The following is a 72,089-nucleotide window of genomic DNA, read 5'->3' as shown; positions in this document are numbered from 1 at the left end:
TTTCAAAATTTCTACTTCAAAATCGAATCGAAGTAAAAAAAAAATTTAAAATGAAGGAGAGGGGATCTTGTAATTGAAGGAACCAAAAGTATATAGAGGAAGCGTAGAAGTTCAGGCACACATATCTGTCAGGTTTCCTATGCACCAAATTATTAAATTTATACTTTCTTTCATTTTACTATCTTTTTTTAATAAATCAATTGAATTTTAATATTTTTTTTAAAATTAATAATAATACTAATTAAATTTAGAATCAAAACACTAACAACAAGATTTGTTTAACAGAAAAGGGTAACATCCTATCAATTTTGTTATTTAAAATTGATATATCTTCTAACGAAAGTGACTTATGTATATACATGTTGATACACAAATCGCTTACATATATTAGCTTTAAATAATAAAATTATCTCTCTTTTCTATTCTCATTTTTTCTTTTTATATCTTTTATTTTTATATTAAAGAATGCAAGAATAACATGAAATAAGAACAACAAACTAAAATAATAATAGTAATACTAAAAGAAGTAAAAAAAAATAATTTATGTGCAAAGAAGTTCATATACATAATTTTTTTTTAAAAATAAAAAAAATAATTAATTTTATCATGTTTGTAATGATAGCGATATATGTGATTTGTAATGGTAAAGGGTATTTGTGAGTCAATTTTGCTATGATACTAGTATATATGAGCTAATTTTATGACATTAAGGGAATATATGAAATACTTTTGTAATGAGATATATCAATTTTAAATCAAACACTTGGAATGGTTTTTTTTATTTTGATTTTTCATCCTGTGTTCAGTATTCATATTAAAATTGAAAACTCTCGATACAATTTTAAATGTAATCAATTTCAATATAAATATTAACCAAATAACGGACGGAAGACCAAAAAATAAAAAAGAAAACCACTTGGTTAGTAGAAGGCGGGAAATGAATGATTCTCATATTAATTTCAAAATAAACAAAACGAAAACTTGAAAAAAAAGTTGCTGTGAAAAAAGTGCAATGTCTGCAGGTTTCCATTCTGCATCACATGCGCTCTGCGTCCTTTTCGTTATTCCAAAACCTTAGCTTCAATAAAAACCATTTTAAAAATGGCGAAAAAAATAAAAGAAGCCTTTTCTCTTTAATGCATTAGAGTATTGTTTCCTCTGTATTTGGAGTTCATTTTTATGTATACATTTCCACTGACATTCCACACATCTTTTGACTTCACCTACATTGGTTCTGCATTCTGATTTTCTCATCACCCATTAACGCCAATCTCTTGTTTCTATCACATTTAGTATTCGTTTTAATCGTCTTCTTCATTCAGGTGTGGGTTTTTTTATTTCCCCCTAACTAATGGATTCTTATGATCTGACCTGGATCTGTTTTCGTATATTTTGATACATTTTATCTATTTTTAGTTTATGATCATAATATTTAAAAATATTAAGGCATTTGGATTTTTTAATTTTTCGAGTCAAATCGAAGCCGGACAAACAAATTGAAACGGAAGTACAGAGTATTTTTTTCAGGTCGTTTAGATTTTGGTATTTATGGAGGATTTGATGGATTCTGTTATATGGGTATTTTTTATTTTGTAGTTTGAGTAATGGGGTCTTTTTGTTTTGTTGAGATGTATATATTTTTTGGTTCTATTTTGGTATGTTTGGTGTCAATACACACTTGTGCTGTTAGTGGAGTGGATTTGAAGGAAAGGTATAAGAATGTGAAGCCATGTTATCTTCGTGGTTGAATAACTGTAGGCATAAATATATTGATTGCATAGCTTTTCGTTTACGTAAATCTGGATGGACCACTTGTTAAAGATTATCAGTTTGGTTACTGATTCGTTTGATTATTGTTGATTAATGGTGTCATTTATATGTAGGTGGACATTGAGCAATGAGCTTGTAGGAGGTTTACTTGGTTATTGACATGGACAAGAGGAATTGGTTATGGAAACGGCGATCTTCTGAGAAGAGCATGGGTGAAACTGAGAGTTCTGGTTCATTGTCTTCACATTCAGAGAGACATTCTGATGAGCAGGTATAATGCAATAAATGAAGGTTTTCTCTTTGAAGGTTAATCTCCTTTTCGGACTTTTAGTTAGTTTTGCTGATATGAAGAACCTAAGCTCGTTTGACATTTGGTGATTACTCACACCCACATACTTAAATCTTCATATGCATGTTTATTTAGAGCTGATAGTACGACAACAATAGTTTTGCATCAGTTCCAAACAACTTGGGGTCCGCTATATTTCAAGCTGATAGTGTTTGAGCTAAATATGCAGCCCAGATTTTCTAAGTTTACATCACAAATGCTCATATTCCGTGCCATGTTTGTTCTCTACCTTGCCTTCTGTAAATGCTTTAGTTTTGTGACTCTGGTTGTCTTTTATGTATGAGATTTTCATTCTCCTCCTGCCTCTTTCTCCCTGAATTGTGCCTACCAGTTTATGAAACTGCGGGGTTCAAATTTTATCCAAGAATGTTTCAGGATCCTTCATTTTTCAATGAACCGTTTACCGTTTTTGCCATGTGTTAAGTATGCCGAATGGAAAATCACTGCAAATCATTCTATAAGGATTTGTAAAGTTCTATCTAGGCTCACAGAGTTGAGGTTAAGTCCAGATGCTCGAAAGCTTCAAGCCTTCAACTTTATATTGATCCAAGCTATTAATGACTTAATCATAAAATGGAAGTATGGAAACAACATTTAGTGTTGGAGCCAGCAATTCACCTAATAAAAGGGTTCTCAAATGACATTTATCATATGCAAATTCCGTATTTACGATATCTACTGAAAGGAACTCTATCAAAGTGATGGACAGTGAGAAATTTTAAGTTTTAATTAACTCAAGCTTCATATTCAAAGATTCTAGTTATGAAGCCATGAGTCTCATATTTGCAAAGCGAAAAGCCAATGCGGGTGTGAAAGAGTTCAGCATGTAGTTGAATATGTCAGTCCCACATTGGTTGAGCAGCCAGATATCTTTCATTATCTGTGAAGAGTAACTAGAGAAAATAATGATTTCCAATTGACTCAGTATGCATTTTACATTGAATTAGCTAATATAACGATGAAGTCTTATCCAGACCTGCTATTGCTGTGTGCCTCACTCTCAGTCTAGAGATCCAATGCACAAAAAGATTTTACATGAAAGCCAAAACTTTTAGCATTGAATGGTTCTGCTTTTGACAGGCAAGGTAATACTAATGCAAAATCGAAAAAACAGTTAAAAAGGGCAAACTGATTATATATGTGGTTTCATAAAATGAGAAAAGGCATAGGACAAAAGATTCAAAACAGATCAACACATTGTTAAGCGTAGTTCCTTTTAAGTCCTCCAAAGAAAACTGTCCTGAAATAAATTTCTTCGTGTTTTGGCCTCGTTTTACCTGTTATTATCTACGCTGCTCAGACTCTTCAAAAGTGTGATTGGATGTGTGTCAGATCCTCTTAAAGTAGCGCAATTTTTGAGGATCTGACATGGGTGCAGAATTTTTAGAGAGTGAGTAATATAGGTTATCATAATTTATGGCACGATCTGGGGCCGTGACTCCAGTTTGTTTTTCTCCTTGCCGTTTCTTTCCTGATAATTCCTTATTAGTGGTTGTTAACTTAGGCTTTCTCACTTCAACACTTGCAATTTCTTCTATTTGGAGCAGGATCCTTTAAAAGAAACTCCAGAAAATGACAACCAATCACCGGAAGTAACCTCAAAAGCTGTAACTATTGATCATGAAGCCAAGGGAAGTCCAAAGAAGTTGATAGAAAAGCTATCAGCTGCTCTAGTTAATGTTAGTGCAAAAGAAGACTTAGTTAAGCAGCATGCTAAAGTGGCAGAAGAAGCTGTTGCAGGTACCTTTCACTATTTCCTTTTTTCCGCAGTTTTGAATTCAATCTTAGAAATAATACTGTCTAGTCGATTTCCAGCCCTTTTGCTGTACATGACTCACATGCGTAAATAGTTTTTAGAACTTGTTCAATCATGCATTTTTATCTTGATCAGTTCCATCTTTTTGTAATATTTGGTAGGTTGGGAAAAGGCAGAAAATGAGGTTGCAGTTCTAAAGCAGCAACTTGCGGCAGCTGTGCAGCAGAACTCGACTTTGGATGTTCGTGTCAACCATCTTAATGGTGCTCTCAAGGAATGTGTCAGACAGCTGAGACAAGCTAGAGATGAGCAGGAGCAAAGTATTCAATATGCTGTGGTAGAGAAGGAAAAGGAATGGGCGTCTGAAAAAGCTGCACTTGAATATCAGCTACTTGAGCTTCAGACACAAGCAGAGGCTAGTAGAACTGGTTCTCTTGTTTTTACTGATCCAAATGTTCTGGTTAGGCTCGAGTGTCTAGAGAAGGAGAACACAGCTCTCAAACTTGACCTTTCATCTTGTTCAGAGGAGTTGCAAATTAGGACCACAGAGAGGGACTTGAGCAACCAAGCAGCTGAAACTGCTAGTAAGCAGCAGTTAGAGAGCATAAAGAAGGTGACCAAGCTTGAAGCTGAGTGTCGAAGACTACAAGTCTTGGCTCGCAAATCATCCCTACTCAGTGACCAAAGATCTTATGCTATTTCATCTTTCGCTGTTGAGTCCTTCACCAATAGCCAATCCAGTAGTGGAGATCGACTGAAGACAGTCGACACTGATAGCCACATGATGCGCAGACTGGAAACAAGTGAATGTGATCAAAGTTGCTCTGATTCGTGGGCATCAGGACTAATTGCTAAGCTCGATCAATTTCAGCACGAAAAAGCTATGCCTAAAACTCTTCCTGCCCGGTCTTTGGAAATTGACATGATGGATGACTTCTTGGAGATGGAGAGACTCGCTGCAGTATCTGAAACTGTGAATAAAGCCTCTTCACTTACATCTGATGCTGTTGCCGGTGACTCATCAAGTGAAGAGAATCCTCTGGCAGCAGAATATGAGACCCTTTCAAAAAGGGTGGTTGAATTAGAGCAAAAGCTGGAGAAGACTGAAGCAGATAAAGCTGAACTGGAAAATGCTTTAAGTGAGAGCCAAGATGCCCTCAAGGTGTCCGATTTGCAGCTTAAGGATGCTCAAATCAAGTTAGAAGAGCTGCTGAAGGAGCTAGATGCAGTGAATGAGTCAAAAGAATTGCTTGAGTTTCAACTCTTTGGCATGGAAGTAGAAGCACGGACAATGTCTGCAAACATTGATTCTTTAAAGACAGAAGTCGAAAAAGAACGATCATTGTCAACTGATAAGGAAACTAAGTGCCAGGAACTGGAAAATGAACTAAGAAGGAAATCCCAGGAATTTGAACTTCAGCAAGCTTCTAGTTCAAATGGGGAATCCAAAATAAAGCAGGTAACACTTGTCTCAACGGATTCTTTTTCTGTTGTTCAAAAGTCTTGAAGCTCTTAAAATTCTAAGCTTTTCTATTCGCAGGAAGATTTAGCTGTAGCTGCTGACAAGCTTGCAGAATGCCAGAAAACAATTGCATCTCTTGGTAAGCAGCTTCATTCACTAGCTACTTTAGAAGATTTCTTGATAGACACTGCAAATCTTCCTGGATTTTCTGGGGAAGGATCAGTTGTGGCTGGAGCTAGTGGAGAGGAGTGGAAGTTACATGTAAACGAGACATTTACCCGAAACAGCAATTCAGACACTCCAAAAATTGAGAATTCTAGTCATTCTATGAACGGTAATGAAGGAGAATCATCGTCTTCTTCGTCATCATCATCATCAGCTACTCATCAAGTGACAACATCCAAAAGTAGAAATGGTTTTGGAAAGTTGTTTTCTCGAAGCAAGAGTGGAATTCAGCTCTAAAATGTAACAGTTGACAAAATCAAAAGGGATATGACTAGAAGAAAGTCGAGATGTAGATGTCAGTGAGCATTCATATAGCCGAATTATAATTTTCTCGAGATTGAGCTGTCAGTGTTGCCATCATATTTTCATATGGTTATAAGTAGGATGGCTGATTATTTTTTTTTTAATTAGCATCATATGTGCTTTTATTGTTAAGAGAATATTCATATATTTAAAAAACAAACAGAACCAAATATGTCATATTATAAATATGTTCGTGCAAGATAACTTAAAGATTGTAAATATTGTTTATTCAAGGAAGATTGGTCATGGGGTACAATAAACATGCATCCCTCATGCAAGAAACACCTTACTCAGATTACTGGTCGTTGGTGTAATATACCACAAATTACAGTTGAAATAAAATGAACGAATATGTATAAACAAATCTTTAGGTTGAGACACGTATATCTTGCTTTCTTTAAGGAGATTCAAGTCCACTGCGGCATAATCTATATCGATCTAGCAGTAATACTCTTGACTTATCTCCTCTAGGATACAACAACCCAACAACAGTGTATAACTCAAATAACTCCGAATTAGTTGAAGAATCCAAGCTCCACAAAAGAACACATTTCTTTAACATATAATACTCTCTTTTATATAGTGAATATAGTTGAAGACTTGAAATATTTTCTATGTCTCAACTCTCTCTTTCACTACACTAACCTCAATATAATATTACTCATCTTTTTCACTCTATATTTTCTGGTACTTCTCTTGTTTCTTCTCCTCTCTCAACACAAATGAAGACTACACTATTTATAGGCGATGAATTCTTCCTTGCAATGAAAAGGAGATAGTGGGTAGTAAATTTACCAAATGAATGACTCAAATGTTACACAAGTTATAAGACATAAATATAGAATAATGGATGTAATGAAGACTTGGTGGTTACGTAAGTTACAAAAACTAATGACCACTTTCTTCCACAATTGATGAGAGTAAAGAGATACAAATGTAATGTCCATCAATAGACATAACATGATATATAATGTGACATATAATATACTTTTACTAATATTAAAATGTCACACCAACACTGGCTCTTTTCATGGTCTCAAACTTGTCATAAATTTTGGATCAAGCCCTATTATGACATTTTTTAGAGACTCAAAAGAGGTAATTTATGTTATTAGTCTGTATTACTAAAAATACGTAGAATAATAATTTCGGAGAACTTTGTAAGAAATAATAAAGTTAAAAGAATATTTTCAAAATTAATATAGAATCTGAAAAAGGTCGGAAATAATAACAAAAATATTTTTCTCAAGCAAGAAAAGCTCATTGAATGCACAATGTATCTTTAAGGAAATTATTTCCTAACTACATGAGGTTAATAAAATATATCCTTCTAGGTTAGAATGATTTAACTCACTGAGTGTATTGATTTAGCAAATCACTCAACGACAGCAAAAAACACTATAATTTATTTGTGCAGCAGAAGTAGTTCAGAAACTTCCTAATGAAAAGTTCGAGGAATCAAAGATACTTATAGCCATAAAAGTAAAAATTCTGAAAGTTAGCAACCTTTCATAACAGTAACTATATCTATTTATGAAAGTTTACAACCTTTCCCAACAGTCACTTAAGGAACGTTTGCTTTATGGAAGTTTACAATATTTTAGAATAGCCACTTTATAAACGATATGAATTTTAAATAAAATTCGAAAAAAGAAACTGAACAAAATCACGCTTCTTTTGATCGATCATTTTCCCAAGTTTTCAAAATTCATTTCTCATTAATTTTTATTACACCCAATAATTTAAACCTTATTAATGACTCTAACCACATTTTATTAATATAAAGCCAATATGTTTTGCTATTCCTCCAATTTCTCTGTATTAAATGCTGCAACACTTACTCTAATTATATAACATCAGTCTGATATATTGTTGATAAACTTCTAAAATCTGTTTATTTTAATATTTTTGTGAGAAGTATTTTTGAAAAAAGAAATGCATTGTGTTTGATATATCAATTTGCAGAAGACTTTAATTAAATTCATCCAGAATTTGAAGGCTTTGGGTGCACCAATATAAAATAGCTCAAATATAAATTCTATGTTAAATTTAAAATAAAAATAAGCTTAATGTGAGATTCAAAACTCTGGTCTATTGGGTGGTAACTCTAACTTCTATCAATTGCATTAGGACACTTCTATATTTTTTATGGATGCACTGTTAACTATATATATATACCATTTTTTCGAAAATTATCGGATGTACATACACCCCGCCGTATGATGTGGGCCCGCGCCTGACTGAATCAATACTAGACCAATAATTTATGATTGGCTAAGATTTCAGAAAATGCTTCCATGAAGAAGCTTACTATTTTGTTTTCTAATTTTTCCACTACTCAAAATGAATTATGAAGTCCCACCACTCCCTCCCCTCCCACACCCAAAACGATGTATTAAATTCAACGAGTTGTTCCAAAGGATCAAAATAGCTATTTATATATGAAATTCATGCAGACTCTTGATAAAATACTCTTTGGATTTATTTTTTTTTAAAAAAATTGACTACTCCAAAACTTGACAAAACATACTACTCCTTTCATCTCAATTAATAAAACATCGTTTGACTTGATACAAAATTTAAAAAAAGAAAAAAACTATAAGATTTTCATTAGGATATAAGAAAAACTTCAAATTTTTTTTGGATGAACTAAAAAAAGAAATGTGACTAATTTCAAGTAATTATACACATTAATATCAAGAATTTAAGACAATGACAAGCGTCGTAAAGAGGATATGCCATTAAACAATCTCACATTAATGATGAAGAATGGATTTTCTACAAAAAATGTAGCCAATGAGAATTGAAAGCAAATAAAGAAGATATAATTCCACCATCCACGCTGGCAAATGGGAGATGTAGGGCCCTACAAGAAAACAAGCGTGTGGAGATCAAAGACGCCACGTGTGAAACGAATAAATCCACGTGGCGAAGCGTGGGAGGAAGGTCGAGATCGCGCTTCCCATTTTACACCATCCTCTTATCAACACAACGAAATCCCCTCTTCTTTCCCTCCCTCGAAATTGAACCCTCAATTTCTCTCTCTAGTTTTACTTGGACAAGAGAAAATCGCCGTCTCTTTCATCTTTAATTACAAAAAATTAAAAAAAATAAAATAGCAACTGCTGCTGCTGCTTTAGCCCCGCCATGTCCGCTATTGCTACTTCTGCTGCTCTCTTTTTTCCTTTCTCTTTTTGCCGCTCAACTAAGACTTATACTAGAAAGGTAACTCTTTTTATCTTATGGTTCGAATAGATTGATTTATAGTTACATAAATATCTCTGGCTTATTTTTTTTTTTTAAAACTACAATTGCATGAACTCGGACGGAGAGACTATATTATATGCTGCTAACTGGTTTTCTAGAAAAATGAGTCAATTGACATGTTGAAGAAGACGAACTTTTATGGGCAAACTTTTACGTTTTCGTGTGCCTTTCTGAGGTCTAGTAGTGTTTTTGATTAATAATCAGTGATAGTTAAGAGAAGAAATGTAAGTGCATTTACGAAATTTGTTAAAAGTGATGCTTCAGTTGTGTTTTTGACTATTATGAACGTTACCAGTTAAGATAGCAAGGAAAAACGATTTCTGGCCATAAGTGAGGTAATCAGTTATTTAAGAAGTTAATCTCAATCTGAATACAGAGAACTGTACACTGTTTGCATTTTGTCCATCAGATGAGTGATTGAGTGGACGATAATTCTGCAATTTGTTCATTGTCAGTGTTTCAAAGGTGGATTTGGAGTGTTTGCAGTGTATGAGGAGGCAGCGGGTACTGAGTTATCAAACAAGAAGAGCTCCTGGTTGACAATCTTTGATGTAGAAGATCCAAGGTCAAAATTCCCTCAGTCTAAAGGGAAGTTCCTGGATGCAAATCAAGCTTTAGAAGTTGCTAGATTTGATATACAGTATTGTGATTGGCGAGCTCGTCAAGACGTACTCACAATAATGCTCCTGCACGAAAAGGTAGATTCTTGTACATCTTGTGCTTACCCCCTTAGCTTCATTTCTGCTAATTAGCGACTAATCCTTCTTTGGAGTTTGTTTCAATGTATATTGTCAATAGTTTTCTTCTTTTTCGTCCTATGTACTAAGTCGCGTGACTGGGGTATACTGTATGAGTAGGTTGTGGAAGTATTGAATCCTCTAGCACGGGAGTATAAATCTATTGGAACTGTGAAGAAGGAACTTGCGGATTTACAAGAAGCACTTTCTCAAGCCCATAAAGAGGTATATGCTACTTTGATACCATTGAACAAAATAATGTTATTGGATACTACAAGTCGTTCCTTTTCTAGATTTTTGGGTAGATAGGTAACACATCAAATATTTTCCCGTTATTATTGATTGTTCGGGTTTAGTTTCCTTTTATCTCTAAAACCTTTTGAAGCAAAACAAGATTTTCTTAAGAAAAAATGGCTAATTTCATAGATAAACTGGTTCAAGAAAAGAAAAATGAAAAAAACAACACAAAAAGCAAGTTTGGATTCCGTGTATTTCCATGATTTGTATCTAAAGTAGTGATAGCAACAGGTACATATATCTGAGGTGCGGGTTTCTGCTGCTTTAGATAAGCTAGCTTACATGGAAGCGTTGGTTAATGATAGGCTACTACCAGAGAGGACTACAGAAGAATCAGATTCCCCTTCTTCATCCCCCGGTACATCTACAGTATCTAGAGATAATGTTAAAAGCAAGCAGCCTAGAAGATCCCTCAATGTGTCAGGTCCTGTTCAAGAATACAGCCCCCATTTGAAGAACTTCTGGTATCCTGTTGCTTTCTCCGCTGATATTAAGGATAATACCATGGTAAGTAATAATCTTATTTGCAGAACTGCAGACATTATGTTATCTACAAACTAACTAATAAGTCCCCTGGGAAAATGCTTTGGACATATTTATCCAATACTCTGATGCGAACCAATAGCATGTTGTACCATCTCCTTTCTAACTTTCTGAGAGAAAAGAGAACGCGATTTTTTTGCCTTTTGCTGTATTCTAGTGTCTCGTGTATTGATGGTTATTCAACTATAACGTATCAGATACCAATTGAATGCTTTGAGGAACCATGGGTGATTTTTCGTGGCAAAGATGGAAAACCTGGATGTGTCCGGAACACATGTGCACATAGAGCCTGCCCCCTTCATTTGGGTTCAGTGAAAGAGGGTCGAATTCAATGCCCTTATCATGGTGAGAATAGACGAATCTAAGCATTCTTCAGTGCAAATTTCCTATCTAGGATAGTAAAACACTTGATCAATTTGGTGTTTGATCGTGGAGAGTGCATGCAATAACTGACATTTACTTCTATGTTTGTTTGATGATCGACCTTAGGGTGGGAATATTCAACAGACGGAAAATGTGAGAAAATGCCATCAACAAAATTTCTGAATGTCAAGATCAAATCTCTGCCATGCTTTGAGCAAGAAGGAATGATATGGATATGGCCTGGAAATGATCCTCCTACAGCCACTCTTCCTTCTCTACTTCCACCTTCTGGATTTCAAATCCATGCAGAGGTTTGAATCACTAACAACATTTTAATCATTATAGGAAAACCATCTAACAACAGTAAGTTAACTCTTTCTGCTCCATTCTTGTTGTTCTTTAAACTGGCAGATAGTGATGGAACTTCCCGTGGAACATGGGTTGCTTTTAGACAATCTGTTGGATCTTGCCCATGCGCCTTTCACCCATACATCTACGTTTGCTAAAGGATGGAGTGTCCCAAGGTTTGTTGTTATTATAATGATTTAAAATAGTTTAGAAGTTAGAGCAACACTAATTAACTAATCTTCAGTTTAAAACTAAACAAAATGCCAACATATTACCTGTCTGATGAATAGCAGTAATAACCCGAAGATGTGAACACTTACTTGATACCTCCCTTTTTCAGCTTTGTAAATTTTTTGACTCCGGCATCTGGTCTGCAAGGATATTGGGATCCTTATCCAATAGATATGGAATTTCGACCACCTTGTATGGTTCTATCAACCATTGGAATCTCAAAGCCAGGCAAATTGGAGGGGCAGAGCACCAGAGAGTGCTCTACACATCTTCACCAACTTCATGTATGTTTACCTGCATCTCGACAGAAGACAAGGTTGCTATATAGGATGTCACTGGATTTTGCTCCCATATTAAAACACATGCCTTTCATGCAATATGTGTGGAGGCATTTCGCTGAACAGGTTAGATTATATCCTTAACGTTGAGTTGGTAATGTCTGTGATTACAGAAAACTAGTAATGATGTAAATCAGTGTCATTTGACTTCTTCAAAATGCATCACCTGCACAAATCACAATACCTATAACGACGAATTCTCCTGCATAAACGTTCTCAGGTTTTAAATGAAGACCTACGGCTTGTGATTGGTCAACAAGACCGGATGCTCAAGGGTGCTAACATTTGGAACCTGCCTGTATCATACGATAAGCTAGGAGTGAGGTATAGAATATGGAGAGATGCTGTAGAGAGTGGAGCAAAGCAATTGCCATTCAGCAAATGAAAACATGGAACTAATCCATGGATAGATTTTACATCTCAAGATGATTGATCGTACATTCTAAACAACCTTAGCTCTCTGAAGAACTTCAGTTGCCGAGAATCTTAGTTTGGTATATAACACGATTGCCACACTTGTTGCTCTGAGGATATACCAGAGCATCCTGAAAATGAGATGATTTCAGTATAGCTTCCCTAGTAAAAATTAAACTGTACACTAATTGTTTTTAGGTTCATGTACAGTTTAAACACCCTTGACCCCTGCCCATCAATTCTTTCATGTTTTCCCTAGTATGCCTCCTAGAAAATGTGCAGGCTCTATTGAAAGTCATGGAAATGGTCCTCCAACTTGTATCATAGTATCAATCTTTTCGAATTTTTGAATTGAATACACAATTTTTTCGCCAAAATGAAACGAGAAGATCTGATTGTCTAGCTGTTTTCTCCAAACATATGTTCTTTCAGTGGCGAGTCCATGGATGGTATGGAAATTTGATTGGTAACTGGGCAGGTCTAAGTTGGTCCAATTGGACACCCTTCATCGGAAATAGGATACATATATATAACATTTTGAGCACCAATAGTTACCACCAGCGTAGTGGCAAGGATATGGATGAAACTACATGGCGCCAGTTTTGATTCCTAAAGCTCAAATTTATTCCACAAACTCATTGATTACAAGACAGGAAGAGGAACATAATTACAAAGTATTTCAAACCCAGAAGCGACTGTAATTACATAATATAGAATATTCAGTCACAGTGCATTACCACAAAAGGGACAGAATCGGAAATCGGCGTCCACTTCCCGGCGACAGAACTGACATCTAAGTACGTCCGCCGTAGACGACGGCGGAGGAGGAGTTAGAGATTGAGGGAAGAAGAGTTTGCAGTCGTTGCAGTACATCACCGGCTCTTTTCCCGGCCATCTCCACACCGGAACAAAGAAGAGCTTGAGAACCTTTTCATAGTCGACGAGGTCGGCGCGTGAACCGCACGCAATGCACCTCCCTGCCCCGCTCTTCAATACCTGCCTCGCCTGCTGCTCTAAGCCTCCTACGAAGAAGAAGAACATTGTTTATGATACTTTGATTCGTTGATTAGGTTATGAATGAGAGCAAACTGCAAAGTGGAGTTTTTGAAGAGATGGAGAAGAAAATTTCTAGAGGATTCGTGGGTATCCTGGTAGGCTTGAGAATCAAGTTATTCGGGTATTGTTCGTTGGGTCACTGATGTCCAGCTCATTAGTGTTATTGGCCCGTTTAATTAGTACAAAATGAAATCGAAAATTAGTTAAATTTAAAAAAATTCTGATTAGTGATTTAGTTTGACTTGGTTTGGTGTTGAGAAATTTTTTTTGACTATTTTAGGATTGATTTAGTTTCAACTAAGAAAAACCAATCCGACATTATATATATAATTTTAAAATTTTATTTTATATAAAAATATACTTACTTTCATATAATTTTTAAATATCATTTACACTTTTTTCATAGTTTTATCTTTTAATATATTTAGTTAGAATTCTTAATGGTCTAATAAAGATTATAGTCCATATATGTTGGTAATTATAACAAAATTTAAATAAAAATCAAACTAATGTTAATTCAAAAAGAAAATCAATTCAATACTAAGAATGACAATAATATTGAATATTTTTTTTTTAATTTTACATAGATTTAGACAATTAAATACATGATCTAATTTTACTTTCTTTTAATATTTAGTCATGTAACTAATACTTACTAAACTTATTTTAGCATGATGTAGTACTTTAAATTATGATCACTTTCATTATGACTTATTAATTTGCAATATTTATTATATGCGATTTTACTACTCCCTCCGTCTGGTAATTATTTGTCTTGGTTTCTATTTTTAGAGTCAAACTATAAAAACTTTGACTAACATTTTAGATGTATTTTTTCATCATATTAATACGCAAAAAATTGCAATTTATAGTACTTTTCATATAGTTTTATAATATCTAATTTTTTTGTTTAAAATATCGAATTAATGTGATCTAATTTAACTTTGAAAATTTATCAAATTGACTTTCGAAAAGAGCAACATGACAAACAATTCCGGACGGAGGAAGTATTATTTAGTGTTGGATATATTAGTGTTATTAATCATATCATTTTTTTTGTTATTTTCTTGAGAAATAACTTAGATAATTGCAATTTGGTGGGACTAAAGAAATATTTAAAGTACAAGTAAATTATATGTTTGTATGAACACTTTATCAAAAAAACTTGAAAATTCAAAAAATTTGAAAAAACTCAAAGTTGAAAAACTCGAGTTTTATTAGTTTACTTTGATTTATAAATTCAAAAATACGACACAAATAATTTGATTTGATACTTGAAAAACTCAAATCAACCCGATCATGTACGCCCTTAATACAAATTCAAGATTTTGCACAGATAATCCCTTTTTCAAGGTGAACTTTAATTTTTATTTAAATGAACGAAAATTTATAGAGTAAAGTGTTTTTAACTATAAATTCATTTATAGAGCTATTACCTTACATGGCAAGATTAAAAATCTGTAATAATAAGTTATGTCTTACATTTGTTACATGTCTCGTATTCTTCTAATATATAAGTTAGCTAGAAAGTAAGCGGCATAACTTATTTTTCCTTTTATCACTTTTAAAATATGAATATTAGTTAGGAGGCGTTTTATTTCTAATATGGAATTTTTCGGTTCAAACCAAATTTTGTTGGACTTCATTGTTCGCTCCGAACATCAGGTGCTTTTTTTTAAAAATAAAATAAAAAAGATATATATATATATATATATATTATTTTTAATTTAGAGAGTGGTTATTTACACGGATAATACGAAACCAATCTCCTCAATGCAACTTTGAGTCGAACATGCCGCATAAGACTTGCCTAATACTGTTTACATTTTCTGTACAGTATGCATGCTATTATCTTGAGATTTAAAAAACAAACAAAAAACTATATATTGTAAAATATTGATATGCTGATATATATATTTTTGGTTAGTATCTTTTTTTTAGAAAAATATTGTGTTTAGAATTTTCACTTTTTTCTGTTTCTCTTCATCTGTTTTTTGAGAGTAAGACTTCTTAATTTAAAATATAGATTTGTGTATGTTAGAGCAGTTACATAGTAATTGTTCCCAGGGGCATAGCTATATATCCTTCAGGGACACATTTCGACGGGAAATTATATATAAGTAAAATAATATATAAAATGGTTAAATAATGTATTTTGAACACCCTTAACATAACTAGGTGTTGTAGTCTAGTGGTTTAATGTGCCTTGAACCAAGTTTTTAAGCATTTGTGAGTTCAAATCTCGCTAGCAATAGCTTTAAGCCCCTTATATTAAATTTTTTCATGTATATTTCCAAATTTTACCTCTTTTTTCAAAAAATTTCATGTATATAACATATTTTTTTTCAAAAATTTTCATGTATATTACCGTATTAAGTATTTTTTTCAAAAATGATCATACATATTACATAGTTTTATTTTAAAATTTCTAGAGCACTTTTTCATCAATTTTTTTTGGATATATTACATAATTTTTTCATGTATATGACGTAGTTTTATTTTTAAAAATTCTGATGCACTGATTCATCCAAATGAAAAAATGTACTCGTATATAATTCCTGGACATCCTTCGTGAAAAATCTGGCTACGCCACTGATTGTTCCCACCCCTATTTTAAATTAGGGCAACTTTCACATATAGCAAACAAAAAATTCATATTTGTATGCTATAACAAAATTTGCATAATTGCGCTCTATAACAAACATAAAACTATATAATACATATACAATTGTATAATCTGGCCTAAATTGTATAATTCGCAGGCCTATTTCGCTGCAATTGTATAATTCGCTATCTATTTCACTGCGATTGTATAATACATAATTGTATAATTCGCTGCAATATTTTTATAAAATTTGTTATGCATAGAGTTGAATCCAATTAAAATGTATGTATATTGCATAATTATAAGTATATAGCAAGAAAATATATCTTTTTCTCTCGCTTTATACAAAAACAGAAACACAATATATACACTTCTGTTGTATAAAACTAGAGAAAATTGTATTTCACTGCAATTGTATAATTCGTTGGCCTTTTTCTCTGCAATATTTAAAGTAAAATGTTTGTAAATTGTATAATTAAGTGTATAACACGAAGATATATATTTTTGCATGTGTATATACAATTTTCTCTTGCTTTATACAAAACAGAAACAGAATTTATACACTTTTGTGTATAAAGTGAGAGAGGTGAGTGAGAATGGAGAGTGGCGAGCGAGATTTTTGGGACAGAAACGCCAGAAAAACTTTTGCTAACGTTTGCTATAGAGCACAATTAAATCAAACCCTAGCTACTCCATTTATTTTAGGTTATTAGTTTGCTATTATATACAATTTTCCCTTTAAAGGGCTTAAGACTTCTCTCCTTTTATCAGATGACATTTTGAGTCGGGTCGATCCACGGCCCAAAAACTTACATTTCCCACTTCTTATAACCAGCCACTTTAGTCCATTTTATTTAAAAAAGATGAATAAAATCATGTGCTAATATATTAGGGGACATCTTCAAAGATTCAAACTCTTTAAATTTTTTCTATTTTCCCTTTTGAATGGCTTTTGGTTCTTGATAAATTTTATGTCGCATTTGGGACTCCAATTTGTACGATTTTGCGCCCTCTGAAACATGTCTTACAACTTACTCTTCTACTATATCCCTCTGGTCGACTTTTGAGAACTTTCCCTTGGAGTAATTTAAGCATATTTCCGTTCAGTCATGTCTGAAATGAGAACAAAATGAAAATATGGTTAATATCATTTAATGCGACAACATATGTCACAAATTTGTAAAAGGCAAGGAACATAAGGATTAAACCCTAAACTAATTTTTCGAGACCAATTTTAATACATATAAATATTATAATCTAGTCAAAACAAGTGATCACTGTTCTTCATAGTAAAAAAGATAATTCATGGTCTCTAAAAAAAATCAAAGGCGGTTCCACAATCTAATTTGACTATTTAAAAATAAAGTTATTTTAAAATAAATACTAAAAATAAATATTTTGTTACGTAAAAAAGATACTTCAATAGCACTGTCTATTTTTCATTTAAAAAACAATAGTATTTTATGATTTCACAGAAAATGATATAAATATTTTATAAAAAAAAATTGGACAATATTCTTTCCTCTTTTTTTTTTTCAATACTTAATAGAAAAGGATTAAAATATTGTTTTTTTTTATTTATAATAGTAATGCACAAGTACCCTCTCAACATATTCCCGAAATCTCAGAGACACATTTATGCTATACTAAGGTCCTATTCTAATAAGATGATCTTATTAGAATTTTTTGTTTTTATTTCCTGCTGATTGTATTTATGTTCTGAAGATTGTGTTATTCTAATATCGTCGCACATGTGAATATTTTAATTTGAATTAATTTTCTGCTTATTATTTTCCTCTAAATGATATGTAAACTGATATATGGTAAGTAGATATTTAGCTAGATTGCACTTACATAAAATCTATGTGGATTCCTTTGTCTAGAGATTGGATATGAAATCTATAAAAGATTTTTTGGAGCCGAAATTGGATATGAAATCTATAAAAGATTTGTTGGAGCCGAAAATGATAAGGAAGCTTAAGCAGATTAAGACATATCTTTTAACCGAAGGTAATAATCAAACTATGTTTATAATTTAGTACTTTTTTTGTGTTCGTACTTTTTTTACTGATCAAATTTTAATTATCTTTTTTACTGATCAAAACGTCTTAAACTTCTGTATTACATTTTCATTTTGTCTACCTATCATATGATAAGCACTATATCCAATATGTCTACCTGTTGTAAGCATTATATCCATTTTATCTACATAATCTATGTATTATATGGGAAGCACTACATCAATTATATTTGTTGGGTGGTCTTAGGCCTTCTCAACTCAAAAGCTAACTCAAAGGTTGAGGCTTTCCCTCACACTTATAAATTGACCACCAGCCCCTTCCACTTCCGATGTGGGATAACCCAACAATCTCCCCCTTCACACATCGGGCCTTGGGATGGAGAGAACGACAAACCAGTTTCTCCCGGTGGGCTAAGACTTGTTGACAACCTGGGCTCTGATACCAATATTGGGTGGTCTTGGGCCTTCTCAACAACAAAAGTTAGCTCAAAGGTTGAGGCTTTCCCTCATACTTATATATTTGGACTTACAAGGTCTAAAAGGCAAAAAGAACAAACTGAAAGAACTTCAGTGCAAATATTACTATAAAACATACACAAAGATAGAAAATGCGTTATTAATATAGAGAAACTTGCTTAACAGATTTTAGTTGAAGGAAGTAGTCATTTCAGGTAAGCATTTCTTTCTCATTTGTGTAAGCTTCAAATACTTCTTTTTTTCTCATTTCTTAACTAAAAATTGGTGTTTTAGTGTTAAGAGATGAAGAGTAGGTTCGAGGCTTAGCTAAAAAATTGATATTTTTGTTATAAAAAAAAAGTAGGCTCAGGGTATCTATGCTTCAAATCCAATTTTTTCATCTTTTGTGTAAAAAAATGAGCTTTTTGATAAAAGATATCAGTAGTTTCTAGTTTCACACAACTGAAGCTATTGTTTGATTTGATACCATGTATTTTTTATTATTTTGCTAGTGTAGTTGAACTTGAAAAATGAAATGTTAGACTTCATGATTAAATTTGGTAATTATTTATTTTTATTTGTGTTTTGAAGTCTCTGTCTAATGCCCTAACAGTTCATCTTATTTTTTTCTTGTCATATAACATTATAAATGGACTCGACTTACAGAAAAGGAAAAGAGAATATTTAGATGATGTCAATATTAGTTTGTACCTGCATGTGTTCTTGAACTGTAAAAAGAAATATCATGATTCATCATAATATAATTTGGTTGAGGTGCACTCAATTTCATTTGCTGGTTGTTTTCTTGTGCAGAAGATTGATTTTCACTTTTGTCTTAGGCTGATTGTTTTCTTGGTAGCCTCTAAATGATATGTAAACTAATAGGTAGGTAGTTGTTTATCCAGTGCCAAGAAATTCATTGAAAAGATAATTATTGTCTATTGATGTTTATATGGTTAATGAATCGCCCCTAAGTGAATTCTTTTGTCTAGTGATAGATATGAAATAATATAGAGCAGTCAAAATGAGCTAAGTCTGCTGGGTCGGCCTGTCCTAATCAGGGATTTAATAGGGTTCGACTAAAATTTTTGCAGCCCATTTAAGAAAAGGATTTTTTAACCCGGCCTGAATAAGTCTGTAGATTTGTGGAGCTTGAAAAATATTGATAGGATCAGCCATGAGTCAAAAAAATTAATTAAAAATATAATATTAAAATTTAATATTAATGAGAGTCTAAATTAAGACAATTAACTTAAGATTTCTATTTAGATATTTATATTTTTACTTTAAAAAAATTTTAATAAATATTTTCTAAAGATAATTTATATGTTGATTTAATTAACAAGTAGTAACACTAACACCATGTAATGTTGTTTTGTCATATTAATGATGATATTTTTAAATTATAATTTATAATTTAATTTAAAAATTATAAAAAAAAATATATAGTTTTTAAGAAAGTGGGTTGGCCCGACAAACTTGTAACCAACATACTTATGGGATGGGCTGACCGTTTTGTAGCTTATACAAAAAATGAGTTAGCCCAGTCTGACTCGTAAAATGAAAAAAACCTGTATGAGCTAACCCGAATGGGATGAGCAAACCCTTATTGACAACTCTAGAATGCTATGATGATCTTATCAGGATTTTTTGTTTTGTCTATTGATAGGTATTCAATCAAAAGATAATTTTTGTCTATTGATGTTTATTAGGGATAATGAAGCCCACGAATTCCTTCGTCTAGAGATAGATATGGAATAATAAGATGATCTTATTAGAATTTTTTGTTTTTATTTCCTGCTAATTGTATTTATGTTCTGAAGTTTGTGTTATTCTAATATCGTTGCACATGTGAATATTTTAATTTGAATTAATTTTCTGCTCATTGTTTTCCTCTAAATGAAATGTAAACTGATATATGGTATGTAGATATTTAGCTAGATTGCCCTTACATAAAACCTATGTGGAGCCGACATAAAACCTATGTGGAGCCGAAAATGATAAGGAAACTTAAGTAGATTAATACATATCTTTTAACCGAAGGTAATAATCAATCTATGTTTATAATTTAGTACTTTTTTTGTCTTTGTGCTTTTTTTACTGATCAAATTTTAATTATCAAAAGGTCTTAAACTTCTGTATTACATTTTCATTTTGTCTACCTATCATATGGTAAGCACTATATCCAATATGTCTACCTGTTGTAAGCATTATATCCATTTTATCTACATATTATATGGGAAGCACTACATCAAATATATTTGTTGGGTGGTCTTGGGCCTTCTCAACCCAAAAGCTAACTCAAAGGTTGAGGCTTTCCCTCACACTTATAAATTGACCACCAGCCCCTTCCACTTTCGATGTGGGATAACCCCACAATCTCTCCCTTCACACATTGGGCCTTGGGATGGAGAGAACGACAACTAGTTTCTCCCTGTGAGCTGAGACTTGTTGACAACCTGGGCTCTGATACCAATGTTGGGTGGTCTTGGACCTTCTCAACCCTAAAGCTAACTCAAAGGTTGAGGCTTTCCCTCATACTTATATATTTGGACTTACAAGGTCTAAAAGGCAAAAAGAACAAATTGAAAGGACTTCAGTGCAAATATTACTATAAAACATACACAAAGATAGAAAATGCGTTATTAATATAGAGAAACTTGCTTAACAGATTTTAGTTGAAGGAAGTAGTCATTTCAGGTAAGCATTCTCTTTCTCATTTGTGTAAGCTTCAAATACTTCTTTTTTTCTCATTTCTTAACTAAAAATTGGTGTTTTAGTGTTAAGAGATGAAGAGTAGGTTCGAGGCTCAGCTAAAAAATTGATATTTCTGTTTTAAAAAAGAAAGAGTAGGCTCAGGGTATCTATGCTTCAAATCCATTTTTTTCATCTTTTGTGTAAAAAAATGATCTTTTTGATAAAAGATATCAGTAGTTTCTAGTTTCACACAACTGAAGCTATTGTTTGATTTGATACCATGTATTTTTTGTTATTTTGCTAGTGTAGTTGTACTTGAAAATGAAATGTTAGACTTCATGCTTAAATCTGGTAATTATTTATTTTTATTTGTGTTTTGAAGTCTCTGTCTAATGTCGTAACAGTTCGTCTTCTTTTTTTCTTGTCATACAACATTATAAATGAACTCGACTTACAGAAAAGGAAAAGATAATTTTTAGATGATGTCATTATTAGTTTGTACCTGCATGTGTTCTTGAACTGTAAAAAGAAATATCATGATTTTTCATAATATAATTTGGTTAAGGTGCACTCAATTCCATTTGCTGGTTGTTTTGTTGTGCAGATGATTGATTTTCACTTTTGTCTTGGGCTGATTGTTTTCTTGGTAGCCCTCTAAATGATATGTAAACTAATAGGTAGGTAGTTGTTTATCCAGTGCCAAGAAATTCATTCAAAAGATAATTATTGTCTATTGATGTTTATATGGTTAATGAATCGCCCTTAAGTGGATTCTTTTGTCTAGTGATAGATATGAAATAATATAGAGCAGTCAAAATGAGTTAACTCCGCTGGGTCGGCCGGTCCTAATCAGGGATTTAATAGGGTTCGACTAAAATTTTTGTAGCCCATTTAAGAAAAGGATTTTTTAACCCGGCCTGAATAAGTCTGCAGATTTGTGGAGCTTGAAAAATATTGATAGGATCAGCCATGAGTCAAAAAAATTAATTAAAAATATAATATTAAAATTTAATATTAATGAGAGTCTAAATTATGACAATTAACTTAAGATTTCTATTTAGATATTTATACTTTTACTTTAAAAAAATTTTAATAAATTTTTTCTAAAGATAATTTATATGTTGATTTAATTAACAAGTAGTAACACTAACATCATGTAATGTTGTTTTGTCATATTAATGATGATATTTTTAAATTATAATTTATAATTTAATTTAAAAATTATAAAAAAAATATATAGTTTTTAAGAAAGTGGGTTGGTCCGGCAAACTTGTATCTCACGTACTTATGGGATGGGCTGACCGTTTTGTAGCCTATACAAAAAATGAGCTAGCCCAGTCTGACTCGTAAAATGACAAAGCCTGTATGAGCTAACCCGAATGGGATGAGAAAACTCTTATTGACAACTCTAGAATGCTATGATGATCTTATTAGGATTTTTTGTTTTGTCTATTGATAGGTATTCAATCAAAAGATAATTTTTGTCTATTGATGTTTATTAGGGATAATGAAGCCCACGAATTCCTCCGTCTAGAGATAGATATGGAATAATAAGATGATCTTATTAGAATTTTTTGTTTTTATTTCCTGCTGATTGTATTTATGTTCTGAAGTTTGTGTTATTCTAATATCATTGCACATGTGAATATTTTAATTTGAATTAATTTTCTGCTCATTGTTTTCCTCTAAATGATATGTAAACTGATATATGGTAAGTTGATATTTAGCTAGATTGCCCTTACATAAAACTTATGTAGAGCCGAAAATGATAAGGAAGCTTAAGCAGATTAAGAAATATCTTTTAACCGAAGGTAATAATCAAACTATGTTTATTATTTAGTACTTTTTTTTGTCTTTGTGCTTTTTTTATTGATCAAATTTTAATTATCAAAAGATCTTAAACTTCTGTATTACATTTTCATTTTGTCTACCTATCATATGGTAAACACTATATCCAATATGTCTACCTGTTGTAAGCATTATATCTATTTTATCTACATATTATATTAAAGCACTACATCAATTATATTTGTTGGGTGGTCTTGGGCCTTCTCAACCCAAAAGCTAACTCAAAGGTTGAGGCTTTCCCTCACACTTATAAATTGACCACCAGCCCCTTCCACTTCCGATGTAGGATAACCCAACAATCTCCCCCTTCACACATCGGGTCTTGGGATGGAGAGAACGACAACCCAGTTTCTCCCGGTGGGCTGAGACTTGTTGACAACCTGGGCTCTGATACCAATGTTGGGTGGTCTTGGGCTTTCTAAACCATAAATCTTGAGTAATATGTTAAAAATATTAATCAATCTCCAACTCATTTAATTATCTTCGTCATATGATTTATTTAGTTGGACTTTCAAAAAGTGTCTTGTAAATTGTATATAATAGTAAACTATTAATTCAAATTAAATATTGTTATAATCATAGTTTGATTTAATTGTACCATAGCAAACTGTTGCTATTTCGCCTCTCTCCTGTTAAATTTCGCTCGCCACTCTCGTTCTCTCTTTCGCCTCTCTCGCTTTTATACAAACGTAAATGTGTAAAATGCATTTGTTTTTATATATAGCGAGAGAAAATTGTCTACATACATATATTTTTGTTCCCCCCTCTCCCCTCTCGTAGATCCCGCTAGCCACTCTCCCATATATCGCCTCCATCCTCGCTTCTCTCGCTTATACGAACAGAAAAGAAATGTATAAGTTGTGTTTCTATTTGTAAAAAGCGAGAGAAAATTATATATACACATGAAAATATATATATCTTCGTCCTTTACACTTTTAATTATATAATACAAATATTTCTCTACCCAATTTTCTTTTGTCTTTCTTTTTTCCCGTTTTATATAAACATAGATTATACAATTGGTCTTTTGTATATATATCGATACATAAACAATTTATATACAACTGCTTTCTTTTGTGTGTGTGTGTGTATATATATATATATATAGCAAAATATACATATTTATGTTTGTTATGGAACGCAATTATACAAATTATAACTATAGCATACATATATAATTTTTGTGTTTGCTATGTGTGAAAGTTGTTCTGTTTTTTAAAATCTTTTTTTTTTTACATAGCAAATCAAGGAAATTTTGGGCGATTTCTCGTGTCCTTTTACCTTAATCCTTTTGGTTTGAGGATGATAAATATTTTATTTGGAGTAGAACATCAATGATCTCAACATTTGACTATATAATTATCATGTCATAAGTGTTCTTTAAGAAGTAAGTATTAGTTTATCTTTTGCTAATTAATTTACAAATCACTTTTATCAATATATAATGACAATACTTTTTGTTTAGTTAATGTTTTCATAATTACTGTTACAATAAAATTACTTTTTAAGTTTTGAAAATCAACCTCACTCTACAAACATTACTACAAAAGAAAATATTTTTTTTTCTCATAATTTGTCACTCAAATTTCTAAAATAAGCATTTTCCGAAAGGCAATAAAAAACAGTTAAACATAATTTAGTCACCATAAAAAGTTGACTAATCATACTATTACTCTAAGTAATCCAGAGATATTTTAATCTAACTATAGCTAATGTAGACTTTTTTATGCCCTTAATTAATTTTCTTATAATGTCAATTCATTGGGTCAAAAATGGCCGTGCGATGGCTAACCATCCTTATACTAGTTAGGGTTTAGCCATCAAAACGGCATGGGGTTGGTCTAATTTAATTCATTATTAGAGTAGGATCGGAATAGGATTATTCAAATCCATTTAAAAATAGGTTTTTTAAGTCTGATTCGTAAAAATCATTGACCCTTGAGGGTTGATTGGGGTCTGATGTCAACCCATGAGTCGAAACTATTTGTTTAAGGATAACTCATAATAATTTCACTAGCATATGATCTAATTACTTAAATTACATGTTATGTTGTAACATTATGAATATTATTAATTTTTGGTACGTCCATGTACATATATATTTGTATACATGGATTTAAAATTTTAATTTATTCTAGATACACACTATTTAAGCGGATTCGCAAGTATGTAGGATTCATAGACAAATCTGTCGCTCTCGTCTCCCTCCCGTCTCACTTGCTACTCTCTTATCTCACTCGCATATCTGAGATACATCACGCCAGATATATAATGTATCTGGTTTCCTAGATACATGCTAATCAAGTTAGAATTTTTGCTAGTGTTATTTAAAGAACACTATTCATTGTCATATTTAATTTGAAAAACTTCTCATTTTCTTGATGTTATAATTTTAAATTTGAAAAGGGAAAAAAAATTATCAACTAAGACAACTTTACTAACAATCAAAATATCAACAATTTAAAAGATTTATTTATGATGGCAGAATGACAATATGTTTATTAAATTTATGTATTTTAGATTTTAGTATTATTAAAATAATATTATGCACATGCCCATTCTTGAATTGAGTTTCAACATAGAATAAATATAATTGTAAGTATACTCTAGAAAAAAGTGCCCGAGTTGACGTAAATTCTAAATCATGATTGAATTAAGCAATCATGAATAATTAAAAGAATCAAAGAAAAATTATTTTAAACCTGAAATAGATTCTTTGAATTATTAAAATGAAGAGAACAAATAATACTAGAAAATAAAAATAAAGAATTGAATCAATATAAAAGAAAACACTGGATTACAAATCCAAAGTGCATTAAAAAGGTGGTGTAAGATTCTACTTTTTTAATTATATATTACACATATAAATATTGTAATTTTTCAATAGGTATTTTTTTGTATACTTGGATTTGTTTTATACTTGCTCTGTTTTATTTATTTGTTAAATATTTTTTAATTTTTTTTTACTTATTATTTTTAACACTCACAAATGACATTTTTTATTAAAAATTTATTAATATTGAGTTAACGTTCTTAAAAATACGAAGAAATATATTTGAAAGCCGTTCAACTAGTATAGCTAAAATAATAAACAAAAATTGGAAAAAAGAGCAGCCGGCCATTCTCACGACGTTAACAAAGCCGCACGTAACGCTGAAGAGGTGTCCGTCCATGTTTCATTTGGCGCATGTATTATAAAATACAAATCATTTTCTTCTGCCTGTTACATATGACACAACAAATACAGGCGGACCCACGTGAATCATTAAGGGTATTCGTGTATCCATTGACTTCGAAAAATAATGTGAATCTCCATTTATTTATTTCTTGTTTGTTTTTTTTGAATTTGCGACCTCTTGATGTATAGTGAAATTTAAAATCATCACTTTGTCCAAGATACTTTATTTATTAGTATCATTTAATTTATTAATACATGAATATCGTTGATTTATACTCTTCTCGTTTTAAAAAGAATGTAGTTATTTCTTTTATTGTTTGTTTTTGAAAAAGAATGACTCATTCTTTTTTTGGCAACACTTTAATTTTAACTTTCCAGGTGATATTTTTTAAGACCACAAGATTAAAAGACATTTTGGTACATTTGACATAACTTTAATTTAGAACCACAAGATTAAAGAGTCTTCTTTCTTTTCTTAAACTCCGTTCCAAGTCAAACTAGGTCAATTTTTTTGAAACGGAGGGAGTATTTCATATTAATCAATATTAGGTATATACGTTAATTAAGCGTATTAATTGTTGGTTGTGCACCCGTCGTTTTCGAATCCTCGATTCGCCTTTGCATGAAAGGTAAAATACTCTTAATAAATGCGATTCCGTATTCAAAAAAGCTCGAATCCAAGACTTGACCACTCCACCACAACCCTAGTTGATGAGCTTGTGTGGAGGTCTGGCGAATCCGTATTTGCTTGTCTGGCGAAGCAACCTTAGAATAAGGAGTTCATCCGAATTTCTTCGATAAATTATATCATTCATATATGATAAAATAATATTCTAGCTATATATAGTAGAAATTAAATCCTCTGCAACTATTTCATATATCTGTTTTTCAAATTTTGTAATTTTTATTTAAAATTTTTGACTCCGCAACTACGAAGCATATTTTCAATCACGAGGGGAGTAAGGGCCCGTTTGGATGGGCTTAATAAAAGTAGCTTTAAAAAAGTACTTTTGAAAGTGCTGAAACTTATTTTTAAAATAAGCAGTTATGCGTTTGGATAAAAGTGATGAAGTTGATATGTCAAACGTGAAAAGGAAAAAATGGAAGAAAGAGATGTTAGGCTTATATGGGTAATTTGGAGATTGTATAAAAATATTAAGGGCAAAAAGATAAAAATATGGTTAACTTAAAACAACTTATAAGCTAAAAAAAAGAAAAAGCACCCCTACCCCAGCTTTTAATTTTTAGCTTAAAATAAGTTTTTTTTAAACTTAAAATAAGTTATTTTAAGTATTGTCAAACAGTTAAATAAAGCAAAAATCAACTTTTAAGCTAAGCCGAAACAGACTCTAAGTGACCATGTTTGCCCCGTTCTCTAACTGCACACTTTTTTATTTGTTTGGCTCTTGGATCACGAGAAGAAGTTCTGCGGAAATGACCTTACTACCCATCGTCAACTACAATACCTAAATTTCCAATGTTTGTAAACACTAGAACAATTACTACATATTTAACCTTATTTACTCTAGTAACAAATATTTACTACCACATACTAAATTGAATATTTAGCACTTAGTAGAAATATCAAAAAAGATATTTCCCTTTTGATGTCTTCTATTCGTTTACTAGAGTTATATTTGACGAATAATTTCATATTAAATTAATCGAACATTATCTCATCAAAAAAGATTTTAAAAAATAAAGGTGCTTTGAACAAAAAAATATAAAAATTGTATTTGTTTCTCATTTAGTGTTTGCGTTGAATTTACTTAATTTAAATTTATATTATAGGAGTATTTTCATATCTAGTATTTGAAATTAAAAGATTTGAGAAATCTCATTTACTATACCACACTTTTTAATATTAAATTCTTATTCTTTATCACATCCATAGAAACGAATTATATGTGTAGCTTTAATTTCTTGAGAAAATGATATGCAACATGCATTATTCAAGAATTTATCCATATTCTAGGAATATAATAAAGTTTTAAAATAATTTTTGTTGTGCAAATTAATGATTTGTGATTTTAAAGATATCTTAAGTCTTAACCATAATTAAGCAATCATGAATAATTGAAAGACTCGAAGACAAATTATTTCAAACCTGAAATAGATTCTCTGAATTATTTAACTGAAGAGAATAAAAAACAAAGAATGGGATGAATTAACATAAAAGCCAACACCTAGATTACGAATCCAAAGTGGAAAAGAAAAATGTGCAAGTGTTTGTAATGAATTTTGAAGTGACAGAAAATAAATTGTAATCATAAATAAAATACAAAAAAACATAATTTTATTGATCAAGATAGATTGCGGGTACAATTCTGTCTTGATTCTTCTCTCTTAGGATTTATCTATAATTCGAGGATCGTGGAGTATTTCTCGAACTAGGATAATTTAGATTTGACTTCTCTAGAGGAATAATCCATCAATTTGCGGAGTATTCGATATCTTGATCTCTTTATGGAATTTTCGAGATACCTTTTAAGAGAATTTAGCATCCTTTACATTGGCATAGTTGAACACAATTTGTAGAGTCCCAACTTGAATTAAACGCATCTTATAGAGTCCCACAAAATTTCAATGTCTACAAACAATTCTGTTGATCCCTTGATTCTACTTTCCTACGATTTATCCATGATTCGAGGATTCGAGGGTCATTGGCGTATTTCTCGAATTAGGATGATTTAAATTTGACCTCTCTATATGAATAATCCATCAATTTGCGGAGTATTCAAGATGTTGATTTTAATGGAATTTTTGGGATTATATAGGCATAAACTAGGGTTTAATGTTGAGTAGCCTTCAAGAATCCTAATATGAATTGAACACAACTGGGAAACTCGATTTGAATGCATCTTCCACAAAATTTCAATGTCTACAAATGTCTCCTGCTTCAAGACTTGTCGAGACTTGATGAAACTCAAGATGAGACTGATTTGGTCTCACTGGGTGTGCAAAATTTGTTTGCAACAAATTTTAAAGTGACAGAAAATAAATTACAATCACAAATAAATATATGAAGAAAGATGTCTTTTAGGAGAATTTAGTACCCTTTATATAGACATAAATTAGGATTTAGGGTTGAGTAGCCTCCAAAATTCCTAGTTTGAGTTGAACACAATTTATAAAGTTACTACGTGCATCCTAGTTCCCATAAAATTTTAATATCTATTGTAGGATTCTACCTTTTTTAAAAATTTATATAATTACACATATTAATATTCTAATTTTTTAATAGATATTTATATAATCGGATTTGTTCAATACTTTCTCCGTCCTATTTCTTTGTAAAATATTTTCTAATTCTATAACCTTATTTACTTCTCTTTCTTGATAATTCAAGAAATCACATTTTTCTTTCTATTATTATCAATTTATTAACTTTAAGTTAATGTTTTGGAATTTATATTTTTAAAATCCAATCAATTAATAGAATAAAAATAATATGCTTGTACTAAAATTGACAAAAAGAGCAGCCTGCCTGCCATTCTCACAACGTTTACAAAGCGGCACGTAACGCTGAAGAGGTGTCCATGTCTCATTTGGCTCATGTATTTTAACCACAAATCATTTTCTTCCACGTGTTACATATGACACAACAAATACATACCTACCGAAAATGTAACACTTTTTGCATTGTAAAATTCAACCAAGTTTATCTTTGATGCTAAGTTTTTCATAGATCATTTTAACATTTTGAATTATTAATTATTGTAACTTATAGTATTCTTTTACGTAGTTTATAAATATATAAATTTCATTTTAAAAATTTTATACATAAATGTCAAGTTAAAGTTAAACTGTTTGACTCTTGAAATACGAAAATGCCACATAAAATAGGACAAAGGGAGTACTTATTTTTGTCATCAGCGTCCGATATTCACTTCGAGTCCGATTAAATCGCATCATAAAGTCCTACATTGAGGAAAAAACAAATATAATAAAGGCAATTTCATACCTAAGAAAGCTCGAAGCCGAGACTCTTGGATAAGTCACTCCACCACAATCCTAGTTAGTAAGCGAGTGTGCATTTGCTTGATTTATTTTATACTCTCGAACAGTCACGGATCTACTTTAGAGTAATGGATTCATTTAAACTCTTTTGGTAAAAATTATATTATTTATATATCGATAAATAATTTTTTAATATATATAATAAAGATCAAATTCTCTTTAACTATTTCATATATTTATTTTTTAAAAATTTTAAATTATTTTATTAAAATTTTTGACTCTACTGTTGCTTCGTAGAGTATTTTCAGTCACGAGGGGAGTAAATGACCATGTTTGTCCCGTTCTCTAACTGCACACTATTTTTTTTGGGGGCTCTTCGATCACGAGAAGACGTTCTGGGAAATGACCTTACTACCCATCGTCAACTACAATAATTTCCAATTTTTGTAAACACTAGAACAATATGTTTTATCTCATAGATTCTACCAACAAATATTTACTATACAAAAATTTGTAATACATGTTAAATTGAGTATCTAAAATTTTATAGAAAATTTGAAAATTTATTTTCCTTTTTTGTGTTCTATATTTTTTAATATTATTATATTTGATAAATAATTCTATAAAATACGAAAATTAAGTAAATATTACGATATTATAAAAAATAAACAAAATAAAGATGCTTTAGAAGAAGAAAAGCATAAAGATTATGCTTGTTTCTCGTTTAGAGATTAGGTTTTTATGTTGAATTTTTTATTTAATTTAAATTTATGCCAGGTAAAATTCATTCAAAAAAAGCATTCATAATAAAAAAAAAATTCAGATGAAAATCTTAAATTAAAAATAGAAAAATCTCATTCAATATTTCACATTCTTTGACATAAATTTATTATTCTTATCAAACCAATAACTATTCAAAAATCACAAAAGAAAAGTCATTATACTCAAAATATTTTTTTTTGGAAATTGAAATAAAAATAAACAAGGGCTATTTAGATATTTCCATGGTAAAGCTCCGCACACCATCTGCAAATGCTGCTATATATATTCCTCTTGAGATCCACAATGAAAATTGAAACTGAAGATATTTTTCAGTGAGCTGAGAGAGAAAAGAGTGATAAAAATGGCGATTAGGGTTTGGATTTCGTTATTTCTATGTGTATTCGCATTGTTAGGATCGGAATCTTACGCTTCTGAGAACGAAGACACTCAATCGAAGGAGTTCGTTGTGACTTTAGATCACTCCAATTTCTCTGATTTTGTAGGTCGACACAAATTCATCGTCGTCGAGTTCTACGCCCCTTGGTAATTTAATCAATTTCACTTCAATTTGTTGGTAAACATTGCTTTGATTGATTATTTTTTAAATACTGTGTGTAGTGTTTTTTTGAATCTGTAGCTCATATCTTCAGTTTTTCCTTTCCATTAAAGGATGATCTTGTCTTGTTATATAGTAATTTATTTTGGAAAATATGATGGGTTAGTAAATGAAAGCTTAAACAACAGATGCTACGGAGATTACATAAGTTGGATCTTTTACTATTTTAGATCTAGGTTAGTTAATTCATGAAAGGATATGGTTCTCATTGGAAATTTTCTGCTGGGAAAATATTTTATATTTTAATTTGATAAAAGTTGGAGATATAAGGTTAATCATACGAGGAGTAGGATAACTATTTGGGGATATCCTTGAGTAGCTGATGGCCAATAGACTCTCCGGGCAATAGTAGACTCACTAACTGAGGTAGACACACAAAAAAAGGATCGTTTAATAATAATGTCCGAGTCTTGAATGAAGTAAAATGTAAAGTAAGAGTTGGGATATTCGTAAAGAACAGTGAGTTATGGGGATGAGGTCTTTTACCATGGTCCCTTGGATTTACGAAATTCAAGGTAACCATATACTGGAAATAATTTCCTCCAGAAATGATGAAATTGTGAATGATGTTTAATTTGACTTAATAATAGAGTTGATTCTCTGACTAGACGGTCAAACCTAGAAGCTTTAGTGCATTTTGATAATTGAATCAATAAAGTTATTAGCAATTATGTTTCTTATATCTGATGAATGTCTCTATTTAAGTTATAGGAAAATCTGATGCCTCAAATTAGAAGCAAATTACCTTTTCTTTCCAAGTTTTTTAATTACTTTGACATTTACAGGTGTGGTCACTGCAAGAAGCTTGTTCCAGAAGTAAGAACCACTAACACATCCTTTGAGTATCTTAAAAGAGTAATAGTCTTTTGGAGCATAAGGAAACACAATATATTTAAACACTTTGCTTTGATTGATTTGCAGTATGAGAAAGCAGCGGAAATTTTAAGCCAGAATGATCCACCAGTTGTTCTTGCCAAAGTTGATGCCAATGAGGAGCAAAACAAGGCTCTTGCCAGTGAGTTCGACATAAAAGGTTTTCCCACACTTAAGATCTTGAGGTATGGAGGTAGCGTTGTTCAAGATTACAAAGGACCACGTGAGGCGGATGGTATTGTTTCTTACGTGAAGAAACAAAGTGGCCCTGCTTCAGCTGAAATTAAATCATCCAAGGATGCAGAAGATTTTATAGATGTCAATAAGATCATTATTGTAAGTTCCCCCTCCTTCCTATTTCCCTCTCATTATATATGTATACACATTCATAAAAGCATATGCTCATACCAGGGTAACCTGATGCACGAACAACCACTCTCTTTCACACTGATTTGCGTATGTTTTTCACGTGTTGTTTTTCCTTGAGGGATCTGCAGAACTAGAGTTGATGAGTATGGCTTTAAATTCTTATAGGTTGGGGTCTTTCCCGAGTTCTCCGGCGAGAAATTTGAGAATTTTACAGCTGTGGCTGAGAGATTACGTGCTGATTATGATTTTGGTCATACTTTGGATGCTAAACTCCTTCCTCGTGGGGATTCATCAGTTTCTGGCCCTGTGGTTAGGTTATTCAAGCCTTTTGATGAACTTTTTGTAGATTTTCAGGTATAGGGTTGGTGTAAAATTCTTCTACATTTTCTGATGTACTAGACAAAGTTCCAACAATTGATCACATGTGTACTTGTAGGTGTTCGATGTGGATGCTTTGGCAAAGTTAGTCGAAGAAGCAACTATTCCTACTGTGACTGTATTTAACAAGGACCCAAACAACCATCCATTTGTTGTTAAATTCTTCAACAGTCCAAATGCCAAGGTGCGGCATTTACTTAGTCTACCGGATTTATGTTGCCTGTTGATATATGATAGTCGTCTTGCTGTCTAAACCTGCATCTGTTTTCCTATTATTTGGGTTGATAGATCTCTTTTATTTTCATCATATATATATAAGTTGCGATATAAAATTATACACTATACATATGAATCACATGATGCATGATATTAGTTCTCTTATTCTTGGTGTCTCTTGTTTTCTATCTTGAGGATCATTTGTTTGATGATATATTAGAAGAGTAAATGTGGATCAAGATTTGATATTTTAAGGTTTTTTTGGGCCGGTTCTTTTAAGTTATTTTCTTCACTTCTAATTTATGGTCTTTCTCTGCACTTGTTCTTAGATGCTCTTTCGTTTCTGCAATCAGCATGAACTCTTCATGTATAATGATAAAGCGCCACAACCTAATAGATGTGTAAAGACTAGTGCAATAATTATCTTTTTTTTCCCAAAAGTATCTTTTTTTCTCCGGGACGTCCAGAAAAGATTGTGGTTTTCAGTGTTTTTTATCAAATAAATTTGATTCTCATTGCTGCTGCTTGTTTAATATCCTACTAGCTTGTACTTTCTAGAGCTGGAGTTCAGAATTGGTGTACTTTTTTGATATTGCATATCTTCTGCCGGTTCTGCTATCATCTTTCTATGATTGCTGTACTTGGATATGCACTTCATGCATCCAAATATCATCTCTTTATTGAAGTGCAACTGCAACCTTAATTATCTCTTCATGCTGGACTACTTAGAGCTGGAGACCTTAACCCCCAACCCCAGTTGCCCAATTACATTTGGGAGTAGTTTCTTATCAGAAAGTATGGAACTGGCAGGCCATGTTGTTCGTGAACTTCAACATATTTGATAGTTTCAAATCCAAGTATCATGAAGTTGCTGAGCAGTACAAAGGCAATGATATTAGTTTCTTAATTGGTGATGTTGAGGCCAGTCAAGGTGCCTTCCAGGTTAGGTTTCTTATTATTGGTGTTCACATTATTTCTTGGTTATTGGTGTTAACATGATATCTTCGTTGAGCAGTACTTTGGACTCAAAGAGGATCAGACACCTCTAATCATCATACAGACAAATGAAGGAGAGAAATATCTCAAAACAAATGTTGAGCCTGATCACATTGCATCATGGGTTAAGGAGTTCAAGGTGATGATTCTCCCTGCCTTCACCTTTTTCCTTTTACCCGTTTCTCTTGGATTTATTGTTTCTCCCAGGTTTTCTCCTCCACTATCTACATAAATTCATCTTCTATCCCTTTTCTTGTACATTCTAAATAGACTGTGGAGTTCTCTTCTTACATCCAAATTTCTACTTATTAAATAGCAAATTGAATGTAAGGAGAAATCCTCAAGAAACATTATTTCTATGGGCAACTTGTTTCTTGTATTGTGTCTAAAGTAATTACTTGATCAAACTTCAGGATGGCAAGGTGAAACCTTACAAAAAATCAGAACCTATCCCAGAGGTCAACAACGAACCTGTTAAAGTTGTGGTTGCTGACAATTTCCAGGATATGGTTTTCAACTCTGGGAAGAATGGTATTTCCTACCTAATGTTCAATTCTTACTTACATTTTGTTCAGTTGTATCTTAGGTAGTTCTTATAGGTTTCACTGTCTTAATTCTCATTCATTTTTGTGAAGTATAAGTATTTGAAAATCAAATGGAATATTTCACCATCTCGCATGGCTTTTCAGCATGTCATTCATATATTTGTAAAGCATACTAGACTGACTTACAACAGTTGTTATTTGGAGATAAGTTGTTCCAACTTCTTCTCATTGAGCTGTTCAAAAATGTTGATAAGTAATGCATTCTTGTTAATAAGTAACAGAATCAAATATATGCTATAAGTTCAACATCTGCGGAAATAAGTTGTTCCAACTTCTTCTCATTGAGCTGTTCAAAAATGTTGATAAGTAATGCATTCTTGTTAATAAGTAACAGAATCAAATATGTGCTGTAAGTTCAACATCTGCGGAATAGGACACAGTATTAACATTTAGGTGCAGTATGACATAAAATAATGAGTCAATTATGTGGCATTGTTCAATTTCTTCCTCACTTCATCTTCCTTAGGCGCATTATCATTTTGTTCATCTTGCTCGTCTTCCTGAACATGTACATGTTCTTTTGTTAGAATTTTCATTGGATATGCAGCAATGGTAATTCATGTGGTTGTTGTTTCTTATAGTACTCATCGAGTTCTATGCCCCTTGGTGTGGACACTGTAAGCAGTTGGCCCCAATCCTTGATGAAGTGGCTGTCTCATTTGAAAGTGATGCAGATGTTATGATTGCCAAAATTGTGAGCTTCCCACTCGACTCTTCATTATCTCATAATTCTGGAATATATTGGCGAATTTGTCTGTTGCTTGTAAAGTGAAAATGGAGGAAATACATGTTGGGCCACCATGTTCTTTTTGGTTTCAAGAATAGAAGAATGTAATCTAGGAATTAAAAGTGGGTTCCGTAACTTTTTCCATTAATAGTGTGCGATTGTGGTTCAGTATGTAAAACTGGATTAGACTTGGGCCCAGATAACGAGAATGAGTAAACATGTAGTCTGGGCAAAGTACATATAATGTTCAGTTTGACACTATCACAAGTTAATTTTTTAAAAAAATCTATCGTAATAACTAGGGCCAAGTGCTTACTAGCATAGTGAAGTGCTGGATAGGATTGTAGGTAAAAGGATCAAGCCTGTGGCATCGAGTATCTGCTTGGGAGTGTAGACTTGGAGTGTACATGCTGCATGAATTGATACCTAGCGAAGTTCTCATGCTATCCATGCCTTTTTATTTTTTTGAAAATGTCCTGCTATTAGTGTGTATATGTTGGCTCCTTTTGTTGTGTCATTCTACTGCAATCTCCTCTAAATATTTGTAATTTCAGTATTGGAAATTTCTAATGATCTCTTCTTTTGTTGTTATGTAGGATGCTACTGCTAATGATTATTCACAGGGAACTTTTGAGGTCAAAGGTTATCCTACTCTTTATTTCAAGTCAGCAAGTGGAAAGCTTTTGCAGCATCAAGGTGGGAGGACCAAGGAAGACATTATTGACTTTATCCAGAAGAATCGGGATAAAGCTGCAGAGCAAAGTCCGGGAAAAGATGAGCTATAATTAAAGGTAACTAACTAACTGTAGTTGTAGGTCTGAACATTATTACCACTTGTTAAATAAACATTGCATTTGGAGTTCGAATAACTTTGGTCTAGTGTTTTCTGCAGTTTTGGTTAGAGGGGTAATTGATATTTGGAATCAGTTTCGACTGGTTTTTGTTTGCTTTCTAAATTTTCTCGGCCAAATGTGACAGGAAGAAAATGTCTAATGCAGTTGGCGTTGGCTGCCTTACTGATTTACAAGCTCCAGGCAAGTGAGAAGAAAGAAACAAGAGCACAACATCTCCAGCTTTGCACCTCCGCCATAACCCGAATATAACCCTTCTTACCCTAGTCTGTAATCAAATATTTTCTCATGAGCAGGATTTTCCGAGGATTTAGATATCGTAGCAACTCTCAATGGTTTGATTAGTTGCACCTTTGTATGTTGAATGGTTTTCTAAAGAAACTTTTCACTTTTTAAGTTATTTACGACGTGACTTACTTGGATGGATGCCTATTGTTTTTAAGCCGACTTTTATCCATTGTTTGTCTAAGATAATTGTTTATGGAAGTATTTGGAACACAGGTCCAAGTAGAAAGTATTGCACGAATACTGAAACTGAACACTTGTCAGCCATCTGCATTGTATCCATCGTATTGAGTCTTCTTTTGTAGCATCTAGTATGCTTTGTTTTAGATGATGAATCTCCCATAATAATAGGCATTATGAACACACACTCATACCTTGTCCTTATCTTTTTCACAAATAGGTCATAACGAATTGCACATAACTGCTTTGTTCTATACATGAATGTTAATGCACCACCTACAAGTAGTTTCTATTTTCTTGGGCAATAAAATAAACGGGTACTAAAAAGTCTGGATTGAGTAAGGACATACAATCACATCTTCTGTGATGGTATTAGATTTTTCAACCATTTATTGGACAAAATTTTAGTTGTTCATTTGTAAGAAATGGACTTTACTTATCCCAAATAGGGACTCTTAACTTAACAGGAAGGAGAATCTGGAACTTATTTTCTGCACCATTGCCAAAATTTTCATCCATCCATCCTACCATATGAGACAATTTCAGCCTTCGCCAACCATGATAAACCATAAATCCAACATAAACTGCTAGCTAACAATATGATCATCCACCAGTACGACCCAATCAACAAATAAATGAATAACTATACAACAACCTACCTATTAACGTCGAAGGGTGAAACTGAAACTATATAATCAACTGTTATGCTAAAAGTTACCCTCTGAAAAGCAGCACTTCTCCTAGCCACCTCGTCATCAAACATCAATCCCGAACATGCATTGATCCACATTTGTTTCTGTCGAAAATCTCTACCAAGTGTAGATTCAAAATATGAAATCCCCATCTCTTGGTAATATACATATGACACAGCGACTGCGATCCATTTGATGTGGTGCAACTCTTCAACCATCTTTTTTCAAATAGAAAAACAAGGTTAGGATTCAATATGAGGAACTATGAACTGTCTCTAACACTCTGTAACCTAACTTGTTCATGCGCTCTCAGAGCTTCTGAAGTGAAATTCTCCAAAGCCTTGAAAATTGGAAGTAAGCCACCTTGTAAACTACTAGAAGCTGCATCATGCACCAATTTAATGGCGTCTTTGTGCTTTGTTCTCTCCTCAACTAATTTCTTTTTGAACGAATCCAAGTCCACCTTTAGATCATCCAATGGTGAAATCCCTTTCTCAGATGGAACAATTATGTGACTTCTGTTAGACATCGCGTCTTGCTCATGTCTCGATCCCCCTCTCCTTTGCTGAAGCATGGTTAACCGTTTCTTGTAGTCTTTTGAGAGGTATTCTGCTTTGATCCGCTGTCTCTGCTCCTCATCTTGTCGTTCCCAAAGCTGCCTCAAATTTGAAGCAAAATCATTCATTGCAATTGCTACCCGATTTTCAGAGATTGCCTCCACTGCCTGACTCCAATCGTTGCAAATTACAAAAACTGGAGGTGCTCCAAGGCGACCAGGAGAGAAAGGGACAGGTCCATCTGGTGTTTCTTCAGGCTCATACGTAAGGCATCGGAGAAGCCATCCGTTTAAGGATTCGACATAGGACTTCTGACTGCAAATCCAATCATTGAAGTGGCTACACCACGACAAAAGTTGCACCTCAAGTTCAAGAGTAGCTCTCAAGCTCGAATCTCTTTGGAATCCAGTATTTGCTCTGAGAGCCCTTGTTTTACTCTCCATCACTGCTTGAAACTGCTTCTGATGACAGTTGAGCATTGACCTCCACATTCTCACCAGCCTGCTTATTTGCATACAGAAGATTTATCATATTGGGTTCCAATTGGGAGAATAATGCAACTGGGTTATTTCATGCTGCTTCACAAAAATACATGAGGGTAAAAGTTCCACTTCAATTCTTATATATAACGAAGAAATGCCAAGGTCATGTGGCATTACAATGCATGAGAAGGAGAAGCTCATATTACTTCTTGAAGGAAGAAAACACAAAATAATGCATTACAATACTGAGTTTATAAAACATTGCAGTGCATAACAAAGTAAACATTGACATTACATCTTGAACAGAGAAATACAAAATAACTTATGAATAAGAGTGTAAGTTCATGATGCATTACAGCGCATGACAAAGCAGAAGTCCATACTACTACTTGAATGCAGTTATGCAGAAATACAAATAAAATACTATTCCCTCTATTTTAATTTGTTTGTCCTACTTTCATTTATTTTTAGTCTATCTATTTCAAAAAGAATATCTCTTTCCTAATTTGGCAACTCTTTAATTTCAAAATCCCACATGACATGTTTAAGATCAAAAGATCAAAGGGCATTTTGGTACATTAAACATATTTTACTTTAAGACCACAAAATTCAAGTCATTTTATTTTCTTAAACTACATTTCCAGTCAAACTAAGACAAACAAATTGAAACAAAGTAACAGAAAAAGCTGCTTAAGAAGACGAAAAGAGAAGCAAAAGAAACAAAAACAACACAGGGGAAATAAGAATTCACTTAGCAATCACTGATAATAGATTGCAATAGCAAGTCAATATCACACAAGAGGGACTTGGACATATGACAAAGAGATGCCTGCAGCAAAAGAAATCCTTCAATACTTGATTTTCTTTTCTAGCTACTTTTTTAAATGGAAAATATAAAACAGTTCCCAACCTTCAGATAAAACCCTTGTCAAGCTTGACAGCAAACAATTGGTATATTTATAAGTTCATGTGAATTTTTTTGATAAGGTAAAAATAAGTTCACATGAAAAAGGTTGACCAGATGATGAGTGAACAGAAAAAAAATGTACATATAACATTTAACCATTTAAAAGAGTTAATAGTTTCTCAACCAGATGATGAGTGAACAGAAAAAAAATGTACATATAACATTTAACCATTTAAAAGAGTTAATAGTTTCTCAACAGCTGAATCAAAATTACACCAACCAAATAAGAGCAGAAATGAATTATGCACACATCTATATACTTCAAGCTACCTGCACCTAAAATACAATTTCACCCGAGAAAATGACGCCGTCAAGTCATTCGCCAGAATTCAATATTAGTGCAGAATAAAATTATCCAGAGGACATTAAACACTCTCCAACTACAATAATCCCCAAAATATTGTCTCAATCAACCTTCTCACTGAAAAGAAAAGTCTAAAACCATGACTGCAGATTCAAAAGCTAAATTCAATCCAACCACTAAGCTTTTTTAACCGCTTATAAAGTTAAAAATGTAAACTGGTCAAGATACGACCACTAAACAGTTGGTGAGCATTCAATTAGTGCGGGAATGTATGATCATTTTACACACAGTAAGATATTAACGTAGGGACTTTCCCACCCTCCTCCTATGACCATGTCAAAATCCCTCTTCTCTCCCCATCTTGCCAAATAAAAAGTGATAGATAATAGAAGGATGAAGAACCTTGACTCACGTTATAGCAAATGAGTTAACACCATATCAAGTGTAAGGAAAAGACGAGAAAATAATTGCCGATAAATTATGCATAAATAGAAATGGTAAGTAAGGAACACTGGAGACAAATGCAATCATTTCAATGGCAAGTTAAATAAATTTTACTAACTAAAAGGTCATGCAGGTAATAGTAACGATGGTTTTGAACAAATACACGGGGGTTATGGTACTAGGAATGACAAAGGAAAATACACCTTCGAATCACTTTGGCTCATGATTTTAGTGCCAGCAAACCCACGTTTTATTAACAGAATCCTCACTTAATAAGTTATAAGAGTGGAGGTTATTATAGTCAACATCATACCTAGTATAATCCCACAAGTGGAGTCTGGGGATGGTTTTGAACAAATACACGGGGGTTATGGTTATGGTACTAGGAATGACAAAGGAAAATACACCTTTGAATCGCTTTGGCTTATGATTTTAGTGGCAGCAAACCCACATTTTATTTTATTTTGGTAAGGTTGTATTCTTCAGCATTAAGATTTAAGGGCATGCTGGCCACCACCAAAAAGTGTCAATTACAAACTTCCTATCAAATCTACAATCTGATCTGAATCTACTATACACAACTGTTTACACCAAAAAAGTAGATATACTATACAATTTTATATACATGATGGTAATAACCTCCACCATCTCTTCTGGCTCTTGGTACCTCCTCTCCTTACCCAGCTCTTCAACACGTTTGATGTACGTTCTGGCATTGCCCAATTCAGATTTGAGATGCTAAGGAACAAATTCCAGATTTGAGCAGTGTAATTACAGTGCAAAAAGAGGTGGCTGTTGGTTTCACTTGTCAAATTGCATAAAAAACACCTAGGGACCAGCTGTCTACCATTCTTCTGAAGTACTTCTTGTGTTAAACAAGCTCTCTTTATGTAGTTGGGGAGGGTGGTGTAAGCAAAGCTTACCCTACTCCAGGAGAAGCTATGACCACCCAACCTAACAATGTCTTAGATGTAAAGCACAAGAATAGCAAGAAAAGGAGGTGGTTAGCAAACAACCTCAAATTAATTGGCTGGTAATTAAGAGAGCTAACAAGTTAGCATTTCAAGAAAAACTACGAGAGAGTGGAGTTTGACACTTAAACAGGGATATCAAACATCCTGGGGACGGAAATGTCAGGTTGCATTAAAAAAGTAGCAACTCAAGTGCTAGAGGTGTCTAAAAGTCTAGGATCTCAAGTCTTTAACTCTCAACCATAATAATCCAGTAGTGGAAAAAGGAGGTACAAAGAAGTTATAGAACTAAACGAGGAGTGTTATAGGAAGTTGCTAAAGCAGAAGATAGAGAAGCCTTTGAAGAAAACAACATAGCCACATGGAAACTAAGAGCCCGTTTGGATTATCTTAAAAGTCAGTCAAACCTACTTTTAAGTCGGTTTTTGACTTCGTGAAGTGTTTGACAAATATAAAAAATAACTTAAAATAAGTTACGAAGGGTTTGTCAAGGTAAAAAATAATTTAAAATAAGTCAAAAAATGACTTAATAAGTCAGAAACCAAAAGTAGGTCTCCCCCTACTTTTATTTTTGACTTAAAAATCATTTCAGATTGACTTTTTATTTTTGACTTAAAGCTACTTTTTTAAGCCAATCCAAACGCGCTCTAAGAAGGCTACTAGTGTATTTGAGAAGAAGCTCTTGTTAGCTTATACCAGTGTATAGAGACGCAAGAAGAGAGAAAGATATGTGTAAACTAGCAGGACTAGGAGAAGAAGGGTAAGATGATAAACTAGATGAAGTGCATTACAGATTCTCAACAAGTGGTTACAAGAGATGACAAAGTCAAGCAAAGACGGATTATGTTGATCAATTGTTCAACTAACATTTTGGACCTCCATGAGTATGTGCACAATAGAAACTTTATCTGCACACATAGAATTGTCCAATGGAAGTAAGAATGCCGTGAAAGTTTCTTAAAGAGGTTGGAGTAGAATGGTTCACCATGCTATTCAATGTTATACTCACAAAGGATAGGATGCCCAAAAGGGGGGAAAGAGTACCCTAATTCCAATTTATAATAACAAAAGAGATATTCAATGTTGCCTGAACTATTGTGGCATTAAATCTCATGAGCCGTATGGTGTAACAATGAGAAAGAGTGATAAAGCAAAGACGTACGAATATGACAAAAGTGACTGAGAAATAATTTGGATTTATAGCTGTTAAATCTACATGAATGCTATAAACCTCGCAAAGCAGATTGATGGAAATTTATGACGAATGAAAGAAATTTGTATATATGGTGTATGATAAAGTAGTAAGAGGGAAAGAAACGCATATTAAATATATATACACACACTATAAAGAGCATGTATGAAGAGTCATCACTAGCATGAAAACTTTGAGCTCCTACTTGTTTGCCCTAGTTATGGATGAGCGAACCAACACAATACCAGATGAGATATACCACAAATGAGGCACCATGGTATATGTTTTTGGCTGACGATATTGTGTTGATTGACGAAACAAGAGCTGATGTCAACCAAAAGCTTGAACTAAGAAGAATCATTTAAACAAGTAAGGGTTTTAGGATAAGTATAAGTAAGAAGGGATATATGCACAAAATGGTTTCGCCAAGATGAGAAGAATGAAGTTAGGTGAGACTAGACGGCATACAATGCCAAACTACAAACTTCTTAAATAGTTAAGACTTGCCGTTTCAACAGAATGGAATGATAGATGAATATGTTATTCATAGAACTAAAGCTGGATGTTGAAATAGAGAACTGTTACTAGAGTGTTACGGTAATAGAAGGAAGTCTACTAAACTGAACAATAAGTTCTACAGAATAGTTGCAATACCGACAAGTAATATGGTAGTTATGTTGGGATGCCAAAAGTCAATCATATTCGCAAGATGAGTGTTGCAGAGATGTGAATGCTAAGATGGATGTGCAACCATACAAGATTAGATAAGATAAAAAACAATCACATTTGTTATATGTGCAAGTAGCAGACATTGAGGATATAATGAGGTAAAAATCACTTGAGCTGGTTTGGTCAATGTCTACCATTGAGCCACAACTACACATGCTGTCATGCTCCGATCAATATACACTATGGTGAGTTAATGTGTTAAAAGGAGACGTGATAGACCTAAAACCACATAAAATGAAGTTGTCAAAAAGATCTACAATTTCTTTGGATCAATGCAAACTTGGCTAAAGACGGGCAGGATGGGGAAAAAAGATTCATACAGGTAATATCTAATTATCTATCAGAGAGAATAGGTTTTCTTTTGGTTAGTATGTTGATTTCAGAACTATTGGTTTCCCAGGAGTATCTTGACCTTATTATAGATTTATATGCGATATATATAACATTATTATTAATACTACTATTAATCTTGATGTGACTTTTTTGATAAAAGTACTATTGTTGATGTGACTTATTATCACTTTTGCTTTTATTTGGCAATTATGATGACACAAGTTGAGGATAAATAGAGAAACATGGTCATTGAGGCTTAATATAGCCAACACCAGCTTATTTGGGACTGAGGCATATTTATGGTTGAATAAATTTTATATTGAAGGGCAAACAACAGTCACTGGCATAATAACATCAAAAAGTACAAAACCTTGCAAAAAATAGTTCTCTACGAATGATCAAATAATCTATACATATAGGAACCTGGAGGGTGACCCAAAAAGAAGTAGGGAATAAGAGGCTACTCGACATGTATTTCAATGGCAAGTTCATTTCAATGAATGAGTTTTAACTTATATACACCCACAAAGTAAGGAATACTTTACACTAACAAGTTACCCAAAAAATTAGATAGGTTATCCGTTACACCAGGTAAAGGTGGCATGATAGCGCAAAGCTTCTATGGATGTTAAAAGAGAAGTGCTAGTAAAGGAAGATTAGAATCCAACTCCATGAGGTAAGAATGAAGTAAATACAAGAAAAGATAATGCAGACCATACCCATGAATTAATTCTCCAATTTGGGGTTGCAATTCTTCATCTCTTAATTTGTGAATTCTGCTTGAAATTGCATCAATTGCTTTTATACAGACATTAAGTTTTGTCAGCAATTTTCTGATACATGCCTGGGTAGCATCTATCTTGCTAGACTCGGCCCCTTGCTCGTCCAAACTCCTCAGCCTTTTGCACTGCTTCTCATATATCATCCGCAGTTTTTCTTCATCCTACATCAAACTAATTACCTCAATGAACACAAACTCCCAAACAGTTGAATATAACTATGATAAGAATTCAACTTTTAGAAAGTAGATACAAAAATTAGCAATGGATAAATTCTGTAAAGATGTCAACTAAAAGCACTTAGAGATCAATCAAGTCTACAATATCCTCTAGAGAGAGAGAGAAAGAGAAGTTTGAAACAGATCCTTGAAGCAGTAATCATATGTAAAGATCAAAGATCAAGTCTATAACTAGGGGTGTCAAATGGGCGGATTGGGCTGAAATTGAAAATATAATTGAGATAGAAGTCAGGTTGAGTCTTGATCCGCCCAAGTTTACTTTGGGCTCAAATGGGCTTAAAACGGGTTGGGTCTTGTCCCGTCCAATTTGACCCAATTAATCTCAATAATTTAACATATTGATATTTAACTTTTATAATCACAATTTGAATTTTAGCTCAAAATTATTTTTTTTAAAAAGTAACAAATCGATAGATAAACCCTAAAAGATGCTAAATAGGTAATAATTTATACCTTAAATATAGAAACATATCTTAATAAAAAGTTTTGAAACGGGTTGAAATTGGAGATTGAATTGGGCTCAATTGAGGATTCTCTTCAAACGGGTTATGCTTTAATGGGTTGAGATTGAACCCAATTCAAATTATCTTGAACCCAACCCTTAAAATATTGGGCGATTGGGCGGGTTATCTATGTTTGGGTTCACTTTTGACAACCCTATCTATAACCCAAAATCATGTAATGACCCCATTAATTTAAAAGGGGGTACTATTTATAGAAAAGCTGAACACTCCCCCCGAAAATGAAAAGAAGATGTCCATTCATCTACAATTTAAAATGTAAGTATTCAAAAGCTATCTTGGCAGTATAGAAGAGACTTTTAAGTAACTTCCCTTTTGACCCTTTCACAAAAGGGTCTTGGCCTTTATCCCTCTGTTCTAATTCTGTTTATCACTAACCACCTTTGACCCACGGGCCATTAGATTCACCATGAAGACAATAACACCCATTGAAAGTAATAAAAAAATCAAGATTCATTATACATATGAAGTCAGCAAAACATTTAACCCGGAAATAGTGTTTATGCTATTATAACAACAATAACTAGGCCTCAATCCCAAACAAGTTGGGTTGGCTTTAAGCTATTATAAATTGAATGCAAATTAAAAGAAGAGAAACATTGAAATTCAGAAATGCTAGGTAAATCTTCACTCAGTTAAGAAATAAGTAGTGCTAATTAGTTGATAAGATCTTCCAAAGACTACTGGTTGATGGGACCATGAAGTCCTAAAATGATTATTGTTTGAAGGTTATCTCACTCTCTTGATTTTTACATGTAAAGATCCAATCCAACTATAGTTACCTACACTTGAAAGCTTTTGCCTTTTAATAGAAGGCAGTGTTTTATATTATCATATACTTAGTCACTTAGATAAGAGGTTTCAGTGTCCAAAATATATATCATGGGTTTAAAAGTGCTACAAATTCCATAATTCAGTGAGCCACGCAGAAAGAACTCAAGATTTCTTTATTCATCTGTGACTAAAGCACTTTGAGATCTTCACATAACTATGGAATATAATAAAGTTTTTTGTGAGTGAATAATAAAGTTGTTTATGGTGAAGATATTGGGTATAATAAAGTTATACATAGCCATAATTTATGCCCTCAATCTTTCACATTATCTCTAACAAGGGCACCAGTTCATAAATTCACGAAAGCTTTTTAATAAAAACAAGAAAATTCTTCAATCCTTGCTTTCAAACTGGAAGCAGATGCCTAGACCATGCCAACCTTTTACCCAAGAAACAAGATAGAGTAATTAACTATCCAAACATCTGAAATGACTAAATTCTGATGATCATATCCAGTTCATTTTCAGATGTTCTTCTTACCCAAAGTTATGAGAACAAGTTCCTCTTACATGTATAGAAGCACAGGCTTAACCTAGGAACTACCTCATTGAGCTCTTTCAGTTGGCCAAGGACACTATTAGCTGATTCGAAATCTGCAGATCTTTGATGATGAAAATCATTGAAGGACCTGCCCCCAAGAAAATTCTTAAGGCTAACGCCCAATGAATAACAATACTAGTTAAGCCTTCAACCAACCATAGCAAAAGCTGAAGAAGATATCAGTTAACTACCTTTATTATCCATTAGGGATAACTATCAATTCACATGACACACGAGAGATTCCATGTTTTTCCTCTTCTAAAGATTTTGACACAAAAATTATATATACTAGTAACTTTTTTTACAATAAAACAAATAGACAAATAAAACTTTCAATAAAAGAAAAAAGAATTGAAACAAAGATCTTAGTAGTTGCCTCCCATTACCTTAACTTCCTTATATAGTTTCTTCTCCCATTCGTATAGCTCGTCAAATGTAGATGACAAGTTACATGGCATCACATCATTGTCTTGTCCAACGTCTTCAAAATAGGATTTAGCTAATTTTCTTGTTTTCGCAGCCAGCCTTATTGACTGCACCGTTGCTGTATCGGAAACCGACATGGATGGAACAATCATGTATAGAATCCTAGATAGGAGCTCTGAGCACAAAAATAGATAGAACAACAAAAATCAGACACGAAAAAGAATGCCACCGTGTTTCTTCAAGAAGTTTATCAAGAAAGTCAAGATGACTGGCAAATCCCAAATAAAGGTACACAAGTGATGATTGATCACAGAAGATTCTTGAACTGGGTGCACTAATGGTGTTAGCTACACTCATGGGAACCATTTCCATTAACAGCCTATCACCATTTATGTTGTTCAAATCATAATGGAATAAACTAATAACAGCTAAGGAATCACATACATACATCCATTGGAAATGCATAAGTTTTTAACATTGACTGGGGACAAAAGCAACAATGACAGATACAACCTGATGCAAAATTGAATGTAAGCCCTCTAGTATCAATTTTTTTGCCTTTTTTCCAACAACAATAACATGAAGTCAGCAAACAGAGCTTCATACATTAAAAGTTATATTTTAAAATTTCGAACCACATTTTGACCAATTACATATTTACATTGGCAATTTAATATTTTTCCCATCTCGTTAATTATGATCAATACAGTCTGCTCTCTACAAACTAGTTGTGCAAATATACTGAGCAATAACAATATAAAACGACACGAATGCCGCAACTATTTGCCATGAATGAGCTGTCATCATTTCATGAATAAGGTTCTCAAGTTAGTCAAGACTTGAACAGATTTTTACGAATTCATGGCAAGGAAGGAAGTCTAACTGACCAGTACCAAATCTACACTCAGCAGAGCATAAGAAGATAACTTACGGACATAGCGAAGGATTTAAAAGTAAATGCACAAAGTAAAACTTAAAAGAACCCCAGCATCAACTGAATCAAGAGATTAAGGGACATTGGCAGAACCATACCTTTAACAAAGGTAGGCTGGTAAGGCAGCTTACCAACCTCAAGCATCAGAGCAACTTCCCTTCCATAACTGGAAGCAATCTCAAATTCATCTCGAATTTCAGCCACAACCTCATGTAGATCCCTGGTACCATGAGCATGTGATGTGGTCAAGCTACTTGACCTGGGTGATTCAATCTCGTTCTTTGACATTTCATCCACTTCAAAAGTCACCCCTTTCTTCTTCATATGCACATCACCCGAGCTTCCTGACACGAGAGTTTCAAAATTGCTCTTTTCCTCTGTAATATCAATTGAACCTGTGCCTCCACTACTATGTGATGGTTCTACACTCGAAATGTGAGAACTTGAATCGTACATTGTTGATATCGGCTTTGCCCTGCCACCACTACCCTCAGATTTTACTCCCCTCGAACTTGAAGAGCCATCCAAATTATGTAATGACGAGTCTGGTTTTGAACTGCCCATACTGCTGGGTCCTGCTACACCCCTTAAATCAATGCCATGAGGCATTGATGACATGGATTTTCTACCACTGTCACTACTTCTGGACGAATTTGTCTCCCCGCGCTTAGTCTTTGTCTCATCACTCAGCTTCTTTCCTTTATGATACTCCTTGTACATTTCAGTCTCAGTTTCTTCTTCCAAATCAGGAATGCCCTCCCTCTCCCTCACTTCAGTAGAATTAGGACTACTACTAACTGATGCAGAACTGTTCTGTTTATGCGGGTAGTAGGCCGAATAACCACTCTCTACACCCTCAAACGGATTAAAATAGTCCCAAGCAGAGACATTTGCGGACGGAGGTGGCGGTGGTTCCTTTGGTGGACTTGGTTTCTTACCTTGATTACTTTGACTTCCCATTTCACCAATTGAAGGAGCCATTGGGTACCCAAAATACCCACCATTGTCATTTGGGTAGCTCCAATACGAATTGGAATACCCAGTAGGCACTGGATCTGCCTCGTGAAAGACTGTCTTCATCACTGGCGAAGATTTCTTCATGTAGTAAGCATACGTATTTGGATTTCCACCAAACGGCTGCCCTCCCCAAGGAACCTGATACTGTGGGTTCATTCCATAAAATGGATCCCAATATCCTTGTGGTGGAGCCTCATGATTCATCATCATCCCATATGGCAATCCCCCAGGCCCCCAACCTGGCTGTGAATACGGAGAAATTGATGATTCCCCACTTTCAACCATATTACGACCCTCATAATCTTCATATACATTCCCATGATTCCTTCCAGACTGCTCATAGTCTTGTTGTAAATTCCTGTGACCCCCTCGATTCTCATTATGTCCATGTACATTTCTATGACCCTTTTGTGGCAAATTTTGATGCTCGTCGTCCGATGAATCCGACGACAAATGCAAGTGACCATGGTCATGTACAGGTTCATCTTCATCATGAAAACGTGAAATGGAGCTATCTGAAGACGAAATCGATATCGAAGATCCAGAAGATTTATGCTTATGATGTGTATTTCCACTAGCATTACTTCTATTACTACCAATTTTCCTTTCATCAGGCAAAATTAAGGAAGGAGAAGAAGGGGTCGAAAAAGACGAAGAAGAAGACCCAACAATGAGCTCTTCATCAACAAACTTCCGAAGAGCATCACCAACATCCTTAAGTGAGTGAAAATAGGAAACATGAGCAGCCGCGAGGGCATAACGGTAATTAGCAGCAGCCTTGATCAGTTCCTTCCTCTCTCTACACCGAATCACAAGTTCTGTATCAACTGCTTTAGACTCATTACACCCCATCTCCACAACAACAACAACAACCAAAAAAAAAAAAAAAAACCCAAACAGTCGTCAACCCATACAGCAGCTACTTTAATCACCTCTACTTTCCGTACAACTTTTCCACCGCCTCCGGTCATCTCTTTACCTGTTTGCAGAATTGCATTGTGAAAAAAGCAAAACCCCAAATCCCAAATGTTGATTACAATGACTTTAAATTCGGCAAGTACTACTAGTAAAAGTAAAAAGTAGTATGAGAAAGAAAGGGGAAAAAAATAAAAATCTGACCTTTGAAATAGAAAAGGTTGAATCTTGACCGCCCATACGAAATGGGTGTTACAGAAAACGAAGTGGGGGCAACAAAAATCAATAAATCTATGGAAGTTTGTAGAGAAACGTTTGTTTTTACAAATGGGGGTTCAGAGAATTGAAAAATTCAAGAAGCAGTAAATAAAAATTTGAAAGAAGAACAATTATATGTATTGAGATTTGTGATGTTTTTGGAGATTTGTGATTGTTGTCAGAAGTTTCAGTAAAGAAAGAAACAGAGGAAGAAGAAGAAGAAAGAATATAGTAATTTTTTATTTCAAATATATTTCAATTTTTGTCTACTATACTATAGTTTTTTTTTTGTTTATTTATTCGGTGATTATTTGGATTTGTGTGAAAATAAAAGGGGGTTTATGGAAAGGGGCCCGAGGAAGGGTTTTTAAGGTGAAAAATAAAAAGAGTGTCAGAATTTTTGCAGAAGAAAGCTCGTGGATAGTGAACAATGACATTATTAACATTTGTTGGGTGACAAACATTGTGTTTTTTTTTAAAAAAAAAAAAAAGGTTTTTGCCTTTTTACTTTTTTTTTCTTTTTCTTTTTTAGTTTAAAATTTTGACATGATGAAAAAAGAGTAAGGATGTTTGGACATATATAAGAAGGAGGGTGAAAATTAGAAAGGGGAAAAAAATAAGGGTATGTTTAATTTGAATGACATAAATTAGAGTTGTTTCAAGAAAATATGTGAGTAATTTTAGAGTGACAAATTGTAAAAATAGTATTTTGGAAATTTTTCTATTCTAGATTTTTTGGGTTGTAATTGAAATTTTGAAAAATAGTTAACAATTACCAACATCAATGGATTATTTGGTGTTTGGTTGCCGGGGGCGGATCAAACGTAAGAGTCCATTAGGTGTTCAAGTATTCATTAATTTTATTTCGAAATATATATCAAGAGAGAGAATTAAAAGGTATTTGTATAAAATTATTATAGAGGTGAACAAATGATTTAATTGGTCCATTAACTCTTGGATGAGTGTGACTCTTTTAGTGTTGTTGAATCCAAGTTCACATCTCATTGTTAACATATCATTTTATATTTTTGTCTCTGTCACTTTCAGATCATTCAGAACCTTAAAATCTTACGCTCACCACTGTTGGTAGGATGCACAATATGTTTTGTATAAAAATAGTACTAAATATTATTTATTAATATGTTGATATAAGTCATATTTGTATGGTTATACTAGTTATATTTACATTATTATGCTGAAATTATTTTTTATGTCATAGTTGATTTAATATTATATTGCATAATTTTTAAAATGATTTTAAATGATTATTTGTTTACAAAATACCTATCATGATTCACAAATATAGTTAAATATAGTTAAAAGGATGTGAAATGTGTATGGAGGGACAATTCTATCTTTATTCATGCAAATACATGCGTTAAAGCTCTTTGACTTTTGCATCACTAATATTGTGAAATTATGTACTTATATATAATATAAAGTTATTACAAAAATATACCAATAATATAAATATACGAATAATTTTAATATAATTTTTTTAATAAACTCTTTCGAACAACTCCTAAATTTTTAAATGAAATTATAAAGACCGATCGACTTTCGTTTTGATGTTTATAAATGGGTGTGGGTTTAATTTAAGTTTGTCAATCCTATTGCAGTTGATGCATTTTTTTTTTGTAATAAATAATAAATAAAATAATTTTACTATGTCATGTCAAATTATTATAAGTTAATTTACATATTAAAAATAAAATAATACTTAATAATAAAGATTAAATAAATATATGATAATAAATTATTTTTAATCAGATAATATATATTTTTAGTATAATTATAGTAAAATGAATAAAAAGTGTAAAGTTTAGCGACACAATTATAGCAATGATCCGATCTTAAATTATAATATGTATTATTATTATCGCATAGATTTCAAATCCACATTGTGAATCTATAATTTCTTTTTTCAAATTTACTTTGTGTTAACTGCTTATTTTATTTAAAAATGAAAAGATGATTCCCTCTCATCTGAATTCATATTAACACTTTTAAAATATTTTATAATAAATATATTTGACACTAGTTTAATAATAATACTTTCTTTTAGATGAATTTAAAATTTAAAAGAATTTTTCCAACATTGAGAATGTGTTTACCTATTCGAGTTTAGACTTTTTGACATAATATTTTGACAAATTAAATTCTACGGAAAATGGCATGACATTGACCATTTAGCGTGGAGAACTTTTTACATGTAGCAAATATAAAATTTATATTTGGTGTGGAGAACTTTCACATATAGCAAATATAAAATTATATTTGTATGTTTTTGCAAAGTTTCTATAATTGTGTTCCGCGGTAAATATATATATGTATAATTCATTATACGTATATAATTGAAGATAATTGTATAAAACGAGAAAGAGATAAATTATATATAATTTGAAATTGTACAAACGAGAAAGAGAGAAAGGCAAAAGAGAATTGGGTAGGAAAATATTTGTATTGTATAACTATAAGTGTATAGGACGATATATATATAATTTGAATTTGTATAAAATGAGAAAGAAAGAAAGACAAAAAAGACTTGGGCAGAGAATATACAATTGAATCAATTGTATAAAACGAGAAAGAAATAAATTATATACAATTTGAATTTGTACAAAACGAGAAAGAGATAAAGGCAAAAGAAACTGGGAAGGGATCATTTTTATTGTATAATTATAAGTGTGTAGGACGAAAATATATGTATTTACATGTGTATATACAATTTTTTGTCGCTTTATACAAACAGAAACACAGTTTATACATTTCGTTTCTAGTTGTATAAGCGAGAGAGACGAGAGTGGCGAATGAAATTAGGTAGAGTGACGAGCAAGATCTGGAAGAGGGGAGCGAAGGAAACGAAAATATATTTAAACAATTTTCTCGCTTTATACAAACACAAACACATTTTATACATTTGTGTTTGTATAGAAAGCGAGAGAGGCGAGCAAGATTGCCTCTGAATGAGAGTGGCGAGCGAGATTCCACTAAAAAGAGTGGCGAAAATAATTATAATTTGCTATAGGATACAATTAAATCAAAATATATTTATAGCATTTAATTTAAATTAGTAATTTGCTATTATACAAACCGCTCAAAACAATTTGCCATAATTTTTGCTGAAATTGTTAAATTTTATTTAATAGAAAAGATAACACATCATACCAATAGGGAATAACATAAAAGCAGGTGTTTTCTAGGTTTAATTTGTAGGATCTTTATGATATCAAGCGTGTATTTAGAATTTAAATTTTTATAAATTTAATTTTCAAAATTTCAACGTTATTTATTATAATTCTAAAGTTATAAACTTGTGTTTCATTATTTATTAGAATATTATTAAAATTCTGTATAAATTTATTTTTCACTCAAAAGTGTCCAATTTAGGTGAATTTAATATCATAGAAATAATTTTTTTCGTAAATTATTTTTTCCCTGTGTACAATTCCATATTTAGCAATTATCACCTTTCTAGATTATAAAAGGATCATTTAGTTCTGGTCCTTGATTCTTGTAATTTCTTTTTTTTTCCTTTACGATTTTAAATTTAATATTATCTCCAAAAACCTTTCTAGGTTATGAAAGGATCTTTAGTTCACAAATATATTTATGCATAAATTGTAATATACAAATTAAGCATATATTAGTAATCATTGAATTTTAGTTATTCCTACATTGGATTTAAGATAGAATGAGTACTATGCTGTTTAGACTAGTCTCCTTATGACTTTTAATTACGTTTGTCGAATAAATTATTTATTATAAAAAATGAAATAAAAATAATCGTTGAATTAGTGCATGTAGTTAAACAGTCTCGTCTTAATTTTGATTTTTCTTTTTCACAATAAATGAGAAATAAAACGATGAAATAAAGCTTATATTGACTTTTTATGTGGTTTGTTTCGTAAAATTAAGTTTCATAACAATTAATTCGATTGAATTCGATACATATAATATTTGAAATATAACAAATTTGATAGTGATGTTATCTTTTTTTTCCTCCGTCTGGTATTCACCATGAAGCAGTATTTATCGCTTCACAGTCCTTATTTGAAAATTTTATAGTGATATCATATATAGTTATATATGACGAAATTTTAACTAGCTTCCACAAGAAAAATAACACGAAGTATACATCCACATTCCACACACATCCATCAATCCAAAAACAATAGTAATTATTAGCGAATATGGTATAACGATTGAGACTATCTTTTTAAATCGAAGTTTTGGATATGAATTATGAGTTATGATTTATGAATATGAAAATTAATCCCATTGCATATACTCAACAAATAAAAAAATCAAAATATATTAAATTGTGTTATAAAATACTATGGTTTGGATGTCCATTATATTATGAAATTACTCTTATTCATTATCTCCATTATTGTCCTCCATTACGAAGATAATCACAACCTCCAACTTTATAACCATTATTCGTGTAACACTTCACTTTCATAACCTCTTTCGTTATATTCATGTTAATGTCATGTTTATGACTAATCTTTTATATGTCTCTATGTTACAGTATAAATAGAAACATACACAATTCATATTGTATACGCTTGAAAATTTTATATTAAAAGAAATAGAAAGTTATCTTTATATTGTTTTTTTTCTTAAGTTTCAACAACAAATTTGCAATTTCTATTTTCCCTTTGCTCTTGATTTTTGCTTCTCATCTACATATAAAATTAACTTACTATGTTCCCTTTTGGAAGGAGATGTAGCTTTCAAACATGAGATCATGATGAGAATCTTTCATAAATTATTATTTTTTGTTATCTCTTGTGTTTTGAGAAAATTTTAATATAATGCCATTTATTTTTGTATTTTAAATTGAAGTATTAAACATAATCTTTAGTAACAGTTCAAGTTTATATCTGTTTGACCAAGAATTTTTTTATTTAATTTGAAAATTAGGGTTGATCATGACAATTTTAAATATAATTTAAAATTGTTTTTGGAATTTGGAAAATACTGAATTCGTGTTTGTTTTTTTTTTTACTTTTTTTTCATCTTCACAATATCCTTTTTAGTATAACGGACAAAAAAAAAAGAGATTAAAGTTTAACGACATAATTATAGCAATGACATGGTCTTAAATAATTATGTACGATATTTTGTTATTATTATGGAATAAGTTCTAAATCCCTACTGTGAATCTCTGATTTCTTTTCAAAAAATTACTTTGGGTTAAGTACTTCTTTTATTTATTTATTTGAGTAAATTAAAAGATGATTCCCCCTCATGTGAATTCCTCTCATAAAATATTTGGCACCATTTTTAATAATATGTAATACTTTTTTATATGAATTTAAAATTATAAAGAATTAAAAAAGAATGGTTTTTTTCTGACATTGAAAATGGGTTTACCTGTTCATGTTTAGACTTTTTGACATGTTATTCTAAAAACTAAATTATATGGAAAATGGCATGACATTAACCGTTCAATTTAATATTTTTAGTAATATTTTATATATATATATCTATTATTTTATTAAATTATTATTAAAATTTTATGCATAATTTACATTTTATTTTAAAGGTATTTAATATTTTTTGTTTTCTCATCTGATATCAGATATCCATATTGAAGCCCGACTAAATTTAGATTCACGCTGAAAAATTTCACGTCAGAGGATAAAACACTCTCTAATAAAAGCAACTTTATACCTAAGAGGGCTCAAATCCAAATTTTTTTAGTTAGAATAAAGGAATACTTATCTGACCATCGTTAATAAAGATACTTGATTTACCTTGCCTATTGTAATTTCTTTCTTGTTTCCTTCTGCAATTATAAATTAATAACATGGTCTGAATTCTGATGAATCATTTAGTTAAAAACGAAGCTATGCATAATTATTATATGAAAGTTATACATAAATTAGTAATCATTGAATTTAGTGTATATGATTTTTTTTTTTAAAATGTGGTTCATCACAAAAACTATATACATGATTCTAGACATTGATATCCAGGTTAGTAATGAATTCTATATCTATTATTTTTTATAATTTTCAAATGATATATATTTATTCTCTCTGTCTCAATTTATATATTATATATAGGATTTCAAGAGTTAACTAAATCTTTTACTTGTCTTTCAAATATTTCGAGTTGTTAATTATTGTGATTTATAGTGTTCTTTTATATCATTTTCATATAATATATGTTACTTCTTCTTTCTTAATTTATGTGACACCAATAGAATATCAAGAGTCAATTGAATTTATACGTCTTTAAAATATTTTAAAATTTTAATTATCTTAGATTGAATTGAGATTTAAATTCATACGGATATCATTCACGAAATTTCCATCAAGATAAAAAAGAAAAATAACACAAATAAATTCACTCCCATCCGTTCAATTTCAAAACAAAATTTATGTTATATGTATATTTATATTATAAAGGGATGTCTACTCATGAAAGTATAATAACAATATGACTTCTTCTTTTTCAAAATATTAATACACCTAATTATGATTTGATATAACATTAGGTGAATAGATAATATTCACTTATTTTCAACTAATTATGATGAAAAAAATAAATAAAAGGAGAAGAGGTACAATTTGTATTATACAATGTTGTTGACATTTAAGCAGGGGTTTGAAAGAGTACTTCATGACATTTGATGATGAAATCTTTATTGTTTGTTTATATTCAAAATAAATACTAAAAGACAAAACAAAATACTTAAATAAACCAAAAAAAAAACAAAAAAGAAGAAGTATTAAAGCAAAATATGGATAAAAAGGAGTTGGGCCATATCAGGCCCATAAAGTGGGAGCTCTTGAAGCCTAGTCTGTGGGCCCAACAATACTCATGCAGTAGGGCCCACTCAACTTTAAACCCAAAATTTAACTTTTCTCAAAGCCACATTTCGTCCATTCTCAATGTTTTTCCTTGTAATATGAGTTGATTTATCTTTGATGAATCTTATTGTAACTTTTTATTTTTTGTTTCATTATTTCTTTTCTTGATAAGTCAATTCTTTTGACTTTTAAATGGAGTTGTCACAATAACTAGAAACTACTACTATTTTTTTTTTTTGTTGGAGAGACTTTATAACAAGGAAAGCTAATTGAGAAAAGAGGAAAGAATCTTTTCATTAGTCTCAAAATATTCATTATGTCCCAAGGAATACAAATTTAGGTAAATCTATAAATAATAGTTCGGTCAAACTTATTTATTGACTAAACTTATTTCCAATCTATTTTATTCTAAAAATTTTAAATCATATTCACTTCTTACACTTTTCTCCACTATATCTCGAGAGGGTTGAATCAATATCAATAGTATTCTACTTGCTTTATTGAGCGGTAATGAAAGTGATCAATTACTTAAACAACTCTCGATATTTTTATCGAAAAAGGACCTCTAAAAAAATCAATTGTAGAAAAGAGGGAGACAACTACCATAAATATGGGTAGTTATATTTCATTATCTATTGTTTGGAGTTCGTGACCACCAAACATACATCTCCATCCAACAAATCACCTAAGATTCTTCGTCAAATTTGGAATGGACTCTTCAATCAAATTATAAATGGGGAAATTTTCAAAAAATAGAAGGACCAAATATAAGGAGAAAAATTTGGATAAAATTGTATAAAAATAGTGAACGAAAAATATTTATACATAAATACGGACTAAATCGGATAACAAACTCGAAATCTCGACTATATGACATAACTCTTCAATCAAAATAATGGGGAAATTTTCAAAAAATAGAAAGACCAAATATAAGGAGAAAAATTTGGATAAAATTGTATAAAAATAGTGAACGAAAAATATTTATACATAAATATGGACTAAATTGGATAACAAACTCGAAATCTCGACTATATGACATAAATATTTTATACTCCATAAGTTATTACTATATAAATTTTTAAATATAAATACAATGTTAACGTCAAAGCTATTGAATTATGTCAAATCTGTAACTTTAAGGTTGGCTACACAGTAGAGCCATCAATATGGGATACACCTGTTGGGCTGGCCTGGCCTGGCCTAACTCGAGATTTAATAGGGTCGCACTATGATTTTTGGAGCCCATTTAAGAAAAGGATTTTTTAGCCCGGCCTGAATAAGCCTGCTGATTTGAGAGACTTGAGAAATATTGGTAGGCCAGCCTGTGGGCCAATAAAATTAATTAAAAATACAAGATAATATTAATAAAATTAAAGAGAGTCAAAATTCAAAACAATTAGGTTAATATTTCTATTTAGATATTTATACTTTTACTTGAAAAAAAAACTTTATAAATATCATAAAGAGAATTTTATTTGTGGATTTGATTAACAAGTAGTAACATTAATATCATGTAATATTGTTTTGTTGATATTTATGATAATATTTTTAAATTATAATTTATAATTCAATTTAATACTTATAAAAAATATATTTTTTTAAAAAAAATGGGTTGAGCTGGCCCGGCAAGTCTGTAGCCCACGTACTTGTGGGTTGGACCGTCTATTTTCTGGTCCACACAAAAAATGGGCTAATCCGATCTGACTTGTATAACGTCAAAGTCATTATGGGTTAGTCCGAATGGGGTGAGCTAGTCCATATTGACAACTCTACTACACAACTTACACTCATGGATAAAATTCTTTTATTCTTAATCAAAATTTTTAATTCGAGCTTTAAATATTTCAAAAATTAATCATTATAATATAAGTACGAGACATGGAAGGAAAACAAAAAAATGATACCCTTAGAGATTGATGTATTAGATTATGTGCACCAAACATGAGACATAAATAAATAAAAGAGGAGAAATAATAATAAGATAGAATGAAGAGTTAGTTATCCATAGACCATACAAGATACAACTTATCCCAACATGGAGTTGTAACATGGACAAAACATAAAAGATAAATTGAGGTATAGCCCCAACAAAACTAAACAATTTAGGATATTTTCGTACTCCTTAACATTGTTACAATTTCAAAAGAATTTTTTTCAGAAAGCAAATCCAGCGTTAATATTTACTCATTATTTTTTGTAATAAGAAAAGTGTTTGAAACAATTTATATGTATTTCGTTAATTTTATGGAATATATGTTAATTTATATGTATTTTATTGATTAACTATATCCTTTAAATTTTGTAAAAATTTATCCTATAGCTAGACGGGTAGGAAGTTTTTGAAGCCGGGCAAATAAACTATAATTCAGTAATTTACTTAGTTAAATTCAATATATGATCAAAGTTTTGATGACTTGCACGTAAAGAAGTTTTCTGGAAATAACTCAACTTTACTTTTAGATCAAATGCCTAATAATAACAAGTAGTTTATAAATGTCGAGAATTTTGTATTGTTTTTGTGTTCTAGAAAAGTATCTGGACCCTTTTCTTCCAAAAGTAGATCTTTCGATGAGTTTATAAAAGTGCTTCTTTATAATAAAAACGTACATTTTCAATTTCTTTTGACATCATAGCACTACTATGGTCCTTGAGCTGAGGTTTAATTATTTGAAATGCTATCTATATCCCGGCAAGGTATGGATAGGATTATACATGTATCCTATTCTTTTCAAACCGTTCTAGTGAAATTATATTAAATTTGTTATTGATGTTATATAACTTGAAGTTGATTGGTGTTTATCTGCATTTTGAAGGCGATGACAAGCTTCTCATATTTTGTGATTATATTATGAAGGCTAACCATCTAAGCTAGGACTATCGTGTATATTAAGCGTCTTGAGATGTAATAATCTTTTTCATGTTCTAAGGTGCCAAACAACATGATACAATACATTAGTCTGTAGTTTGTACTACAACAAACATATTGTACAAAATATTTTATGCATCTTATTTTGATATTGAATTGAGAGGATTGTTCGCTAGTGACAGTAAAAAAGAATACTATGTAAATAGTTTGAATTCAGTTACAGGTATACACCTCAAAATAATTTTCCATATAAAGAGAGAATATCAGAAAAGAGCAAGGCAATAGAAGAGTCTATAACCGTAGTTTCTCGATAATTGCCCTCCATAGCTAGAGTCGAGTGAGCGTGAATTTGAAATACTGGAAGACAACAGACCGTAGATCTGGAACTAGAAGAGAATCTTGTATAAAACTTGTTAACATCTTGAGTTTAGTTGTCCGAACTAGATAAGTATGTACGACCAGAAAAAGCAAACAAAAGCAACAGCCAAGTTTAAAGTAGAAAATATCCAGTCCTTATCAAGTGAATTTCAACGTATATAATTCAAGTAGCATAGCGATAATCGTGAGTGATTGCAAAATTTTCCCAAATCAAGAACGTGGGATTGAAAACACTATGTGTATTTCCTATCATGTCATTCAAAAATCAATGAGAATAATAATGATATTTAGAAAAATACTTGGTTCCGAAAGGCTTCTCTGGACTACCCTTAAAACTTCATATTCTGCTGGAATATTTCGCTTCGTAGTATCCAGTTCCTCTCTCTGCAATTTTCCTGAATTATTCGTCTTCATGTTTGAGTATTATCTTGATCTTGACTGGATAAAAGTAACGGCACAAGTAAAGATGATAAGTTGTACTTAATCCTGCAGCAACCAAGAAAAGGAATGGTTAACCATATGTTAGTATCTCGACGAATTAAAATGCAAAAGTGGATGATAATTTTTATAAATATCAAAATAAATGACAAAGTAATGAACTATTCAACATGAATCTTACCGATAGGCTGCCACAAAATTCTCTGGTTGACATCAGCTGAAACTATTTTAAATGGAGAACCCCTATTAAAACAATGCCAAACACATTAGCATCTTTCAATAACTAAAATAATATTCAAAAGGAATTGGATGAGTGATCAGTCTAGTGATGTATGCTTAAGTAAAGCCTGTATATTACCACCTCAAAATAAGCTTCCAGAACAAGCATATGGAAGACGGACACAGAGAAGCGGATGCAAAAACCCAAAATAGTCACAAGAGCCAACGGTTATAGTTCATTTAAAGGGGAAAAATTTGCGATGAGTTTTTCTATTTTATTAGTAAGTCGGAGTGGGCTGGGATGTACTACTCAAACAGAAGTAATGATGGGTGACGATTGAAAACCTACCTGAGGAGGATCAAATTTAGCTCCAAGGTTGCTAAGGCTAGCGTGTGCTTCTGCATAATCCTTGAAAAATGCGTCTTGATCTACAGCATACTTCTCTGCATATTCCTGCAAGCACTCAAAATTGTAAATAGAAGCAAATTCAGATTGTAACTATAGATTTATGAAGCTGGTAATACTATTCCACCTTAAATGAAGGATCTTCAAAAAGAACAGCATCGGTTGGCAAAACTAGCAGATCATTGTCTCGTTTCTCTTTAATATCCTGTACCAATAATTTTAGGTGAAGAGTGAGAAAATAAATCATGTTGTTTCTTCAGTCTTTTATATATATATATATATATATATTATCATCATCACAAAGCACCTTAAAGTAGGAATTGTCAAATTTCAGCCACTGCACAGTCCATGATTGCCCTCCTGGGGCTCCTGGTCCATCTTTCTGCAATGCAAAATAGAACAGTTCAGGCACCAAACTCATTAATGTTGCAGAAATCAGCTTTCACGATTGGTAATTGCACTGAGAAAAAAATGTGAATATCTGGTTTCTTTCAGAATCTTTGAAGAAGCAAAAGCACCATGGTGTAGAGGAACACGGCAAGTCAAAAAGAGAGAAAAAAATAGATGTCAAACACAATGCAGCCACATCATTTATCATTGGTGTTAGAATACTACTATGCGTTCAGAATCCAAGTTCCTCTCTGATTTTCAAAATCAAGTTAACTTGTCTAAATTGTAAAAATAAACTAACAAGAACCAAAGAGAGAATTGTTGCCGTCGAAAAGAAAATATTAATGAATGAGAATGACAGAAAGGAGGTGCTTAAATCAATATTGAACAATGAGATTCTCGATCTCATGCTTAATATTTCTAAGCTCTGCAATTTATTAATCACAAAATGTTTTCTTTGAAGAACACACCGGTTGAATTAGAGGGAAGGGGCAAAAGAACCCGGTAGCAATTATCAGTGAAAGCTATGACATCACAGTAAAATATGTTTCACGAGGAGATCAACAGAGAGCATAGTCAATTCCTGCATTTGCTTTCTTGTTTACAAAATATCAAACAAATCAAGCTAAAATATTAAGAAACAACCATTCTGCAAAATCCAAGTTTGATTTAATTTTTGATGTTGTTGAGCATAGCTAAATGCTCATTGCTCAAATGTCATGGAACATATACATCAATGAATTGTTTGGCAGATTTCTTATATTGTTATTTGATGATAATTTATTTCAAATTCAGATACTTCTATTTTCTTGTGAAGAATACTTCTACAATTAATTTTATGTAATTTTTTTTACTAATCTACTGTAGGAAGTATAGTTTCTCAACATAAGAGCATCAATCCAATAGTATGTTTGACATAGTTTATAGATATGCACCTATAGTCACTTGATTTGAAAATATCTTATCCAACTCATGCCAGGACAACATGTGTTTTGACAACAGAGTTGCACAAATATCTAATTTCTTACCGAACTTGAATTTTACACCTTTATTAGTGTTTATATATTTTCTAGCATTAATCTTCACTTTTTGACTCAAATTTCATTTTTAGTTAGTTTTTATTTGAGAAAATGGTAAACCAAAAAAGTTTCCATGCTTTTTAGATGTAACTTTGCTTTCAATTGCAATAGAAGAGAAGTACAAAAAATGTTTTTCTTTGAATTTTTCCTCAAGTATAGCCCCTTTTAATATATTTTCCCAGTTTAAATACTTGGCTAGCATTTTAATTATTACAACAACATACCCAGTGTAATGGGTTTGGGGAGGGTATGATGTATGCAACTTTACCCCTAACCTCCGTGGCATAGAGAGGTTATTTCTGGTAAATGCTCAAAAGATAGCATTTAATTATTAAAACGAGAAAAATCAAAAAATTGAGACCAATAAGAGCTTGTCACTTGCACCCAACGGCAAGTAACCAATGAAGTGGTTGAGAGCCATGAGGTTTCAAGTTCAAATCATACTATGGACAAGAAAGCATTCTGTGATTTTTTCCATTTGACGTAGTGTTGATGGAAAAATTTACATGTCGCTCGTGAGAGGGGGCAGATATCCCGTAGAATTAGTCTAGTAGCGCGATAGTTGGTCTGGGCACCAAGATCATTCAATAATTCACGAGTTGACAGATATCCCGTAAAATTAGTCCGTAGAATTAGTCGAGTTGCATGAGAGTTGATCCGGCACCACGATTATTGAAAAATAAATATATAAATAAGTGCTTGTCACTTGAAATATATTCTTTCCAATCCAATTCAAATCATATTTCACAGATTTGATTTGTATTCCAATCTTTTACCCCCATTTGTTCTTATTCAATGCGCAAGGGTCTTTTCAAAATTATCCACAAAAAGAGGATATATTTAGACCTAAATCTGGACAATATTTAAACTAAGGCCTTATTTTCTTTTGCACCCAATGAAGGCTTTAATCTTTAATTATTTGGATCTCAGTTATTAAGAGACTGTTGGGATTAGCTAATTAGCATTTTTAAGTGCTTAAATGAATTTTATAAATAAGCATTTACATGTTCAGATAGAAGTGCTTAAACTATTAACAATGTGTTCTATAAAAGGTGCTAATAATGGTGGATATGGAGTGAAGAGGAAGTTTTGTCTTGAGAAAAATACTTTTTAAAAAAAAATTAAAGATAAAATAGTAAAATACTTGGTCAAACCAAAAGTGCTTATTATAAGTTGAAAAGTCATAAGTTGGGGATGACCAACTTATGACTTTTGTCTTAAAAGCACTTCAATGTTAACCAAACGCATAGATAAGTTAAAAAGAGCTTATAACGCAGTTTGACCAACTTGTAAGTTAAGTAAGTGGTTGGCTTAACTTATAAGCTAATCAACTTGGCTTATAAGCACTTTCTAGCTTAATAATGCAATTGGTAAACACCAAAGTACTTACAAGCCCAAATCAGTCAAAGTCACAAGTTCATCATTTCCAACTAGTGATTTTTCAGCTTATAAACACTTTTGGTTTGACCAAGTATTTTACTATTTATCCTTTAATATATCTTCCTAATTCTCAAACTATCTTTCCCAAAACAAAACTCCTAACTTCCTCTTCACTTTGTATATGTCGTTTCTGCTTTTCTTTATAGAGGAACTTCTAAATTTATAATTTTTTGCAAAATTTAAAGAGTTTTTCAGTAATTCTAACAAAGGAACTACTAATCAACACTACTTTTTACCATTCAACACTTCTACCCGAACACGTAACTACTTATTTATAAAATCAATTTAAGTACTTAAAAATGCTTTACAACATTTAAGCTTACCAGCTAATCTAAACGTGTTCTAAGTCCATTAGTTTTTTAGGTACGAATCTTAATCATTAAGTGTTTTTTTCTTCAACATTTTACAACAACTTAATGTGCCTTAAATCTTAATAGGTCTAAATGATTAAGATTTGTAATGAAGTCTTAATATCACTAAAATGTCTATTCAAAAGTTTCTACAAAGATTGCAGCTATGTTGCTCAGGCTCTCCAAAGTGTTGTCATACTCGTGTAGGATCCTCTAGAAATGCACTACCTTTGGAAGATCCGACATGCACCGATCGACATTTTCAAAGAATCCAAGAAACAAATGATGGCAGTTCACCAATTCATGCTACAACCATCGCCCACCATTAACAACTATTGTCGTCATCGTCCATCATTATCAACTACCATCACCGTACCACCCACACCATCAATTGTCACCCCATCACTAGCCATCATTTACCATCATTACTATTGGCCATCATCATCATTCATCACCACCATCAACTACCACTTTCATCCACCATACTATCAACCACCGCCAGTCCGCCACTAACTATAACTATCAACCACAACAATCCACCACTAGCTACTACAGACAACACCATCATTAGTCAATATCATCCCCAATTCGCATCCACAACAACCACTGCTAGTCATCACCGCTAGCAACCATAATATTATCTTTAAAGAATATTTTGCTATATAGCATTAGATTAATTTTATTTTACCTCGAGGGTCTATCTAAAATAGTCTCTCTACCCCCACTAAGGTAGGTATAAGGTTTGCATACATCATACCCACCTCAGATCCTACTTGTGGTATTACACTAGATATGTACAGTAGCAATAGTATTAGGTTAAGTTAGTACGAAAAACAAGTTCCAAATGAAGCATTCCTCATTGATTGTTTTCTCCCTGCCTTCCACAACACACCTAAACTCCCCCCCCCCCACAGGTAGACCCCATCCTCACCACCCTTACATCTCATAGTTTTTGTCTAAGATTATATACAAATACTTTTAGGATAATATTTTTTGCTTATGATTGAACACAAGAAAATAAGCAAGAAATGCACTTATTTTCTTGAAAAATATTTGTTTCCATTGCGAACACAACCTTGAGAAAAATTCAAGGGTAAAAATATTTTTGTAATTTTTTTTTATTGCTAATGAAAACAAAAGTTGTATCTTAAAGAGCAACTATTTTGTGATTTACAAAAAAAAAAAAAACTACTCAAAATAAAATAAAAGTTAAAAAGTTAAGATTAACCCTAGAACATATTCAAACGCTTAAAGAAGGTGCGAACTTTAGGTTTCGGTCAAGAAAATAGATGTTAACAAGTTCAAACTTGACATTTGGCATAAGAGGAAGCATCCACGCATAGTAAAGCATTCTGACTTTTCAAAAAGAGCCCTTTCTATGTTGATGTTTCTCATTCAACCAAATCTTTATTGACTAAGATTTTTGAAATATTATGTTACCATTCTCAAAATAAACAAAATGAAATAGATTTCCTTACTTGAAAAGAATGACTCAAGTCTCAACTCATTGATAACTCATACAAACATCGGGTTAAAGGACAAATACCGTATATTTTGTTTCCGGCTTGCCCCAACCACTACGTTCAGGTCTTGATCTCCCCAAAGTGTGAGCCCCAGAAAGTGCAACAATTTCCTGAAAACCAAAATCAGACTAACATGCCGCAAGAGAAACATTAATCACTAAGGAAATGAATTTGTTAGCATATATTACCTTATCATTTAGTCCCATCCTGTAGAAGACATCACGCAAATGAGCAGCAGGGGAAGGGGGACCAGCATCTAGTGTCATCAAAAGTTAGTTAGTTGCAAATGAAAAATAAAAGGTCCAGTGCTCCTTATTATAAGATACTGTTAATTATTGAAAGCACAAGGGTAAGGCTCGGCAATAGCAAGGGTGAAAAAACAAGCAGACTCATAATAATGGGTCATCTACTCATACAACAAAAGTCAACTGCAGATACGTCTCTCCTCCAACATGAGAGTTGAATACTCAGATTAAAGCATTACGAATGACATGAAAAGACATCTAGAATCAGAAGAAATAAAACATTCTGAAAAAGAAAGATGTAAGTCCTACACCAATAACGACCAAAATCATCTTAGCCAAGTACATCACCCAACAACCACAGGCTTGCACAACAACTACACCTGAGGTCGGCATATGAATTCTTATCAACATAATTCACTCTATGTGGAACCATTTCATCCAACATTCACTAATTTGGGTTTATCTAACACCAGAGGTTTTCTACATTTTCTACTAACATGCGAATCTCTTGACAAAAAAAAAGGCTCCTACAAGTACCAACTCTAGGCCAAATGTAAGCACTAAGCATAGCATCTTGACAAAGATTTAATTCGAACCAGTCTGTTGCCTATATGGATCTTTATCTTCTATTTATCCAGATTTTACTAAATTTGCATTAATTCCAAGATATTAACAGCCTTCTGTAACAACTCTCTTTCATGTTATGTTTAGGTCTACTTTGTCCATTTTTTATACCTTCGATTATCATGGTTCACACCTATAAACCGGTGCATTTGAAGGACATAGCACATGATCAAACTATATAAATAACCTTCTCTCATTTTATTTGGTGTGGCTGTTCCACTAGAATGCAATCCTTTGTGGTTTTGTCTAATTTTGGCCAAAACACATCTATCTGAGAAGTCCTATTTTGCAACACTCATCTTGTGGATATGTTGGACGTAGAGGCCTAATTGCAGCTCCAATATAACATGGTTGATCTTCTAATTATACCAATCCCTCTGTCACATTGTATGTGGCACGTTTCTTCTATATTTTGTCCAAAAAAGAATGATACACTTGTATATTTAGAAAAAAAATTACTTTAAATTTCTCATTTTACCTTAACGACATGATTATATAGTCATAAATGTCTTTGACATCTTTTAGACCATAAATTTCAGAAGTACTCCATTTGTTTCTTATGCCCAATTAAATTCCGCCACATAAATTAGAATAGAGGGAGAATAACACTTTTCATTCACTTCGGTAGGTATCATCTGATCTTATCACTCCTACATTTCAACCATCTAACTTTATTAGTGTATTATACCAGTCTACTTTACATACATTTTACTTTATAGATATCTGATTGTTGGAATTTAGACACCAATCTCACCTCAACTTTGCTCACTCTTATGCTGGCTAAACGTGCATTACTGCATACACCCTGTCTTCTACTTATCCTTAAAGTGTTATTCTCTTTTAGTGTTTCTCCATAGTGCAATCTTCCGGTTGACACCCTCACTAGTTTAGTCAATTAACACAATATTTTAGACCAACAAATCTCATCTTGCATACCGTCCATAATTAGGGTAAACAAGTACGATATCAATTTAGATCACTAGTGTAAATCCATTATAACGAGAAACTTCTCTAAATCTCCCCCCATACTCATTACTCTCATACTTGTAACTACTCCTTCGTAGATATTCTTTTATGGTTTTATCTTGATATGACTTCTTTTCTGGTATACTCTCATACTTGTAAAATCTCCTTCGTAGATATCCTTTTATGGTTTTTTTTTTTGAGAAGGTAACGAATCCTTTTATGGTTTTTATCTTCATATGACTTCTTTTCTTCTCCAATACACCCAGACTTGTGTCAAGTAATATTACTGATTCAATGAACAAAGACTGATCTGTCAAAGGCTCAAAGCTATATATATAAGTAAAGGTTAAGTACGTAAAGATGCACGGTTGCAAACTAAATTCCAAAGTCCTCAGTTGTTGCTATATTATGCAAAACCCAATCAGAAAAGAATTGAAAAATTCCAAAAGTTCCTGTCACACAATGTGGAACTATTGCAACTATGAATTTGATGATTGAAAATATATTGTGTGTTTTGTGAAGTGATATGTTTGAAGCTTCAGAAATTATTGTGTTTTGTGAAGTGACTATGTATGCAGCCTTCAGAAATCAAGTGTGAGTACAAAGGATCATAAATCTACCTGTCTTCTTAGATATTACAGCTACGCTGTTTGAACATTATGGTTCTTGTTTTTCTTTGGGGAATAAGGTAAACATTATGTTTGTAGTTAATTTGATCATTGTAGCTGAATTCTCTTCTGAAACTTTAATAAGCCTCTCATCAAATCCCTTGCATCTGTAAGGTAATATGGTTTTATCCTAATGTCACAATAGACCTAGATGATAAACCCTCTTTGTCCTCTTTGATCACTATATAAACACACATACCATCTCTTTTGTATCTCTAGGTACCTGGTGAAGATTTAAAGTATTGTCGTAGAAACAGACTGTGTCTTTTTATAACTAGAAATCCCCGAGGGGCAGTGGAGCAAGGTTCAAAACTAGGTGGATAATGAGCCTTTACTCTCCCTTCTCCACTTAACTACCAAGATTTAGTCTAAAGTAAGGAATCGGTGTAAAATAACAAATCTCACCAGGAAGCCTTCCTTCTTCTGGGCATTGCTCAGGTACGGACACATCCATCCTCCCATATTTCATGGGAATTTTGGGGCCCCCAGCCTCCTATTGTTTTGAGATAAACCAATTAATGAGTGAGCTAGTTTTATTGTCAATATTAAACAAGAAAAGAAACTAAATTACCTCAATGGCGGTTGCACTGGCCAGCTGGAATAAATCTGCATAAGTAACAGCAGAATACTTGTCCTTGATAGGCTGGAGAAGTTTCAGTGCATTTACAAGTCCTGAGTAGCTAGCTTGTTAGACTAACAAAGAAAAGAAAGTCAACAGAATGTGTAACAATGGAGTGAGGACTTACCAGCATTGGCTCCATGTTTCAGTTCAATTTCGAATCTTAAGCTTCCATTAGCTCCACCTCTTTGCGGCCACTCCTCAATATTCTTGTTGTAAGTACCAGCATCGTGCCAGCCCAAGCGAACCTGGAACCATTTAGAAGTGTTAAACTGTGTTCTAGATTTCTCTCTAGAGGCATTGATAAGCATAGTTGAACAAACTTGAAATGAATTCCTTTATTTAGCCAAACGCATCACATTGAATAGCTAATATCATAATAGTTGGAGTAAGTCATATACAGAGAGATCGACAGGTATTGAGGGACCCTCAGCTGCTCAAAAGAATAGAAACAGAAAAAGAAGAGTCGAGAAAAATGACCATGTATTAAAACATGATACACAAGTTTACAGAGAGACCACAAATATATCACTAAACGAGTACAACACAAAACAAAATTCTATAGTTCACTGACCAAACAACTCGTGTTATCATTGTGCTGACGTGAAAGAGGAAATTCAGTATACAATCATCTCTATACAAACCAAACAACTGAAAGGAGATCTGTAAAACATTTCTTTGTCCTGTATCTCCCTAGTACAATCTCAAAGGACTTCCAGGTGGTATATATGACAAAGCTTCATTTGGCCGAAGAACTCATCCAAGCTTCGCCATTTTAAGAACTATTATTAGGTTGGTCTTAACCTGCTACAATGTAGCTGATGTATCTTTGTTCACTCTCTTATTCATTCCACTCGATCATCTTTAGTAGTGAGGGAGATAGCATCAGCAAATAAGATAAGCACCATTGATTTGAGCAGAAGACATATCACTTCAGCTCAATCAATGCCAAGAATTGGCTGGTGCCTCCTCGAGTGGTTAGAAGTATTTGCACAGAGCTTTCTTTTTCAGAATTCGGAGTCCGTGTCTCATGTTTTCTCTTGAAAAAAAAATTCTTATCTAGGTATTGCCATTAAAACTAGCCGATGTCGATGAAAATTCGCAAGTTCATTAGTTTACACTTTGCAGGTGATGTATTCAAGTTCAATCATTCACAGGTTTATACATATTGAACAGTTTTGGTCAAATACCAAAATAGATCAGAAATTTACCAAAATAGGATGACAAAACTTAGTGTTCAGTAGCTCTTTGATGTCCTCTCTCGCACTTTTCAACTGATCGGGATCAGAGGCAACTGATTTAGCCGATGCTACAGTACTGAAACTTCCACTAGATACTCGAACCAATGATTGCTTCTACAAAAACGATAATCCGGAGAAAACGTAAATAAAATGCTAAAATAGAATTCAAAACGCGTAATGAAAAGCGAAAGGAAGCACTGTACAACCTGGTAGCGAAACACATGGGATAAGAGAGGAGACGATTTGGGGCACTTTAGAGGAGATACAGAAGATGATGAAAAATAGAGTCTGGCAGTAGCTCTGGAGACGGTGAGTCTAGCGGCCGGGAGAAAACAAGAGACGGCGCCGGTGAGAGAAGCCATTGAAGAAAGTTGCTGGTGAAGTGATTAAAAAAAAATGAAAGAGCCGATTGGTACTTTTTCTTTTATTTTGGGTAGTGTGGCTTTTATTGGGCCATCCATCGAACCAACCTTCCAATAAATTCGATTTTGCTACCAACCCACTAATTAGGAGAATGTTGAAATGACACTCCCGCCCATGCAAAGTTTAAAAGATTTACTTGTTATGATTTATTTGATACGTATAATATCCATGGGCGTAATTGGATTAAATTTCGACGGATTATAATAGATCAAGATGATAGATGAGTTAAGACCTAATTTAATTTTAATTTGTTTGGATTAAAATTTAGGTAATGCGCTATATAATTGTTCAAGATTTGTTCCAATTCAAATTTGTATTAAATTTAATTATTTTATTTCTTTTTTTAAAATATATTGACATCTAAAAAAAATTATTGTTTTCTTTATTATGGCTATATAAAACATAAAAAGTTGTTTTAATTTTTTAACAAGATTTCTTATAAATCAATTTTGAATTACATATGAACTCAATTTTTGAAAGGATTGAATTAAAATGAGTTAAAATAATATATAAACTAGCCAAATAACCTAAACAAATATAGATGTATTGGATGAGTTAAACATCTTTTTAAATTAAGTAATCGGATCACAGGTATAAGTGTCACAAGGTTCAATATTACTTCGATGGATAGTAGCCTAAAATATGATATTCGCTGACAAAATATGTACATTTTGTATAAAGATGTATATTTTAAGTATAGTATATTATATATTGATATATAAAAAAGATATATTTAATGACTATTATTTTATTCATGATTAGTTATGTGAATTTATCTATACATTGTAACGTGCGTCTAACTCACATATCATGTGTTGCACTCTTATCTTTTTGTGTTTTAACTTATTATGAATTTATCAGAAATTTTTTTACAATTTTATAATATATTTTGATTTAGGCCACCAAATTCGTTATATCGACCCTAAATGCATGTCTTAGCATCTTTAGAAGAGATTATCTCTGGTCATTCTTTGGTACTTCCTATTGTCTCTTCATGTTTGCTTTGGTGCTACTTCATAATACTCCATAACTATAGACCAAACTTTTTTTTCAAAAGTCTCATTCAACTTCCCCAAAAATTAAGGGTCCCAAAATTTTTTTTTTGTATACTATTTATGATATAGTAAAATTATTAATAAAAGAAGTACTATAATTTGTATTTCATTTTTGAA

At 32.3% G+C, this 72,089-nt stretch overlaps 6 protein-coding genes across 9 annotated transcripts; 3 read left to right on the top strand and 3 right to left on the bottom strand.

Moving 5' to 3' along the window:
- The first annotated feature begins 952 nt into the window (after positions 1–952).
- Positions 953–6,084, top strand: LOC101261129 (filament-like plant protein). 4 transcript variants are annotated; one of them, XM_069299251.1, is made up of 5 exons: positions 953–1,022; positions 1,884–2,041; positions 3,667–3,859; positions 4,037–5,334; positions 5,416–6,084. In XM_069299251.1, exons 2-5 carry the CDS (start codon positions 1,931–1,933, stop codon positions 5,797–5,799), a joined length of 1,986 nt encoding a protein of 661 aa, XP_069155352.1. In that variant the 5' UTR covers positions 953–1,022; positions 1,884–1,930; the 3' UTR covers positions 5,800–6,084. The 4 variants fall into 4 exon arrangements, with proteins under 4 accessions (XP_069155352.1, XP_010322921.1, XP_025887312.1 ...); XM_010324619.4 differs by lacking the exon at positions 953–1,022 and adding an exon at positions 1,029–1,322; XM_026031527.2 differs by lacking the exon at positions 953–1,022 and adding an exon at positions 1,331–1,711.
- Positions 6,085–8,858: 2,774 nt separating this feature from the next.
- Positions 8,859–12,780, top strand: LOC101261422 (chlorophyllide a oxygenase, chloroplastic). Its single transcript, XM_004241981.5, has 9 exons — positions 8,859–9,090; positions 9,588–9,830; positions 9,990–10,094; positions 10,398–10,673; positions 10,907–11,054; positions 11,199–11,383; positions 11,484–11,596; positions 11,761–12,055; positions 12,210–12,780. Exons 1-9 carry the CDS (start codon positions 9,013–9,015, stop codon positions 12,372–12,374), a joined length of 1,608 nt encoding a protein of 535 aa, XP_004242029.1. The 5' UTR covers positions 8,859–9,012; the 3' UTR covers positions 12,375–12,780.
- Positions 12,781–13,003: 223 nt separating this feature from the next.
- On the bottom strand, positions 13,004–13,694 carry LOC101261721 (uncharacterized). The gene has a single exon (XM_004241982.5). It carries the CDS (start codon positions 13,442–13,444, stop codon positions 13,127–13,129), a length of 318 nt encoding a protein of 105 aa, XP_004242030.1. The 5' UTR covers positions 13,445–13,694; the 3' UTR covers positions 13,004–13,126.
- Positions 13,695–31,231: 17,537 nt separating this feature from the next.
- LOC101262222 (protein disulfide-isomerase) lies at positions 31,232–37,038 on the top strand. The gene is made up of 11 exons (XM_004241984.5): positions 31,232–31,528; positions 32,387–32,417; positions 32,523–32,810; positions 33,009–33,197; positions 33,280–33,405; positions 34,248–34,379; positions 34,453–34,572; positions 34,847–34,964; positions 35,620–35,732; positions 36,362–36,556; positions 36,744–37,038. The coding sequence occupies exons 1-10, from the start codon at positions 31,347–31,349 to the stop codon at positions 36,548–36,550; spliced, it is 1,488 nt and encodes a 495-aa protein (XP_004242032.1). The 5' UTR covers positions 31,232–31,346; the 3' UTR covers positions 36,551–36,556; positions 36,744–37,038.
- A 517-nt stretch (positions 37,039–37,555) lies between these two features.
- On the bottom strand, positions 37,556–50,483 carry LOC101250899 (nitrate regulatory gene2 protein). The gene is made up of 5 exons (XM_010324625.4): positions 50,162–50,483; positions 48,124–50,021; positions 47,052–47,266; positions 44,472–44,695; positions 37,556–38,831 (listed from the first exon to the last, which is right to left on the bottom strand). The coding sequence occupies exons 2-5, from the start codon at positions 49,892–49,894 to the stop codon at positions 38,036–38,038; spliced, it is 3,006 nt and encodes a 1,001-aa protein (XP_010322927.1). The 5' UTR covers positions 49,895–50,021; positions 50,162–50,483; the 3' UTR covers positions 37,556–38,035.
- Positions 50,484–60,397: 9,914 nt separating this feature from the next.
- Positions 60,398–70,908, bottom strand: APX7 (stromal ascorbate peroxidase 7). The gene is given in 12 exon segments (NM_001306170.1): positions 60,398–60,772; positions 60,906–60,967; positions 61,293–61,397; positions 61,477–61,554; positions 61,657–61,731; positions 66,155–66,241; positions 66,320–66,387; positions 69,040–69,127; positions 69,206–69,306; positions 69,381–69,501; positions 70,465–70,608; positions 70,701–70,908. Coding segments are annotated over 11 exon segments (1,038 nt in total). The 5' UTR covers positions 70,857–70,908; the 3' UTR covers positions 60,398–60,772; positions 60,906–60,952.
- Between the last annotated feature and the right edge of the window lie 1,181 nt (positions 70,909–72,089).

The sequence above is a fragment of the Solanum lycopersicum genome, chromosome 6 (assembly GCF_036512215.1).
Source record: "Solanum lycopersicum chromosome 6, SLM_r2.1".
NCBI classification, from domain to species: Eukaryota; Viridiplantae; Streptophyta; class Magnoliopsida; order Solanales; family Solanaceae; genus Solanum; species Solanum lycopersicum.
The sequence above is the reverse complement of the archived record's forward strand: the minus strand, read 5'-3'. Positions and strand labels throughout refer to the sequence as shown.

Coding starts and splice junctions, on each gene's coding strand:
- LOC101261422 (XM_004241981.5), top strand. CDS start 9,013: ATGTCCGCTATTGCTACTTCTGCTGCTCTCTTTTTTCCTTTCTCTTTT. Junction 9,091..9,587: donor CTAAGACTTATACTAGAAAG/GTAACTCTTTTT, acceptor GTTCATTGTCAG/TGTTTCAAAGGTGGATTTGG. Junction 11,384..11,483: donor GATTTCAAATCCATGCAGAG/GTTTGAATCACT, acceptor TTAAACTGGCAG/ATAGTGATGGAACTTCCCGT.
- LOC101261721 (XM_004241982.5), bottom strand. CDS start 13,444: ATGTTCTTCTTCTTCGTAGGAGGCTTAGAGCAGCAGGCGAGGCAGGTA.
- LOC101261129 (XM_069299251.1), top strand. CDS start 1,931: ATGGACAAGAGGAATTGGTTATGGAAACGGCGATCTTCTGAGAAGAGC. Junction 3,860..4,036: donor GGCAGAAGAAGCTGTTGCAG/GTACCTTTCACT, acceptor AATATTTGGTAG/GTTGGGAAAAGGCAGAAAAT. Junction 5,335..5,415: donor GGGAATCCAAAATAAAGCAG/GTAACACTTGTC, acceptor TTCTATTCGCAG/GAAGATTTAGCTGTAGCTGC.
- LOC101262222 (XM_004241984.5), top strand. CDS start 31,347: ATGGCGATTAGGGTTTGGATTTCGTTATTTCTATGTGTATTCGCATTG. Junction 32,418..32,522: donor GCAAGAAGCTTGTTCCAGAA/GTAAGAACCACT, acceptor ATTGATTTGCAG/TATGAGAAAGCAGCGGAAAT. Junction 35,733..36,361: donor ATGTTATGATTGCCAAAATT/GTGAGCTTCCCA, acceptor GTTGTTATGTAG/GATGCTACTGCTAATGATTA.
- LOC101250899 (XM_010324625.4), bottom strand. CDS start 49,894: ATGGGGTGTAATGAGTCTAAAGCAGTTGATACAGAACTTGTGATTCGG. Junction 47,267..48,123: donor CCAGCCTACCTTTGTTAAAG/GTATGGTTCTGC, acceptor TTTTGTGCTCAG/AGCTCCTATCTAGGATTCTA. Junction 44,696..47,051: donor AACTATATAAGGAAGTTAAG/GTAATGGGAGGC, acceptor AGTTTGATGTAG/GATGAAGAAAAACTGCGGAT.